Source organism: Pagrus major, chromosome 2 (genome assembly GCF_040436345.1).
Source record: "Pagrus major chromosome 2, Pma_NU_1.0".
NCBI classification, from domain to species: Eukaryota; Metazoa; Chordata; class Actinopteri; order Spariformes; family Sparidae; genus Pagrus; species Pagrus major.
This window is the reverse complement of record NC_133216.1, coordinates 48,702-109,649: the sequence shown is the minus strand read 5'-3', so window position 1 is coordinate 109,649 and position 60,948 is coordinate 48,702. Positions and strand designations below refer to the sequence as shown.

The window sequence follows — 60,948 nt, the reverse complement described above, 5'->3', positions numbered from 1 at the left end:
TCTCTGATGTGTTGACTGAAGAGAGACCAGCAGCTGACTGCAACGATCTAAATACTGATGATGATTGAGAAAATGATCAATAACAAACACTCGTATGCTCCTTTAACATTAGGGCCCTCCTCTCTAAGGGTTGATTATTCATGACATTAATTAATCATATAAAGTATTGATATATTTCATGCAAACGAGGCCACCAGTTCCTCTTAGCTGATTGGTGGCTGTCTCTGACAGTTTCAGGTCCTCTCGGCGGGTCGACTCTTCTTCTGGTGTTTCTTCACGCTCTGCAGCTTCGTCTGCACACACTGACTGTGAACATCAGCTGGTGAACTGTTCCAGATCAACCAAAGTTGGCAGTGTAGTTGTTGTTAATGAAGACCCTCTGATACGACACATCGAAACTAATCTCAACACAACGTTACTCCTGTTCGGTCCCTAGTGGAAACACATAGAACAAAGTGACATTAGAGGCATGCTACCAGCCGTCGTTACGATGCCGCAGTCGCCGGTTCGAGTCTCCGGCCGGCCGACGAAGGAGGGGAGAGCTGCTCCGTCTGAAAACACAACTGACGTCTACGCTGCGGTATTCTAGCTTTTTACACCCGGCAGGACGCAGAGAGGACGAACATTAACGAGAACACAAACACGGCACCGCCGAGTGTTTAAAGGGTGTCCAGACTGTGGTTTGACCTAAAGGTGACCTCCGTTAGCTCCACACTACAAACAGCAGCGAAACAACAACAGCAGCAGTGGCAGCGGTGACGCTCGGCGCCTTTATCTGTCGTTGAGTTTTGGAGAGTCCACCGGCTCCTCGTCTTCATCCTTGTCGTCCTTCGCCCCGATCAGCCGCTGACGGGCAAAGTCCTCGAAGATGATGTCATCATCGCTGAGGGAGAGGAAGGAGAGGGTTAAGAGTGTTGATTCATGACAAAACTATCAAAGACCCGGTTCAGATCCGTCCTGAGTGATCAGGTCACACCTGGACAGCTCTAATTACAGGTGTGAATGAGACACTTGAAGGGCCGCCGACTCAACTGAATCCTCTGTGAAACAAGAAGAAGCCAAAACAACAGGCAGGATGGATATAATAACACAACATCACCAGACTCCCTTAACAAATGTAGTGATTTTAAGAGTTGTTGAGTTAAAACAAACTTTATAACGTAGTGAAACTCTGTCTCTGACAGACTCTGAATCATTGTCTCCTTTTTGTAAATTCAGCATTAAATGAAAACAGTAAGTTGTGTGTTTCCTTGTAAAAAGTGTCAGTTTGTGGCAGCATGGCTGCACCAGCCTGTCTGCTTCTGTGTCTAAAGTGCTAAAGTCTGACCTGCCAACATTTAGCAGCTGTTTGAACACACTGTTTACACTGATTTCACCATTTACACTCTTTATGAAAGAAGAAACATTTTACAGATACACTAAACAGTAACCAGTATAGGCGACTTCTTTGTCCCCAGACTCCCTTAACAAATGTGTCAGTTTAGTGAGTTGTTGAGTTGGAGACACTTTATAAACTGTGTGAAACTCTGTCTCTGACTGATTCTGACTTATTTGTTCCTTCTTGTGAATTCAGCAAATGTTCTACATGAACTTCTTTCTGTCTTTGAGTAGAAACATGGAGTCTGTTTGTCCCAGTGATGGATGGGTTAGTTTCATATAGAGCAGGAAGTGACATCAGATCCCAAGTGGTCACTCAGGACGGATTTAACAGCAGGTCTGAACTGGGTCAAAGAAACATAAAAAAGTCCAGATTTGCGATGACGGCAGGAAACAGTAAAAGGTTTAGAGACAAAGAGGACAAAGACAAGTGAAAGCGATGTGTTGAGCCACGAGAGGAATCACGTTCCTGAATTAGATTTCCTCCACCAGAGTCAGATGAACAGATGGATATCAGTTTCATGTCTGTACAGCGATCAGCTTAGCATCAAGCCTGGCGGCTGAGGGCAACTGTCTCAGCAGAGACAAAGATCCATAAAGGATGAACTGAAACAATGAAGTGTCCGTCTGTTCATATCGAACCAACACTGAACGTACCTCCTCACAAGTATTTCATCTCTGCTGCAGGTCAATAAATTCTTATTTGTTGTTTGTGGTTATGTGAGTGTGAACTAACGAGCAGTAAAATGCAGAGTTGCCTCTCGTCGGCTCACAGGACTCGTTTTCTGAGCCTCTGCTGACAGCAGGATGAGTTTCCAGTTTACAGCCCATTTCCTGCTGCAGCTCACAGCAGCGAGCATTAAGACGCATTAAGGCTGAGACTCCGGAGACGAGTCCATCACAGCTAATGCTTCAGCAGGCGGAGAGGAAACCCTCTCTGCTGTCAGGGTTATTGACGAGGCCGTAAACCAGAGAAGAGCCAATCAGATCACAGAGGAGGACAGACAGACAGACAGGCAGGCAGGCAGACAGACAGACAGACAGACAGACAGACAGACAGACAGACAGACAGACAGGCAGACAGGCAGGCAGGCAGGCAGGCAGGCAGGCAGGCAGACAGACAGACAGACAGACAGACAGACAGACAGACAGACAGACAGACAGGCAGGCAGGCAGGCAGGCAGACAGACAGACAGACAGGCAGGCAGGCAGGCAGGCAGACAGACAGACAGACAGGCAGACAGGCGGACAGACAGACAGACAGACAGGCGGACAGACAGACAGACAGACAGACAGACAGACAGACAGACAGACAGGCAGGCAGGCAGGCAGGCAGGCAGACAGACAGGCAGACAGACAGGGAGAGAGACGGCTGCTTACTTTGTGTCAAACTGGATCAGGTTTGTGTCGATCTGAGCTTCATCTGGAGCTGCAGCAGAGAGCGAGATGTTAGACACTGAAAACACCACAGAGAGAAACGTGTTTCTGGTCCCTGTCAGTCTGTAGATGTCAGTTTAGGGCTCAGACAGGACAGTCTGCAGCACTCTGCCACATTAGCCATGGTGCACGTTGTGTTAACAAAGACAGAATTTAGTTTAGTTTTAAAACAGAAAAACAACCAACGAAACATCAGATCTCCAAACAGCTGGTCTGCTGTGATCACACTCTGATCCGAGGAGATGATGTTTACAGCCTTTATTAAGTGAGTGAACGAGCGAGTTTCACCTGGATCTGCAGGTATTGGTCAAGAAACAAACCTCCGAACATGTTTGACGGATGTGAAAAATTAAAAAAATAAAACCTGAACCTGTTGAAAGTTGTGGAGTCGGTATGTAAAGGCCTTAAATAAGTTTATAAGTCAGGTTGTGATCTCTGTGATCACAGCAGACCAGCTGTGTGGAGACATCTGATGTTTTAAACGTGCAGCAGATGGACAGGTGACTTCAGGTGACTTCAGGTGACTCACCGTCTCTGAAGAAGAATTCTTCCAACGGCTTCGGGTGCATTAATGTGAACGGCAGCTCAACAGAGACGTCGCTGGAAAACAAATGACCAGGTTATAAAAGCACCAATAATCCACCGCAGCTTCATTAAGACATCTATCAGTGTGAACATGAGCTCAGTGAGGCGTTCGGGTGACCTTTGTAAATCTCCGTGTGTGTTTGAATGTGTGTGTCTGTGATGTGACATCACGTGAAAGGTTACCTCGCCGCCAGATCTCCCAGGAGCCTGAAATCAATAAACATTTAACAGCTTCAGTTCACGCAGCAGCGTTTCCACTTGTTTCTATTGATGTGCTCATTAACTGTCACAGTGTTAACAGAGCTGTTAAAGGCCGACTCCTGTGCCACATGAGTCCGTTAGCGCCGTCTGACGAGGAGATTTATAATCAGAGCGTCCAAATGTCACAGCGTGAATCACACAGATTCATCTTCAGACAGGAAGCAAGAAGAGAAACGGTTTTTAAAATGTGCTCGTACTTCATCAGATGGAAACTTTATGATTATGAGACAAAGTGTGCAGTGACGGAGGGACGGACAGAAACCAGAGACACTGAAGCTAAGTCCTCCATGAGACCGTTAGTCACGTTTCAGTCGGCCTTTAAAGCTCCTCACAGCTGATCGTTGACACTGACCCGCCTCGGGACACCACCAGCTTCACTTTGACTTTGTAGGACACGATGATGCCGAGGATCTCCTTATTGGCTCCTTCTCTTAACCTGAAAACAATCAGACCAATCAGCAGACAGACACTTCCTCCAATGTCCAGCAGACGTCTCCTCTCGGACCTGAACCTTCGGTCTGCTGAACTGCGTCTCTTTGTCTCAGTAACTAAAAACAATAAAGTTTAAATCAATCGAACGCTGCTGATCAAACTCGACTGTTAGTTCATCAGATTCACGAGACGAGACAACAGTTTGACGTTATTAAAACCTGATGAGTTTCTTCTTCTACACACACACACACTGATCGTTCTATTTTAAATCATTAACTAACACTCTCCCTACGTTGTTCATAGATGATACTGTGAGGTTAATACATGTGTTGATGAATCGTTGTGTTTGTAATGTTATAAACAATTATAAGAGATTTATATAAATTCTCTTTTCTCTCTCTTTAATATGAAGAGTTACCAAATGAGGCTGTTTTTGTTTTTTTGAGTCTGTAAATAGTTCAAGTAAAGTTTTTCTCCAGACTGAAGCTTCTGGTGCTTTTTGTCTTTATTTGCACCTAAAAGAACCAAATTCACTCCAGAACAGGTACAAATATGCACACAGTTCATGTTTCACCCTGCTGGAGTCACAGAGCTGAGGACAGTCTGCGTCCACCGTCATGGACACGGACGATGAACTTTACATCCTGTCCCTCAAAACCACCAGGAGGAGGCGGAAAGTTCAAGTAGAGCTGAAGAGATTTTCTACTGTTTGGTGAGTTTGCATGTTCAACATTGTTCATCGTACATATTTTATGAGCCTGGATCCTGAGAGTGAGCTGATAATATTAATAATGTGGGTTGCACTCACAGTGTGCTGGAGGCCAGGTTTGTGTCCTCGTGCTTCAGTTTTCCGTCCAGCGCGAGGCCTCGTTTCTCTCGGTTGTTGGCCAGAAACGGAGTGAGAGTGAAAACTTTACAGAAAGTCGAACTGGGAGCAACGACGTCACTGAGGACAGAAAACAAGATGAAACTTGATGAAATAATAAAGAGAAATAAAAAGTCAAAATGTATCTAATAATTACGACTCTTTATCGTAGTGCATCATGTTGTAGGCAACTGGACGTGTTTCACGTCTCATCCAAGAGGCTTCTTCAGTTGTCACTAACTGGAGGAGCTGTAGGCTTTAAACTCTGTGTGGGAGTGTCCTTACAGAGTCCTTAGGACCACTTGTGGGTCGTTGACCCATCTGGCCTTCATGTGGGTTGCTAAGGCCAGGTGAGCCCAGGTGTGAATGGTTGTTAATCTGTCTGGGGAGAGAACTCAGTACTGTATTGTAGGTGGGTGATCAGTGATGTCTTAGGCCACCTCCTCTGTTCAGAGACGGTCGTTCCAGTTTGACATAGAGGGATTCATTTACTCCTCTTTCAAACCATCTGTCTTCTCTGGAGAGCTTAACTTAGCAACTATTCACACCTGGGCTCACCTGGCCTTAGCAACCCACATGAAGGTTGTTTGGGTCAACGACCCACAAGTGACCCTAAGACCTGTCTGTAAGGACACTTCCACACTCTGTAAGGACACTCCCACACTCTGTAAGGACACTCTCACACTCTGTAAGGACAATCCCACACTCTGTAAGGACACTCCCACACTATGTAAGGACACTCTCACACTCTGTAAGGACATCCTACACTATGTAAGGACACTCCTACACTCTGTAAGGACACTCCTACACTCTGTAGGGACACTCCCATACAGAGTTTAAAAGCCTGCAACTCCTGGAGGAGTTAGTTAGAAGTGAAGAAGCCTCTTAGATGAGAGTTGAAACGTCTTCAACAAACTGAAACAAGTCCAGTTGACTATGATACAGAACTTAGAGGTACCAGGACCTGGATGACTGAGAACCTTCATCAACATAAACTTTTCTTCTATAACTGGCAGAAATGGTCTTCATAACATCCTCCTCTGAAGTGAGTGGTGCTCAGGTGTGGTTCTTTCAGCTCATTGGTGTCGTTAACATCACTAAACTCTTTAGATAAAAGAAATCCACTATATGGTCGTTGGTAAAGTATGAATGATGTGTTGTTTTACTGCTTAAAGTCTTTAAGTGCTCAGTGTGGTGAGAAGTGAACTCACTCTGACTCCTCGGTGGCGACGGGACATTTGTACTGAGCCGTGTTGAACAGGCAGATGTCTGCGTACTGTCGCACTGCAGAAACACACACATCGTGAGGGACACGCACATCGTGAGGAACACGCACATCGTGAGGAACACGCACAGCGTGAGGAACACACACAGGTGTGGGACTCACCTGAGATCTTCATCTTCTTCACCGTCTTGTTGGTGTTGTTGGTGACGTGGACGTTGACGCTGATCGGCTCCCCGTGATAATAAATCTGAGGCACACAGGTCAGAGAGTTTTTATCTTCATCTTTGTGTTAAATGATCAGATCAGGAGTTTAATCAAAGTTTAGTCTTGATGTTGACTGGAAGAAACGTCAGATTTGTTCGGGGCTTCTGGAGACGCTGAACGAGCTGTTTGGAGGTGTTTCTGGTTGTTTTTGAAGGTGTGGGATGAGAACATATTGACTGAATTTCCGTTTTTCTGAGCTGAAGCTGTCAGATATCTAAACTGATCCTGCTGAAGTCACAGACTGACAGAAGAGCTGCTGCTGCTGTCTGAATGTCCACAGATCCTGATTCAAGCGGTTACTGTTAACACAAGACAGTTTACTGACGACAGAATCGTCACTCTGCTGCTGTTTTTAAACACCAGATGATGCAATGATCCTAATTAATGTTTTAAAAGTGATATTTCACTCCCTAAAAACCGTCGTTTGCTGAGCCTTTGTAGTTCAGCTTTTAAAAACTAAACAGCACGATGACTCGTCTGAACGGATCCTTCCTGTACAGAACTTTGTATTGTGTGTGTGAACAGTTCAGGTGTGAGCTGGTTGGTCACCTCTTTGTCCAGAGAGGCTTCCAGGTGCAGAGGTTTGTCCGACATCAGGAACTGTCTGGTGGTCTCTGCCGTCGGCTGAGGACCCGGCTTCTCCGGAGCATACTGCACCTTCCTGATCACCAGACGCACCGAGTTCCTGCAACAACAACACAACTCTGTCTCTGCTAATGAACGAGTGGTTTCAGCCACAGATCATGTCCTCATTCTGTCCCCGGACTCACTTTTACCTTTTGTGAATCTTCTCTTCAACATTTTCTGCACAGAAGGCTTTCACCTCGAAGTCGACTCCGCAGGCCTGAAGACGCACAACAGCAGGAAAATCATGTCTTTATTTAAATCCTTTGTCAGCTGAGATGGAGACACCTGGTGCACAGGAGGAAGACATTTGACCCACCTGCAGCTGAGAAAAGTAAAACCTGAGTTCTTTACCTTCCCGGTGTCCTCGGGGCCCGGCTGCAGGGTGACGGAGCACGGCAGGTTCAGAGGAATCTGAGAACACAGCAAGGATCAAAATATCTCAAAAAGATACCAAATGACAGCTGCTGATATTCATTTAGACACGTTTCATGATCACAACGTATCCGTCCTCATCACAGTCCCACTGTGTCGTCTCTTATTTCATCTCTACTTCACCTCTTCAAGAGTTTCAGGAACTAAACCAGGGATTAAAACCACATTTATTCATCTTGTTGATTCGTAATGCTGTCAAACATAACCGCATTACATCAAATCACTCACTGTTTTTTCACACTTGTGGAACAAAGTAACTGAGTACATTTAAGTTCAGTACTCATGTACTTACTCCACTACATGTATCAGATGCCTTCAGCTACTTTGTAGATTTAGCTTATTAAGTCAAAAATATAATCAATATAAATTACAAAGTTAAAATTAGACCAGACAAATGTGATTTGTACTGTAACACCACCTAGAGCTGAATTACAACACTTTTCACAGCAGCGTTGGTGATGGATGTCTGATGGTGCGACCTGAACTTGGTGCAGATTGTATCGTGCATAAAAGAGATATGGTGGCATTTTTTAACAGCCACAAGATGGCGCTGTTATTACCACACTTTATGTTGTTGTGCACCAAGTTTCATCTTCTTAAAGGCAACAGAAGTGCAGGAGTATCATGTTACGTTGTGACTGTTGCGCCCCCTGGGGGTAGAACTGACATGACATTTTACAGCAGCGCTGGTGATTGACGTCTGACGATACCGCCTGAAGTTTGTGCTAATTGAATCATTCGTTAAAGAGAAACAGAAGTGTTTCATTAACGGCCACCTGTTCCTGTTTGTCTTCAGGCTGAGAGGAAAAACAGGAAGTACAGAAGCCCCATCATGACAAATTTAAGTTGTTATCAGCTGTTTTTAGTTAATCTGATAAACCCAGGTGAGAGAGGGGGTTCAGGAGACGTACAGTACATGTAGTGACACGTGACATGCTGCCTGTTCTGAAGGAAGATGTGAATCGATGTATTTACGACCTGCAACTTTTCAGATTTACAAGCACGAATAATACTGACCTCCGGATAACAGAGAGTTAACTAAATCATTATCTCCAAATATGAAGATAATAAATTCATCAACAGCTCACTGCACTGACACTGAACGAACCCACGTGTTTTTGTCTGTAAACAAATTTAGTTATTTAACTTTTAAATTATTTTGAAAATTAATTAATCAATTTTATTTCATTTTAAAAGAAAAACAGTCTTCATTCTCTGCTGTCAGCTTGTTAAATGTGAATATTCTTTCTCCTCTGTGACAGCAAACTGAATATCTTCAAGACATTTGAGGAACAAACACTGATCGACACTTTAAAGACAACTGATCAATGAATCCAGAAAATAATCAACAGATTCATCAACAACGAAAATAATCTTTAGATGCAGCCCGACATCCAACTGTAATTATTTGCAAGAATTTGTGATTTAAAATTTAAAAAATGAAAATAAAAACATCACATAAGAAGTTTGTAAATTTGATCAGTAGCCTTTTCTTCATGAAGCATTAAAGTTCAGATACAATCAATAAAATCAATACAATAATTTGTCTTCCAAACTTCTCCCTAATCAGGCTCTGATCCCAACGAGCTCCACCAATCAAAATCTGTCAAACCATTTCTAACCTTCAATCAGAAATCTGAAACCGACCAGACAGGAAATCCTGCCTGACAGGACGTATTCAGGGCAACAACTGCTTCTTCATCCAGCTGATAAACGATGATTAATCAATGAATGATTGATAAAACACACCCTGGTCACTGATCGTGTCTGTCAGGCTCAGTACCTCGAAGGTGAACGGGTGGGCGTGTTCTCCCAGTTTTTTGATCAGCCGCTCCTGAAGACGAGTCAGACTCTTCTTCTCTTCGGGCAGCGGAGGAAACGCCTGGATGTTCGCCACGAACAAGTCTTTACGAAACGTCAACCCAAGGACGTCCAAATCCTCTCGACCATAACGGAACGCACAGGTCAGAGTCACAAACACTGAGGGGACAGAAAACACACACATCGCATCCTGAGAAAATAACTTCTAGAAACATTTTAATTGGGAGGCTAACGGTGTCAATCATTTCCAGTCTTTGTGCTAAGCTAGGCTAAACACATCCTTTCTCTGTACTGGACACACAAAAGTTAAACTGATCTCCTTTAAATCTATGGCAGGTTGAATAGAAAGAAGTGGCTCCAGGACGCCTCCCTGAGGAACTCCACATCATAGTGAAGGTGGAGAACGAGGGGATGTTTTTTCTATTCTTGACTCTTGTTTGCTGTCGCTGGACTTATAATAATTATATAACCACTCAGTTTCACATATAAAACTTTTTTTTTTCTCCTGAAATTCTTTTGCATGAAATGTTTTCATAGATTGAAAAAAATTAAAGAACATATAAAGTTAATCCCGATCAAAACTTTTTTCCACCACAGGAGAGAAAAACATTTGTAAAGTTGTCCCTCAGGGCTTCCGTATCAAACAGATACAGTCTCATACTGTTACAACTCTTTCTCAGATGTCTACGCTGCTGAAAGCCGTTTGAGACATCTTCACAGTTATTTTACAGTCAATGGGTTTGTTGTAAATACTATGCTGTGGAGGAAGATAGATCTGGGTGTCATCAGCGTAACAATGAAAAATTAAATTGTGTTTTTGGATGCACACACGGTGGGTATTTTAAAGGCTGATTCCAGTATTTTTCATGCTGTTTATGCTTAAATCTGGATATTTTTATACAAACAAAAAGTTAAAATATGTTTGCCAGTTGAAGCATCTGTCTGCTGCGTTGAAAGTTGTATTTAGAGCAAAAATAAGAAAACAGGATAATATCTGCCGGTTTCTGTAAAATTCAATTATATAGGAAATGTTAAAGTTTATGGTTGCGTTGACGTATGACAGTGAGGATACTGAACCATCTGTTGTTCTTTTGCCGATTTCTCACCTTTCCTCTCCTTCAGGTACTCCGGGTCGATCAGGACGACGCCGTCTGCAGGAAGAAAAAACACAAAGTCCATAAAGATCCAGAAGAGATCAGAACTTTCATCTAATTTTCATTAGCTTTTCTTTCAGGTATCATCCAAATCAAAGAGAGAAAGAATTGATGAGGAGCCGATAATTAATAATAATTAATGTTAATAATCAGCAATAGTAAAACTGATCTCACCGACAGGCTCCACCAGGTCCACGTGGTCCACAAAGTCTCTCTTCCCCAGATAGACAGTGAGCTGAGGGAGGAACAGCAGCCAATCAGAATCAGCCAAATCAACCAGTCTGTTCAGATTTTAAAGACATTTTGTCTTTGTTAACAATGTTTTTCAAGTGTTGGTCCTTACAAAATGTGATGTATGATGTAAAATTTGCCTTTTTCACATCTGTTTTCGGGTGTCAAGGAGATAACTGCCCTTCAGGTTCAGAGCAGATGAAACATGAACGTGAGGAAGAAGACGAGGACTCACCTTTCCATTGGGACTGGCTTTCTTAAACACTCTGAAAACAGACGGAGAGAAAAGCAGGTGAGTCACGCTGCTTCACTTTTCCTCCTCGTTTCTGTCCACCAGTTTCCTGTTTCCACTTTCCAGGAGTGTCTTGCTGCTTCTTCGTTATTATGTCATGTTTTATTTTGTGTTTATTTTAATTGTTGTTATAATTATAATATTGTGCGTCCAGACCAAAAAAATCCTCATTTCTGATTGGCTGGGAGGTGTTTGAGGTTAACGGAGCAGCAGCGGCTCAGTTCAGAAGCAAACAACTTTTAAAAAATGTCCTAATTTTCAAAAAAAAATACTTGATACTGATATTAAATGTACTGAAGTATCAAAAGCAGTACTTTTACTCAAGTACTTTAGTTAAGTACAGTTTTGAGTTACTTGTCTTTACTTAAGTATTTCCACTTTCTGCTACTTCATACGTCCACTCCACTACATTTATGAGGGGAGTCCTGCTGTCAGTCATTACTACTATCATCTCCATCACCATCATCTCCATCACCACCCTCCTCATCAGCAGCTTCCTGTCTCTGAGCGTCTGTCTGATGCTGTCTGACATGATCCCCCCTCCTCTTCCTCTCTGTGTTAATGTTGTCATAAATTAGCTGCTGCGGCTCCATTAGCTTTCAGCTTCCTCCTGAATGGATCTTCATCAATCAGCAGCATCAGGACGCTGTTTTACCGGAAACCGCCGGGGCTCCTGGGAGCTCGTTCAGCAGGCGATTACCTGCTGGACATCATCTCTGCAATTAGTGCAATTAGAGCAAACACGAAGCAGCTCTGTGATCTCACATCACGCATCAGCTCCACCAGAGTCCAGAGACGATTCAGTCACTTTAAGACTTGTCTCAGTTCACTGCAGCTCTTTATGAAGCCGTCATGTTTGACTCTGAGGAACTGAGATGGAAGTTTTTATTGTTTCCTCACATTTAATAAATTGATAAAGAAAATAATCAGTTCATTAGTTGACATTTAAAAACTTTTGGTCGCACAAGTTTAAAAAAAAGTCAAATGAAAGAAGAATTGTGCAGTTTAAATGTTTAATGAAGCTGTTGACAGAGCTGTCATCATCTTCCAGCTGTTTGTATTATTGTGTCTTTAAATGGAAACTGAATTGTGGCATTTAAAGCAGAATATTTCCTTTTGTTTGAGAGCTGTCTTTTAAATGATGACCTCATATTTATATATTGTATCATCATATTTAAACACAATAAAAGGCTGTTAATAAATGTAAAAGTCAATTTTGCAACACTGCAGACTGATAAAGGTTCACGCTGCTGAGTCCTGTGAAAACAAACTGAGGTCATTCAGCAGAACCATCAGAACCATCAGAACCGTCAGAACCATCAGAACCATCAGAACCGTCAGAACCATCAGAACCGTCAGAACCATCAGAACCAGCAGAACCATCAGAACCATCAGAACCATCAGAACCGTCAGAACCATCAGAACCATCAGAACCATCAGAACCGTCAGAACCATCAGAACCATCAGAACCGTCAGAACCATCAGAACCGTCAGAACCATCAGAACCAGCAGAACCATCAGAACCATCAGAACCATCAGAACCGTCAGAACCATCAGAACCATCAGAACCATCAGAACCATCAGAACCATCAGAACCATCAGAACCGTCAGAACCATCAGAACCGTCAGAACCATCAGAACCGTCAGAACCATCAGAACCATCAGAACCAGCAGAACCATCAGAACCGTCAGAAATAACAAATTAAAGCGCTGATTGTTGTAAAGACACAAACAGAGCGACGCCCTGTCATCAGCGAGGAGACCTGAGAGCTTCACTGTCGGAGCACTTTAGATTCAACAACATGAAGATAAACTGAGTGTAAACATGATTAAAGATTCATTCAGGATGTGAGCAGCTCAGCGAGTCACAGAGAAATCATGTCAGTTCGTCTCAACACAGCACGACCACAAAAACACACATGGCTCCCGTAAAATGTGCATTTCAAACATTTCAGATGCTTCAGTGCTCAAAAACGTCAGATCTTCTATTACGTGAAGCTGAACTTCGTGAAGCTGAACTTCGTGAAGCTGAACTTCGTGAAGCTGAACTTCGTGAAGCTGAACTGCATGAAGCTGAATGTTAACGTCACTTTCAGTCGCTCATGTTTCGTGTCCGTCAAACTTCTTCTTCTAAATGTTAACTGAAGAAATATCATCAGCTTCTTCCCTCAACATGAACACACACTGCTAATGCTAATGCTAATGCTAATGCTAGATGAGCAGAGAGAGCAGTTCAGAGTTTAAATGTAATAAAAACATGTTATTGTAAAATCATTTCTCTTATTATGAATCTTGTTGCATCTTTTCTTTAAAACATGGAGTTTACTTTAAAGTAGATTATTATTGTTTTGTATTTTGGGCGTTTTCTGCCGTTATAAGATGAACTCGTCATATTTGACAGCAAAGACTAACAGAATTACTCAGCACCATGTTTGTACTTCATGATCACATCCTGTTCTCACGATGAACTCGTCCTGGCGGCAACATGCTGCTGTCAGGTGCAGCTCTGTGTCACTGCATCTTATAACAATCATCATGGGCGTTGGACTGACTTTACCAGTGGGACAAGTCCCACCCAGGGACGCAGGAAGTCAGTCACAGCGCGGGTTGCTGAGGGGTCGGTCTAAATCCTGACGTCATAGAAAATTCATGTGTTTTGTATTAACTTGAATGGTCAACGTGTCATGGTTGTGTAATGTTGCAGGACGGTAGTGGATTATCTGAGTTCTGTGTCGTAGTGGTGGCTGGTGTTGACTACGACACTGAACTTGTTGTTGTTTCAGTTTGTTGAAGACATTTTACCTCATGTGGGAGTGTCCTCACACAGGATGTGGGAGTGTCCTTACAGGATGTGGGAGTGTCCTCACATAGTGTGGGAGTGTCCTTACAGGATGTGGGAGTGTCCTCACATAGTGTGGGAGTGTCCTTACAGGATGTGGGAGTGTCCTCACATAGTGTGGGAGTGTCCTTACAGGATGTGGGAGTGTCCTCACATAGTGTGGGAGTGTCCTTACAGGATGTGGGAGTGTCCTCACAGAGTTGTTAGGGCCACTTGTCTGAATGTTACCGTGAAGCTGAACCTTCTGAACCCTCTGCTGTCAGTAGATGTGATTGTGTTGATTGTGTTGCTGCAGATCGATCAGGACGCTCTGACACAGGGGAAACACTAACTGACTGATCAATACCTGATTGCTGTGTCAGCTCACAGCCTGAAGACTCCCCCGACACTGAAACTACAGCAAAGAGCCTCACACTGACACCTGAACGCCATGACATCATAACGTCACACCTGAGACTGGACAGAGAAGTTAAAGCAGGTTTCTTCTCGTTTCTACCAGAATAGAAGCTGTTCAATGTTTCATATCCGAGAACTGTTGTTGGAAACAGCCGTCACTCCTCACAGGACGGGATTCATTGTTTCTGAGTCAAACTGGGCGTCTTTGGGTTGTTTCCTGTGAGGCTTCGTGTCCTCAGGCTGCGTCCACACAACATGAAGCTATGAACGAAACACGGACCGAGATCATCACTCCGATTCATCTCATTACAACCAGACAGACTGATGGACAGACTGGTGGACAGGCTGAGAGACAGACTGATGGACAGACTGAGAGACAGACTGAGAGACAGACTGATGGACAGACTGATGGACAGGCTGACAGACAGACTGATGGACAGGCTGAGAGACAGACTGATGGACAGACTGGTGGACAGGCTGAGAGACAGACTGATGGACAGGCTGAGAGACAGACAGGTCTCTTGACTGATGTCTCTTCACAGTGGACAGCTGGACGAGGAGGAGAAACACGAACTGAACCTGAATCACTTCAAACTCTTCCCACTGAGCAAACACGTCTCCGAAAGACGTCCAGTGGAGACAGAATCAAAGTTTTTAGACGTCTTATCAACGTCCACTGTTGATGTCCAAGTGACGTCCTGACAGGGTTCAACTGAAAGTCTTTACATCTAATTTAAGACGTCTTTTCAACTTCAACTTTCAAACTTTGATTCCTGCTCCGCTGGACGTCGACTAGATGTTTCTGCTCGGTGGGGTGAAGCTCGTCACTGCTGCCAACTCTTATTTCTTTAGTTAGGTGACTTTGATCAGTGTTTCTTCTGAAGCACGTCTCCTCTCAGACTGGTGGAAAGAAAACGTAGGTTTTTGTTTTAGTTCAGATTTCTGCACATATTTCAATAGAAGGCCTCATTTGCATATTTAAACATGAAATATGAGAAAACTTGTAAAAGGAAAAATAACTGTTACTGTTAGAAATCAACTGGAGAAGTTTCTGTTTTAAACGCGAGGCTGCTGCTTCACCGGCCTCCGGTCCAAGTGACAGGATCAGAACCGCACAGAGAGACCTGACGCCATCATGAATCACACGCAGGGCATGCTAACCGTATGCTAACCGTATGCTAACCCTGTAGCAACAAGGGAAGAAGCTCAGCTAAAGCTCATCTGAGCCGCACAGACCTGCAGTGGCCCAAACACGAGGAATCAAAGTGATGGAGATCCGGCCTGAATAAAACCTGTCAGCACTTTGTTGGATCGTCCGGACCGAGGGAACGTTCACGTGGTTCTGGAACAAAGGACGGAGTTATGATCAGAGGTGTTTATAGGAAGCACGTTAAAACCCTGCTGCTGAACAAATACAGCCCGATCTGCTCTGAGATGTTGGTGGAGTCATCCGGTGCTGGATCGCGGGCAGCTGGACTCGCCTCAGTTCTTGAAACTGAAACTCATCCAGTTGAGGACGATACAGAAGGACTGACGGTCAGTTTGGACCCCTCGGTGTTACAGACAGCCGGTCCCACAGCCGGACTTCAATGGAGAGAAACAACAACGTGCTAAATTCATTTTGAACTAAATTTGGTAAAAATTAAAACTACAGAAGAAGAACGTCTCACTGCTTTTGTTATTAGTCCAGTTGCATCTGGTCCGGTCGTATTCTGGGCGTTAGATGGAAACACAGAAACTAACAGAACCAGAACACTTCCAACGGATCCAGTTCTCACGCTGGTTTATCTCTGATGACATCTGACATTCATAAAACTAAACAACCAGTGAGTGAACCTGCTCGACACGGAGCCGTCACTTCCTCTGGAGCAGGTAGAAGGAACCAGAACCACCCACAGTTCTGCTCACCTGCTCCGACTCAAGGGCCAACCTGTCTGTGTTGTCTGAGTGAGTGAGCGAGTGAGTGAGTGAGCGAGTGAGTGCGTGCGTGCGTGCGTGCGTGCGTGCGTGCGTGCGTGCGTGCGTGTCCGTCTCGTCCTGTCCTGAAGAGACACTCTGCCTCTGCTGGTCGTCTCTTGGTGTTTCAGTCTCTGGAGTTTCTCTCCTCGGTCTCGGACTCGAGGCCTCGAGGACGGACGGACTCACAGACTCTGACATTAACTGTTACATTAATTCATCGTCCTCATCCTGAATAATGATGAAGTTTCTGGAGGAGGTTGGTGTGAATGAGCAGCAGCAGCAGTGTGAGCTGCTCTGTAGTCTGACGACTCACTGAGCTCATTAATATTCTGACAGCACACACTCGGATCATTCAGCCTGCAAACACACACGCACGCACACACACATGCACACACGCACACACATGCACACACACACACACATACGCACGCGCGCACACACACACTGTAAATGTTCTGTGTGGCACAACAACAACAACTTGGACAAACTGTTACAGAACAGTTCTGTTCATGTGAGCAGTTTTTGAGTAGAAGTAACTAATAAATATATTTACGTCTGTACAAGTTAAAACATGTTCTGCTTTGGCTCTGATGCAGAATGTAATCTGTAAAGTAACTAGTAACTAAAGTTATCAAATAAATGTAGTGGAGTGGAAGTATGAAGTAGAAGAAAATGGAAATACTCGAGTACCTCAACATTTTAATGACAAACAGTACTTGAGTAAATGTACTTAGTTACATTCTACTAATAATAAATGGCTCCAGTGAGGCCTGAGATCAGCCGGACAGCAGCTACATGCTACAGCTAGCATCAGTACAGCAGCTGTGCTCGGCTGCTTGTAGCCACGTTAGCCACACAGCTCCAGACGTCAGTCGATGGTCCTCCATTTTGTTTCCATATAACTATTGATTCATTCAGGATGAAGCCTAAAAACACGTTTATGCCACAAAACGACTCGTTATGTTTAGGCTCAGAAACTAATACACATCAGAACTCTGGCCACTAGAGGTCTCCACCTGGCAGGAAGCATAAATAAAGGTGCTACGCTGCTTTCTCCTCAGTGTTTTGCTGTGGACGGCGCCACATGTTCAGTTCTGGTTGTGGACCGCTGGACTCTTCCTCTTCAGAGGAACAACGACTGATTGTTTCAAACTATTTCAGAGAATTCAGATTTCAGAAACGAAAACATGTTTCCTGCTTCGCCTCGGCTCATTCAGACGCTCCAGATGTTTTACACTCACACAAACACAACGTGATGAGTTCCCCCCCCCCCATGTTTCCTGTCTGTCTGTCCTACCAAAATAAAGGCAGGAATCCTAAAAAAAAAAGCCTTAAAGAACTGAACACCAGCAGAGAGCTGCTGACACAGACGTCACACTGCTGGAGGTTCTGACAACGTTATGTAACGTTACAACAACACAGTGTGGTTCTCCTGCTGGAACACACACACACACGCATACACACGCACACACACATGCACACACACACACACACACTCTCTGTGTCTCTGAGGAACCAACAGCAGCTCAACGATGTGAAGGAACCACAAACACAAAAAGCTCTCTGTATGACAACACACACACACACACACACACACACACACACACACACACATACACACACACACACACACATTAAATCTTACCTGGTTCCTTTATCCACCATCCTGACGACGCCGACGAGCCGACAGCAGCCCCGGACTGAGAGATGATGATGGAGGAGGAGGATGGAGGGATGCCGTCACCGTGGAAACTGAAGGGAGGATGTCTCTCTCTCTCCCTCTCTCTCTCTCCCTCTCGCTCCCTTTCCCTCCCTCTCTCCCTCTCTCTCTCTCTCCTCTCTCCCTCCTCCCTCTCTCTCCCTCCCTCTCTCTCTCCCTCTCTCCCTCCCTCTCTCAGCAGGAAGTCGTCGTCATGCCGTCAGATTCTCCTCAACGGGAGGAAAAACCTCCATCTGAGCTCCGACTGAACAAACGACTGAGCCCACCACTCTGCTCCTCCTCCCCCCTCCCTCCCCCTCCCTCCCCCCTGTCAGACTCATTAGCAGTAAGATGTGTTCAACATGAAAACAGCCAGAGGACAGATTTTATTTCTGTGACATGAACGTCACACCGACAGCTGGACTCTGACCTCCGTCGTCCCTCCACTAAATAAATATATTAAGATTAATATATATTATTATATATATTATAAATCAGAGACTATAATATAAATATAACTTATAACTCAGCTCGACGCTCCTCAGAAGGGAAACTGCGTCACAGAGATTTTCTATCATGTTGAGTCAATTTGAATAAATTAAAGGTGCATTATGTAAGAATGAAGATCTTGTCCAATCAAATAGGGGCAGCATATCACCAGATAATGGCTAACTGCTGCTAACTATCGGTGGCATTAGCTAGTTAGCTCGGTTAGCTGTGCAGCTAGTGGTCTGGACTAGGAGCTCACGTTACTGGGGACTGTTGGTGTTTACACCGCTAGCATAGGAGCTTGGGCTAGCTGGTTAGCATGCTAACTTTAGTAACTATCTCTGCAACACAGTAACTTTTAAATGAGAAGTGATTTATTACAGGAGACAGAACGACTTGTATGTAAAGTTAGAATAAAATAATAAACATTCATTTCATCAGATCAGTTATTTAATTTTTTCACTTTGAGTCAACATGAGAGAAAAACTTTGCATTAAATGTGACACTTTACATTGAACTTGTGTCATAAATGAACATGTAATTAAAACAGTGAAAGTCAACATGAGCTCCTGCAGGTCGGAGGCAGCAGCTGCTTCCTGTCTCATTAATGACCTCAGTGTGAAACCGCCTGCAGCTTCATCGTCACTTCGGATTTTAAACCTCGAGGACGACGACACAAAAGCAGAAAATAAACGTGAGAGACGACGAGACGAAGGACGGAGGTGAGACACCAGAGTTCATTAGAAATGAAGAGTTTGTTCATCAGAGTAAAAACATCTGAACAATATTAAAACACTTTTTCATCCCCGCTGACAGAAACATGAAGTCAGAGGATCGTCAGCTGCCGTGAGGATGGTTTGACCCACAGACTCACTGAGATGTCACATTATAAAGACTTAGAGGCTGATTACCAATGAACTGACTGTTACGAGGACCTGAGAGTGAGGCAGACGGATCAACGAGGTATTTTTTGTGTCTGTTCTTTTACTTTAATTCAACATTTTGTTAAACGCGGTTATGAGAACATTTAATCCCCGTGTCTTTGGACAGAGCTCAGCTAGCTCTTTCCCTATTTGTAGTCTTTATGCTAAGCTAAGCTAATCATCTCTTTCAATAATTGACTCTTTTGGCCACTTGGGGGCGACAGAAACAAGTTTCCACTCAGGAACATCCGACCAGCAGACAAATCTTTAGATTCATGAACACAAACGAGAAAACGACATTTTAAAAAGTGAATTTAATTCATTTGGATGCAGACGAGCTGATGTGAGTCCTGCTCGGAGACTTTTCACTGTGAACATGTAGAAAACAGATTATAACACAGACGGGAGGATATTTAAATTGATCATCGAGCTCCTGTCAATCATCTCCGACTGCTGCAGAAATAAAGTGATCGCACATGAATAAATGAATTACAGCGAGTTGAATATCACAGAGGACGCGGCCTCATCGTGAACAGGAACGTCATCAGAAATATCATCAATACTTCAGAACACACTCTGTTAAATTCATTTGTTCTTCATGAACTTTATGAATCTGCATTTGATTTGTTGACACTGAGACGTCTCCGGTCCGACGAGGCCGCGGGAACAAACACTTTGAACTTTCAGTTCTGGATTCTGACTTCAGTTCAGAATCTAAACGTTGAGAGGAAGTCAGAACTCAGTAACGAGTCGGCTGATGATCCGGATGAAGACGGGTCAGCGATGTGTGTGTTCGCCCTCAGTTTGGACCGACAGGCTGATCTGACAGCAGCAGGTAGAAAATAAAACCAGACTGAATCTGAATCATCAAATATTTTGTTACGCTCAGTTTCACCATTTATTAAAAAAACAGAAAACATTCCCTTTTAAAATCCCCTGCAGGTCACAAAGGTTCAAGATTAGCGAGTAAAAACAAACGAAACGATGTCACCGAATAAATAACAGAAGACTGGACGTCCACAGACGCCTGGACACTTCAACACAAACCACAGTTTAATCCTCTTTTTTTACATTATTAGTCGACGTGACGGTGAACGAGCGCTCAGCTGGAGGAGTGAACGACACAAATCCATTTATCTCTGACGGCCCAACACGTCTCCACAGAGGATCTGTAGTGAGCAGGAAGCTACCGGAGCTTATTAACTGATAGTTTGTTTGTGTCCTCGCAGGAAGAATCAGCTGCTGACGACTGTCGATCATTTTCTTCAGGAGGAAATAAACCAGTATTCACGTTTAACAAACTGACAGCACAGTTTTTACTTTCCATCGTTAAATGACTCAAACTGATTCATCGGTTATCAAAGTTATTGCTGCTGAAATCAAATCTGATAAACTTCATGCAGATTTCCTCGTTTGTGGGATCAATAAAGATGATCTCATCTCTGATCAGCTGTTAATCATTAATATCAATTCAGTGTCTGAACTCAGCCGAAGATCATCTGGGAGTGAAGGACGCTCCGCTCTGTTACGTCACTGCACGACCAGACTGTTTCTGTCGTCACATCAGATCAATGAGTTAAAGTCACAGAAGGTTCAGTTCGGATCAAGCAGCTCGTGTCAAATAACGTTAGTTAATTATTTTAATGTGTGAGAAGCAGATTTAAGCAGCTCAATATAACTGATCAGAGCATCATCTGACTCGTAACTCGTCACCAGAACCTCAGGAACGGTTCACTGTAAAGCCCGGCTCGTTCACCGGCCACACAGCTGCTCCACTCCCTTTAATTATTAATTATTAATTATTAATACGACGACGCTCTCCCTTTAGTTTTGTTTCAATGATTTCATTACATTGTAAATCCCTCAGGTGGAAAGCTGTTTATCTTCTATTAATAATTTGGATCTATAAAACGTGTCACTCAGTCGTTGGACAGGAACCAGGACTTAGTTCAGGTTCTGCGGCCTCGTTAGGCCCGTTGACTAAACGATGACACAGATCAGCTCGGATGCTGCAGCGGCTCACAGAATAGGATGTAAATCAGCCTGTTTCGTGTCGACTGTCGAGCCTCCGGCCATCGACTTCTCTTTGAAGCTGCTGACTTCACTCTTCAAAGCCGAGAGGCCGAACGGAGGATTAGTGCCGACGACTTTAAAATGGAAATCCAGCGCCCGGAGCTCAGAGCTGCACCTCCTGGTGATCGCGCCGCCTTTGTCTCCTCATTTTAATTTTAACATTTCTGCCGCTGGAGGTTTGTTACGACAGGATGAGGACAGGTGACCTGAGTGACCCTAACTTTTCACAATAAGACTCCGTGTCTGGATTCCAGGCTTCGTCCAAAAGGAGCATGAAGAAGACAAAAGTCTGAAGAGGTCAAAACTTCAGCGACACGAAGCGTAAAGAACCACTTCACTGTCGCGCTGCAACAATCCATCACTTTCACCATTTATCTAGTTTGTTTTTGGCAGAAAAGCGCTGATGAAGCGCTTCTGGTCTCTACGACAACAACACGTTGACAGCGCCGCTGTCCGGTCCACACGGATCCTTTGTGTTTACGATGTGTCATCAGACATCAGAGCGAGGAGGACGCGGCGATGACACGATCCTCAGCAGCTGCCGGAGACGCTCGCTCCTCGTGGGGAACAACTGAAAAAGACACTGTGGACACATCGTCTTTAACATCACACAGAAACAGTGAAGCAGAATTACTGGCAGAAGTCCGGTTGTTCCCGAGCTGCAGAACAACGACCAGAACACAGTGCGTTTAACCTCTGAGGTCATCTCTGAGTCACAGTGGACACGAAGCAGTTCCCTCCAGGTGTGTTTGAGACATCACGTTCACAAGACAATAACAGACAGACAGACAGGCGGACAGACAGGCAGGTGGACAGACAGACAGACAGACAGGTGGACAGACAGACAGACAGACAGGCGGACAGACAGGCAGGTGGACAGACGGACAGGTGGACAGACGGACAGGTGGACAGGTGGACAGACAGGTGGACAGACGGACAGACAGGCAGACAGACAGGCAGGTGGACAGACGGACAGACAGGCAGACAGGCAGACAGACAGGCAGGTGGACAGACGGACAGACAGGCGGCCCGGAGACATGAAAGTGCTCATCATAATTTCCCAGAGGACGAAGTGACGTCTTCAAACTGTCCCTTTGTCCAACCAACAGTCCGACACACAGGAACTCTTCATTTACTGTCAGAAATGACAAAGAGAGGCAGCGAATGGTCCGACTGAAGAAGCTGAACTGGACCACGTCTGATGGTTCTGCTTATAAAATGATTAAGTGATGAGCTGGTTATTAAAATAGCCGGCGATTAATTGGTTTGATTAGCTGATGGATCGATCGACGGGCCGTCAGAACTTGTGGTTTGTAACGTTTCCTCGTCGCGTTTCGTTAGAAATGAGAAAAGGCATCGAGCAGAAAGTTGTCCAGTCAACAAGTCCAGTCAACAAAGTTTAACAGAAAACAAAACCCAAATGTCCCTTCGACCCGTCTCAGATCAGTTTTCTGAGGTGCGGCCTGTTGTTGCCGTGACAACGTGACCTCTTCGTGGATTGGCTGCTTCAGATGTCGCTCCAGAGGACGGCCAGCCCTCTCTTATCCACGCTGACGACGTGTTCGCCGGACAGAGACCAGGACACGGCGCTGATGGACGAACTAAAGAGAGACAGGAGACGGGTCATTAAAGGAACAGTACAACATTTATTCCCTCGGGGCAGCGTCCTGTGACCTCTGACCTTTCTGCTGTTGTCCAGAGATTTAAAGGGAAATTAAATTAAATCCTCCAAAACTGATTTCACTTGTGACTACCTGACCCATGTATCGATCAGCGGGTCAGTTTCTTTGGTCGGTTACCTGTGTTGGTCAGGTAGGCGGGTCTCCAGGTTGCCAGTGGAGAAATTCCAGATGTAAACGGCGCCATCTGCTGATCCGGCTGCGAGGAAGCAGCCGTCTGGACTGATGAGAGAAAGAACGCCGGGTTAGACTGAGATGAACTGTTCTAACAGGGTCATACGAAGAACCAGAACCATGTGGAGGATCCTGGCTGAGCTCAAGTTCTGTAGACCCAAACCCAAAACCCAAAACCAACAGGTCAAGTCAGAATTTAAGACCAGCAAATCTGCGCAGTTGTAAACGTTGTGTGGTCGTAAATTATCAGTAAACAAGTTTAATAAATAAATATTTATTTGGTTTTCAGAAGATTTTAATTCAAAGAAAAAAAACTGCTGTAAAACTTTCAAATGCCGAAATTACACCAGATCCGTGTTCGGTTCCGTCTCTGATCCACCCGGCAGCGGAGCTGAAAGGTTCTGCTCTCGTCTCCAGTGTACTTCACTGCTGCGCTGTGTATCCGCCGCGCTGTGTATCCGCCGCGCTGTGTATCCGCTGCGTTGTGTATCCGCTGCGTTGTGTATCCGCTGTGTTGTGTATCTGCTGCGTTGTGTATCTGCTGTGTTGTGTATCTCCCGCGTTGTGTATCTGCTGCGTTGTGTATCTGCTGCGTTGTGTATCTCCTGCGTTGTGTATCTCCTGCGTTGTGTATCTGCTGCACTGTGTATCTGCTGTGTTGTGTATCTCCTGTGTTGTGTATCTCCTGCGTTGTGTATCTGCTGCACTGTGTATCTACTGCACTGTGTATCTACTGCGTTGTGTATCTGCTGTGTTGTGTATCTGCTGTGTTGTGTATCTGCTGCACTGTGTATCTGCTGTGTTGTGTATCCGCTGCGTTGTGTATCTGCTGTGTTGTGTATCTGCTGTGTTGTGTATCCGCTGCGTTGTGTATCTGCTGTGTTGTGTATCTGCTGTGTTGTGTATCAGTTCAGCTGCATTCAGCACAGAGCAACAGGAAGTTGAACATCAACACAACACCTGGTGAACACTTGTCGTTGTGTAACTGCGGTCGCACGTGACTCTGTAATTATCGCAGGAACTCTTCTGTCTCAGCTGCAGCTGTCCGGTGCTGCTGCACTCAGAGCCGGTGGGGTTGACGGACGACGGAGCAGAGCCGCTCTGCATCGTACGTGCACCCAGCGGACTTCCCGGGTCGCTGCTCTACAACCACAGGTTCTGTCAGAACGGCTCGGTTTTCTCCTTTAACTGGAACCAAACTACAAACTGTAACTGTTGTTCAGCATGAAACATGGACAGCTGTGTGTGTTTGGATTTATGATGATGAACCAGCAGTTCACGATTGTTTCTGTGAGGAACCACCAGAGAACCACCAGAGAACCACCAGAGAACCACCAGAGAACCCCGACTGTCTGACTGTGTGTGTGTGTGTGTGTGTGTGTGTGTGTGTGTGTGTGTGTGTGTGTGTGTGTGTGTGTGTGTGTGTGTGTTTGGGTGGAAACACATTTATATATTTAGTGTTTCTGTCAGAGACACGCAGCATCCTGGTCCTGCTGTTGTCATGGAAACTGCAGAAAATGATGCACGCAGCATCTCGTCTCTCGGCTGTTTTCATCTCTCAGCTCTCTGGTGGAATCTTGTGATCATCGATCTCCACCAGGTCATAATCGTCTCATCACGACGTCTCCTCCTCTCAGAGTAATCAGATTACGTAGATAATCAGACTTTTTCCCCCCGGATGTCTTAATGTATTATATTTTTAATCAACCAGGAAGAAAAACCAGATAATTACTAACTGATCAAAGTATCAATTTAAACTCTGCGTTGTCGCTCAGAGAGTGAGAGGAGTGTTTCACTGTGACATCCTGATTTGTATTCACTGGATCTTGTTTCTAACCTGAATCTTGAAGCTTCGCAGCATCAGAACTGGAAAATGGGTCAACCTGAATATATCATGTTGTGATTATCCTCCACAGAACAACACGATGTGATCCCACTAATCAGGAAAAAAACTAATGGAATCACTTCAGCTTCCAAACAAGTATTGGAAATGGACGGTTTCTTAACTCGCTCTCGTGAGGATTATCACAAATATCTCGATTCACGACTACGACGATAATAAAAACTCGCCACCATCAACTCATCCTAACTGTTTTCATCTCGATCTGTGATCAAATCTTGTATCGTCCCATCAGAACACTCATTAATCAGAATCTTGGCCTAAAAAAGGATTAAAGCGTCTCGACCGACTGAAAGTGTCATGAGATGACTTGATTCATCTGGAGCTTTTTCACAGCAGATATTTTTCATATATATTGATAATATCGTTATTAGTTACATCTCATCTATTTTAGTCTCACGGCAGTTTTTAATCAGATTCCTCCTCCTCATCTAAACTGTTCTCACGATGACAGAAGACAATGTTCAGAGCGTCAGATCGTTGAGAGGACGTCTGGAGAGATACGACCTTCAAATCATATCTCAATATCTTTCACATAATATACCTGGATAGCTGACGTGCAGGTAACTCACCTGATCACAGCTTTGGTGCTGTCGCTGCCACATTTGAAGCCCTCGGCTCTGACGGACACAAACACACAGGGTCAGTGAACGAACACTCACCAGAGACGCACTCGCCTCGTTAACGCCTCGTGTTTCTACCTGAAGCACACGCGGTCGTTGCTCCACCTCCTCAGGTCGACCAGCTGCAAGCAGTCGTCACGGCAACAGCTGAGCAGCTGGCGATGGTCGGCGCTGATGTCCAATGAGGTGACTTTACCCTGAGCGGGAAGCTCCTGAACACAGCTGACCGTCCTGACAGAAGACACACAGAGCTGCAGGGTGACTGACGGTAGCATCGCTTCCCTCCACAGCAACACAAGGACGAACATGTTTCAGTTCAGTTTGGATTATTGCCGAAAATAAAAGTTTATGATATTCTGGTTTGTTCATCCAGATAATCTCCACATGAACACAAATTACATGTGTAGCAGTAAAAAGCTAATGCTAGGCTACAAACAGACGACATCACGGTCACAGGACTTAAACGTCTCCACCACTGAGCGTCTTACTGCACAATTACTATCCAGGTTTCTATAAACTGATCAATGTACGAGTTGTAAAGTCAGAGTCAGAACAGTGTGTAACTAAAGTGGCCTGTAAAGACGGACTAGTGAGCAGATGAGTCTCCGTGTTCGCTGTGAGGACGTTTAATGTCCCCGACAACCTCTGTAGTCTCATTCAGACGCTTGTTAGCAACCGCTGAAAATCTCTTAAACTTGAGCTAAACACAGAAACACATTAACTCTCAGACGAGGGAACCAGACGTGTACAGACGACAACTCGTTTCCAGGTTTTTTACTGCTTCTGTAATCGCATCATTTGAATTCTTCTTCAAACAGCTCGTCTGCTCGTTGATGAACGTCTTTAAACATCACAATTAAAAACTAGGTTCCGCTGAGAATCAGAACTTCCTGTTGGTGACATCCTCGGTGCTATGACGCCGCCATGTTTGTTATTTAACCCCTCCTGTTTATCTGACAGTCTTTATGCTGGACTGTGGTTTGTGTAGCACACATCTTATTATCCTTCTGTTCTCTGTCGTGGTCCATCAGGGCGGAAGATCATCTTCATGACGTCATAGCTGAAAAAACTGATAAACAAACTGACCTTAAAGAACAACACAGTTTATACTGTTGTACTGTGTTTATATGTGGCGGACCCTGCCACCTTTCTATCTTCAAACACTGCTCTGGGACCTTATTTCCTCTGAGAACAGCTGGTTTATTCACTGATGGAGACAGTTTGTGTTACTACTCATTAATATTGTGAATATTAAAATTCTGACTTTGAATTTCTTCTTTAAAACTACAGACTGCTCCTTTAACATGTGACCAGACCGCTCGCTGCTCGATGCCGGTGTGTGATTGGAGGACAGGGCTGTCAATCATCGCTGCTTCTGATTCTACAGGCAGGAGGAGTCAGAGGAGGAGGGGGCTGTTGCTAGGTAACAGAGGGAGATGAGGAGTCGCTGTGGAAACAGTCAGGAGGATGAATGAGAGGTGTCGGGGGGGGGGGGGGGGCTCAGTGATGAGGAGCTCAGTGATGAAGAGCTCAGTGATGAAGAGCTCAGTGATGAAGAGCTGAGGTGTGACGTCATATTAAACCTGGGCACAGTGTTGGAGGCGGAGCCCCGCTCCTTCCTATGAAAGCTGCTCAGTAGCGTTAGCATGTTCTGTGTTGTGCGGCTCAGAGAGACTGAACCAACTGAGCAGGCTAACTTCCTGTTTAGCGCCCAGCTAACTTCCTGTTTAGCGCCCAGCTAACTTCCTGTTTAGCGCCCAGCTAACTTCCTGTTTAGGGCCCAGCTAACTTCCTGTTTAGGGCCCAGCTAACTTCCTGTTTAGGGCCCAGAAATGAAGTGGGGAAGGCGTAAAGGAATGAAGTGGGGAAGGAGTGAAGTGGTGAAGTGGTGAAGGAGTGAAGTGGTGAAGGAGGGAAGTGGTGAAGTGGTGAAGGAGTGAAGTGGTGAAGGCGTAAAGGAATGAAGTGGGGAAGGAGTGAAGTGGTAAAGGAGGGAAGTGGTGAAGGCGTAAAGGAATGAAGTGGGGAAGGAGTGAAGTGGTGAAGTGGTGAAGAAGTGAAGTGGTGAAGTGGTAAAGGAGTGAAGGAGTGAAGGAATGAAGTGGGGAAGGAGTGAAGTGGTGAAGGCGTAAAGGAATGAAGTGGGGAAGGAGTGAAGTGGTGAAGAAGTGAAGTGGTGAAGTGGTAAAGGAGTGAAGGAGTGAAGGAATGAAGTGGGGAAAGAGTGAAGTGGTGAAGGCGTAAAGGAATGAAGTGGGGAAGGAGTGAAGTGGTGAAGTGGTGAAGGAGTGAAGTGGTGAAGGCGTAAAGGAATGAAGTGGTGAAGGAGTGAAGTGGTGAAGGCGTAAAGGAATGAAGTGGGGAAGGAGTGAAGTGGTGAAGGAGTGAAGTGGTGAAGGCGTAAAGGAATGAAGTCGGGAAGGAGTGAAGTGGTGAAGTGGTGAAGGAGTGAAGTGGTGAAGGCGTAAAGGAATGAAGTGGGGAAGGAGTGAAGTGGTGAAGGAGTGAAGTGGTGAAGGCGTAAAGGAATGAAGTGGGGAAGGAGTGAAGTGGTGAAGGGGTGAAGAAGTGAAGTGGTGAAGGCGTAAAGGAATGAAGTGGGGAAGGAATGAAGTGGGGAAGAAGTGAAGGAGTGAAGTGGTGAAGGAGTGAAGTGGTGAAGTGGTGAAGGAGTGAAGTGGTGAAGGCGTAAAGGAATGAAGTGGGGAAGGAATGAAGTGGGGAAGAAGTGAAGGAGTGAAGTGGTGAAGGAGTGAAGTGGGGAAGGAGTGAAGTGGTGATGTGGTGAAGGAGTGAAGTGGGGAAGGAGTTAAGTGGTGAAGGACTGAAGTGGAGAAGGAGTGAAGTGGTTAAGGAGTGAAGGAATGAAGTGGTGAAGGAGTGAAGTGGTGAAGGAGTGAAGGAATGAAGTGGTGAAGGAGTGAAGGAATGAAGAAGTGAAGGAGTGAAGTGGTGAAGGCGTAAAGGAATGAAGTGGGGAAGGAGTGAAGTGGTGAAGGAGTGAAGTGGTGAAGGCGGCAAAGGAATGAAGTGGGGAAGGAGTGAAGTGGTGAAGGAGTGAAGTGGTGAAGGAGTGAAGTGGTGAAGAAGTGAAGGAGTGAAGTGGTGAAGGAGTGAAGTGGGGAAGGAGTGAAGGAGTGAAGTGGTGATGTGGTGAAGGAGTGAAGTAGGGAAGGAGTGAAGTGGTGAAGGAGTGAAGGAATGAAGTGGTGAAGGAGTGAAGTGGTGAAGGAGTGAAGGAATGAAGAAATGAAGGAGTGAAGTGGTGAAGGAGTGAAGGAATGAAGAAGCGAAGGAGTGAAGTGGTGAAGGAGTGAAGTGGTGAAGAAGTGAAGGAGTGAAGGAGTGAAGTGGTGAAGGAGTGAAGGAGTGAAGGAGTGAAGGGTTACCTGGTGTCCCAGACTCTGATCTTACAGTCGTAGTGTCCACTGATGATGGAGTTCTCAGAACAGACCAGGTCGCTGCAGTACGACGCCACGTCAGCTACCTGCACACCTGCACAGAGAGGTGTGCCTTCATCAGTCCCTGAGACGAGCCATTGATCAGTTATTGATCAGTGATTGATGAGACTCACAGGCGGCTCTGTGGAGGTCCCACAGTCTGATGGTTCTGTCTGCGCTGCCCGTCACCACCTGATGAGGTAAACTGCTGAACCTCGCTGCCGTCACCTTCCTGCTGTGACCTGTTAGAGTCAGCTGAGACAGGTGAGACAGGTGAGACAGACAGGGGAGACAGACAGGTGAGACAGACAGGGGGACAGGTAAGACGGACAGGGGAGACAGACAGGTGAGACAGACAGGGGGACAGGTGAGACAGACAGGTGAGACAGACGGGGAGACAGACAGGGGAGACAGGTGAGACAGACAGGTGAGACAGACAGGTGAGACAGACAGGTGAGACGGACGTCAGATGTTGCCGTTGTTCCTGAGGCTGCTGATGTTCGGGGTTAAATGTGAAAATGTTGATGTAGTTTGGTTGCACGCTGGTTGTCGTGGTTACCTTGGGAACGGACTCGTCTCGCTGCCACAACAAGGCCGACTTATCGTACGAGGCTGCGAGGATCCTCAGACCCTGAACAGAGTCCACAGACATCAGCGCGTAAAACATTAGACTGCTCCTTTAACTCACCAGCAGACCTTTGAACCACGAGCTCGTTCTTACCATCGGGTTGAAGTCGACGCAGGTGACTCCCTCCGTGCTGCCTTCCAGAGTGGCTCTGTGAGTCAGCGAGCCTGATGACATCATCAGTGAGGTCACAACACCATCATTAACGACGTCATAGCTCTGATAATGAAAACAACAGTCTGTACCTGCTCTGACCTCCCACAGCTTGATGACTCTGTCTGTCCCTCCGGTGGCCAACAGGTCTGAACTGGAGCTGAACCTCACAGCGTTGATGCCTTGCTCATGGGCCTCCTGACAGACAGAGAGCAGGGAACAGTCAACAGGTGGTGGACATGTTCTGTTTACATCTCCTTCATCCGTAATGTGACTCCGGTTCTGTGACTCTGGTTCTGTGACTCCGGTTCTGTGACTCCGTTTCTGCTTTAGTTTCTACTGTTCTCTGCTCAGGAGGTGAAACTACACCTCGGCTCAGGGACGGAGGGGGGGGGCAGTGCTGCAGCAGGACAGTGGAGGACGGGAGAGTATCGTCACAACTCGTGTGACGCTCCAGACAAACGCTGGGAGACGCTCGTCGTCCTGTGGAGGAGGCGTGAGCGACGACGAGCTCACTGCTGCGTCTTTAAGATGTGACAGAGAGGCATGATGGGTAATGAGACGCAGACAGAGGAGCTCTTTGTCACACACACAGGAACCCTCACTGTGTGTGTGTGTGTGTGTGTGTGTGTGTGTGTGTGTGTGTGTGTGTGTGTGTGTGTGTGTGTGTGTGTGTGTGTGTGTGTGGTGCAGATACAAACCAGATAAAAATGTTTCAGCGACAAACTGATGGATCAGAACCAAAGTATTGATGAATGCTGATGATTGGTTATTGCTGCAGGTTGTTTTATGTCCACAGGGGGGAGACAGAGGCTCGGTATGAGAACAGAATCTCTTCAGTCACAGAACCGAAGTCCAGACGAGCCTGTTGTTAATGTATGAAGCTGGTTTGGTTTGGTTTGTTTTCTTAATTAAATACTGTCAATATTTTCAACAAAAACATAAAAATGATTAATTATAAATAAACAAATCTGCCGGCTGAAAAACATCTGCTCCAAAACCAGATACTTCCTGTCTACATCTCTCAAAGCATCATGGGAACTTTCAGCATCGTTACCTCCAGAACAGACAAACATATTAGTGACATGTGGGTGAACGTGTTGTGTACTGGTTGTGTACTCTTGTGTACTCTGTGTACTGTTGTGTACTGTGTGTACTCTGTGTACTCTGTGTACTGGTTGTATTACCAGGACTTGTCGAGCTCTCACTGGGACTCTGGCTGACAGACAGATTCCTACAGGACACATCAGATCCTCCTCCAGGCTGCACACTGAGTGGCCACGCCTCTTCCTGCTGACATCACACACAGTCACATGACCTTCAGATTCATTAACAGCTGATGAGCAGCGAGTCCTTCACACAGTCAAACATCTGAATGATCAACATCAGAAATGATCCAACATGAAGGAGCAGGAAGTGACGACTCACTCAAACAGCTCTCTGATGGAGCTGAGGATCCTCGGTGACGTCGCCGACGCCGACCTGACGGAACGAGACAAACTGACCTCAGAGGAAGAAGAAGAAGAAGAAGAAGAAGAAGAAGAAGAAGAAGAAGAAGAAGGAGAAGAAGAAGAAGACGGAGAAGAAGAAGAAGAAGAAGATGGAGAAGAAGAAGAAGACGGAGAAGAAGAAGAAGAAGAAGATGGAGGAGAAGAAGAAGAAGAAGAAGATGGAGGAGAAGAAGAAGAAGAAGAAGATGAAGAAGAAGAAGAAGAAGAAGAAGAAGAAGAAGAAGATGGAGGAGAAGAAGAAGAAGAAGAAGATGGAGGAGAAGAAGAAGAAGAAGAAGATGGAGGAGAAGAAGAAGAAGAAGAAGATGAAGAAGAAGAAGAAGAAGAAGAAGAAGAAGAAGAAGAAGAAGAAGAAGAAGAAGAAGAAGAAGAAGAAGAAGTCGACGGAGGTTTGCAGCAGTGAGTTAGCTTCAGGCGTCTCACCTGAACAGTCTGGTGTGTCGTCTCTCGGTGGACTCTGGGTCGTGGTTTTCCTTCTTTGGAGACGTGGATCTGGAGGTCGGAGCGCTCGAACAACTGAAACACAAAGACCATCATCTCATTATTAACTCATGGCTCAGTTAGCTGTGGAGCCAGAGGCCCTGGAGTCTGGACCGGGACTTTGGATCACAGGGGGCAACAGGGCTCAGCTCAACTGGATCTGCCCCCTGACGTAAGAGGAAACGGGTCTGGACATCAGACCGGGACAGAACTCAGTGTGAAGACGGGGGACACATCGACATTGAAATATTCTGGTAGATTCTGGATATTTATACAAGCACAGCTCAGTCATGGATCCAGAGACACAGACTGACGGGACCCGGCAGGTTACCTGTCCACGGTGACCTTTGACCTGGCAGCAGTCTGCAGCTCCTTCTGCAGGTTCGCTTCTCGAGCTCTGATGGAAACAGACAGACAGTACAGGTGTGTTCAGGTGTGTTCAGGTGTGTTCAGGTACCTGGACAGGTGTGCGGGTGTGTTCAGGTACCTGGACCTGCGTTCGTTGCGGCTGTTCATGCGTGCAGCAGCTTGTTTTTTCAGGTGGATCATGTCCTCCAGCAGGTGTCCTCCTTTCACCTTCTGCTCCCTCAGTCTCGTCTCCGCCTCCCTCTGTCGCTCCAGCAGGGCGTCGTACTCCATCTTTAACGCCCCGTTCTCCTCCTGAACATGCCCCACCCGCTCCTGCAGCTCCTGACGAGCATCAAGCGCTCCCGCCAGCCGCTGCTCCTCCTCCGACAGTCTGATGGCAGAGAGCACCGCAGGGTTAAAGGGTCAGTTCACACAAATAACTTCACAGTGTTTCTCCTGACAGATGCTGCGGCCATTTTGAAGACAACGAAAGAAAAACTTTTTTTTGTTGAATGACTGAATTCTGCTCTCACATCCTCCTCCTCCTCCTCCTCCTCTCTGTCTCTAACTACTCACTCTGAGGAAACAGTTTATCAACACCTTCATCTACTGACACCTGACGAGACTGAACCAATCAGCTGCCGGCATCCTCCTGATCAGAGCAGACAGGTGAGCAGACAGGTTCGGGTGTGCGTGTGACTCACCTGGCATGCTGCTCCTCCAGAACACATTCTTTGATTTTAATCTGCTGCTGCAGCTCCACCACCTGATAGGCCAACTGACAGAAACACAGAAGAAGAGTGAGAGGACGAATGTTCATGTGAGTTCACACAGACGTGTTGAAGGACGAGTGTTAATGTGCACAAGTCTCAAAGTCCACAGAACATTTCTGGAGCTTCACAGTGAAACAGAGTTGCAGCGTTCTGCTGAACAGCTGAAGCAGCTGGAGATGATTTAAACAGACAAACAACCAAAAAAGAAGCCAAAAAGAAAAACTCCCAAACTCCATAAAAACTCAGCAGAATCAGCTGTTAGCACTTCCTGTTAGCAGTGAACCTGTGGATGTACAGACGACTGTCACCGGATCACTGTGATACTGAGAAAACTCTAAAACATGATGTTTCTAAGGCAAGTTCTGCACATGTGAGGAGTGATTTATGGAGACATCATCCCCCCAGAGTATAAAACACCCAGAGTGTTTTACTGTGAAGCTCCAGAAATGTTCTGTGGACTACGAGACTGAGCCTGACTTTATATCATCAGGAGGAGATGATGGCTGAGCCTGACTTTATATCATCAGGAGGAGATGATGGCTGAGCCTGACTTTATATCATCAGGAGGAGACGATGACTGAGCCTGACTTTATATCATCAGGAGGAGATGATGGCTGAGCCTGACTTTATATCATCAGGAGGAGATGATGGCTGAGCCTGACTTTATATCATCAGGAGGAGATGATGACTGAGCCTGACTTTATATCATCAGGAGGAGATGATGGCTGAGCCTGACTTTATATCATCAGGAGGAGATGATGGCTGAGCCTGACTTTATATCATCAGGAGATGATGGCTGAGCCTGACTTTCACTGTATTTTTTACATTTCAGTTTCACACTCGATGTTTGACACGTTTTCTCAGAACAAGCTGAAGAACGGCTCGATGTTGTTATTCGACGTGTCAACACTGATTCATGCTGCTCGCCCAGACTAACATGCGAGTCGTGTGTGATGCAGTGGTGATGTGCAGGTGTTGCTCAGCAGGTGAGTCAGTACCTCTCCTGTAGTCTTCTTCAGCTGGTTGTTCCGCTGAAGCAGAGAGGAGACGGAGCTGCTGTTGTCAGAGGGACGTCTGGATACATAAAACAAACACACCCTCAGTATCATCATCATCATCATCATCATCATACACACACACACACACACACACACACACACACACACACACACACACACACACACACACACACATAGGTCAGGTGTGGTTACCTGACGGAGCAGCTCAGGATTCCTTTGGTCAGACTGGTTTTCTCCAGCAGCTGAGTGTCTGAAACACAGAAGACACTGAGCCGACAGGAGACTGATGGGTCGTTAAGTTTAAAGTAAACATCCAGTAACAACTGCATATTTAATAATGAGATGTGTCGAGGTCAGCTATGCTAACATTAGCTACAGCTAACGTGGAAAATAAATGAGGAAAACATAGAAGTGATTTTTTTGCTGTTTTTTCTGTTCAGTGCCAGAGAGAGAAACTCAAACCAAACTCCATTCAAAATCTGACGAGTTTAAGATTCCTGCCTTATCTCTAATCTTTCAAGTCTTTTTAATTTGAGGTTTAAAACAAAGAACAGTTTCTTCCTTCACCTGCTTTTATAAGTCAAATATTTTAAACTCAACACACAGTTTCCCCTTTATGTTCTGTTGACCCAGTTACCAGCATGAACTGAACCCAGATCAGCATCATAAAATCTACAGTCTAACGACCAACTTTCACTTGTGTCTGAGTCTTTGTCCACATACGTGTCTATAATGTAAGTGAACTTTAATCTGTTGTTGGTATTAAAGGACACGTCTCTGCAGGCTGTAAAGTCGTCTATCATCTGTGGATGATGCAGCAGCAGCAGACTGATGATCTGACACAGATGAGTCACTGTGAAGAGGAAGTGGAACAACATGTGGTTTGATTGTCCGACAGCTTCCTGTCCCTGAACGCCACAAAGTACCTTGTTGTTTTACAGCGGCGCTTCCAAACGTGACAACTGAAGTAAAACTAACAGATTATTTTCATTTGAGTCAGAAACTAAACACAGATGATCTGATTATCTCAGCTCTGGCTGCATAAAACCTTTTGTACTGATGTATTTACCAGGTGTGAAAGCAGGTAGGGTCTCCCTGAACCAAACTCCATTCAAAAAGATCTCAATTCTCTCTTGGCTGCAGTAAATCTTCTGATTCTGGGTTTTTGTTCAGCAGGTATAAACCAGTAAGAAGCTCTGTAAACCAAACTCCATTCAAAAAATCTCTGACTGTATTTGGGTTTGGGACTCTTCGTGTAGCTGTGACGTCATGTCTGACAACTGAAACAACTCATGTTCTGCCTTGTGGGTAGAAGGCTGTTAAATTGGCAGATTTTTAAATGGAGTTTGGTTTCACTTTCCAGAAGTGACACCGAACTCAGTTCTGGACTCTGACTTCAGACCTGAACTGATCGAAACTCAGAGCTGTTAAATTGGCAGATTTTTAAATGGAGTTTGGTTTCACTTTCCACAGGTCGAGTCCCCAGGTACCTGACATGGGCTCAGAACACGCTGGGCGTGGCCTAAGTCCAGCCCATCTAGAATGGATCAGAACAGAACTTGCGCTTGTCCGTACAGAAGCGGATCAGGTCCTGGAACATCGCGTGCTGGCTCCGGTCTCGGTGCTTCAGCTGACGGACGATGTCCTTCTTCCAGGTCTCGGACCTGCCGCCGCCTCCCGGAGCCAGAACCCGGCCGCTGCGCGCCGACGCCCCGGCGGAATCTGTCATGAGTCTGACGGTCCCGTCCGCCATGATGCCCGCAGCCCGGGCCGCTTCATGCCGTGTCCCCGCAGAGTGGCGCTCACAGAGCGGCGTGGTGTTACGGGCAGCTCCGCGGCGACGCTCCGGCTCTTCTGCCCGCCGCCATGTCTCTTCTTCTGTGGTACCGGACCTGTGTTGTTTGTCTCTTCTTCGGTGGTGCCGGAGCTTCTTCGTTTGTTTTCTTCTTGTAAACTTTTTTCCTCCAGCGTCACTGTGACGGGGGGCGGGGCTAGAGGCTCGCGGTGCCAGCTGCGGCCTCTCGGCCAATCACCGCCCACTCAGCACTTCCTGTTGTGACTGGAGGAGGAAACAAACAAACACACCATGTGACACTTGTTGTCCTCCTGATGATATAAAGTCAGGCTCAGCCATCGTCTCCTCCTGATGATATAAAGTCAGGCTCAGCCATCATCTCCTCCTGATGATATAAAGTCAGGCTCAGCCATCATCTCCTCCTGATGATATAAAGTCAGGCTCAGCCATCATCTCCTCCTGATGATATAAAGTCAGGCTCAGCCATCATCTCCTCCTGATGATATAAAGTCAGGCTCAGCCATCGTCTCCTCCTGATGATATAAAGTCAGGCTCAGCCATCGTCTCCTCCTGATGATATAAAGTCAGGCTCAGCCATCGTCTCCTCCTGATGATATAAAGTCAGGCTCAGCCATCATCTCCTCCCGATGATATAAAGTCAGGCTCAGCCATCGTCTCCTCCTGATGATATAAAGTCAGGCTCAGCCATCGTCTCCTCCTGATGATATAAAGTCAGGCTCAGCCATCGTCTCCTCCTGATGATATAAAGTCAGGCTCAGTCATCTCCTCCTGATGATATAAAGTCAGGCTCAGCCATCATCTCCTCCTGATGATATAAAGTCAGGCTCAGCCATCATCTCCTGATGATATAAAGTCAGGCTCAGCCATCATCTCCTCCTGATGATATAAAGTCAGGCTCAGCCATCATCTCCTCCTGATGATATAAAGTCAGGCTCAGCCATCGTCTCCTCCTGATGATATAAAGTCAGGCTCAGCCATCATCTCCTCCTGATGATATAAAGTCAGGCTCAGCCATCGTCTCCTCCTGATGATATAAAGTCAGGCTCAGCCATCATCTCCTCCTGATGATATAAAGTCAGGCTCAGCCATCGTCTCCTCCTGATGATATAAAGTCAGGCTCAGCCATCATCTCCTCTGATGATATAAAGTCTGTATGGAGCCATTTAATGTTTCTTTAGTTTTTTTTACTTATTTAAAACACGTCCCTGTTGACTTCAGTCCCAGAGGAGCTTCAGAGTCTCTGAGTACTTCACTAAAAAGCGATGTCAGCGATCAGCAGGACAAGATGTCAGCAAGTATTTTATCTTTCTGTTCACGTTAAACAGCCACTTTATGACAACACTTAACAGATATGATTACGGTTGAACTCTCACACGCCTCTCTGGTTGTTCATTCATTCACGCTGCACATTGACGCACAGATCCATCTGAACCTCCAGCTGACGGTAATGTGACAACTTTGAAATCTTTTACTCATCGACACAAACTGTTGTGAGCTCAGCTACACTGGAAACAGCAACAATCTGCTGAAGGAAATTATTAATTTCCTTCAAACTCACAACTCTGAGTTTGTCAGAACTGTTTCTTCCTGTTCCTACAGTTTTGCTGTTTTAGCTTCACGGTGTAGAACGATGTATGTAGAAACTCCCAGAGGATTTGTGACATCACAAATAGTTTGGAAACCAATCCTGATTCAATATTCAAACATAACTGTGATGTGGAAACTTGTGATGTGCACAAACACTGAGAATGGACGTTTTCTGTGACGTAGCAGACGTGTTGTGTTCAGCAGGTAAACTTGTGAAAATGAAAAATATTTGCTTGTGATATATTGTGTAATCTTGATGAGGAGAAACGTGGGTGTCACTTGTCACATTCAACATGATGATTATACTTTTTTCTGCAAAACCCATGTCAGACACAGTAAATCATGATGTAAGATGTGTGGGGGCTTTAAAGAAATACAAATGTAGCTGCGTCGCTAAATGAGCTGTCAGAGCTCTTCACACTCCTCCAGCAGGAACTAGTGTCGCCTCTTTATGTCAGTTTGTACTTAAATACGATCAATTATCAAATCAAAGAGATTATTTTTATTGAGAATGTCAGTCTTTTATTTTGGAAGGATCTGTCTGCTTTTGTAACTCAGTGATGAAAGTAACAAAGTAAATTTACTCAAATACTGTAATTATGTACAACTTTGCAGTACTTGTACTTCACTTGAGTATTTACATGTTCTGCTATGTTCTCCTTGTGCAACACGTGAGGAGAGATATTCCTTTTATTTGACTACATTCGGTCACTTGTCAGATGAAGATGAAATAAAAATCTGATCAGTTTATTAAACATGATTCACTATCACACATCAAACTGGCTCCATCTCAGCCAATAAAATACTTTGTACTTTACTTAGTACTGTCAGTGATACAATAATATAATGACAGTGAGAGGAGCCTTTCTGATCAGCTTTGTCCTCGGAGATGAAATATAACGTGTTGTTGTGTCATCAGTTCCTCTGAAGGCAAAGTGGATTTTTATTGAACAGTTAAAAGTTTCTGTGGACTTTGGGTTGATTATAAAGATTCAACACTCAGTTTCACTTTGATTATTACACAGGACAGTAAAACACCTGACGAACACTCAGAGTCAACTCAGGAAACTTGTGTGGATTATCTTTTTATTACTTCACTATCTGTTGATTTTAATGGTCACTGATCTCAGTTTAACTGTACTTCAAACTCTTTTTAACCTTAAATATTGTTAATTCTTCATCTAATTTCATTTTCCCCTCCTGTATTTTCTCTTGTTATTAATTTGTGAGCTGATTATTCAATAATTTAATTGTCATTTTTTTATGCCTCTGTGCTGTGGAGGGCTGTGGCTGAAGGCATTATGTGTTCAGGTTGTTTGTCCATCCATCCGTCCCCTTTTAGTGAACATAATATCTCATTAACACCTGGAGGAAATGTCTTCAGATCTGGGACAAATCTCCACTCAGACTTTAGGGTGAACTCATTAAATATTGGTGGTCAAAGGTCAAGGTCACTGTGACCTGACAAGACATTACTATCATCAGGATTGAGACTAACATCCACTTCACGTGATCTCTCTTTTAAAAACTCACTGAAGTTGCTTTCTGGAAGTTTCCTCAAACAAACATGTCCTCAACCTCCAGCTGTTCAAGGTCACCGTCAGTAAACAGACATGATTCATGTTTAAAGATTCAATTTGTACACATTTCAGTTCAAAACACTTAAAAATGAACAAAAATTAGTTTTGACATGATGTCAAAGATGTATTTGTATTGTGTAGCAATGATGTCATCTGAAGATAGCATGCTAAGTAGCTAGCTCCTAGCCTGTTCTGATAGTGAACAACACCAACATGCCCCCGGTGCTTCAAGCTGCCAGTCCAGGCAGAGTCAGCCAATAGAAGTGCTAGCTGCACAGTTACTAGTTAACGGCAGCTAACATGAACAGCAGTTAGTGGTCACTCTGGTGATTAGCTGCCCCCTTTTTGTTTAGAGTATAAATTTGGCAGGTGGCCAATTCTTACATATTGCACCTTTAACACTCACACACACCCCTCTGTGTGTTTTCTGTAACAAAGTTTAATTTACCGTGAACATTGGGACCACAGATCTTTTTCTCATAGACTCATCATTGATCCCAGAGACCAGCTCTGGAGCGTCATGCAGCTCTGTAGGCCCTCTGCAGTGGCTCCCTCTGGCTTTGACAAAACAAATTACATGGAAATAAATAAGGGTTATTTATTATTATTTTTTATTTTTTTTAGACAAAAACCTGTCTCTTATATTCAGGCTACAATATGTTTGCACCGGCAAACAGTGTCGCGATGTAGAGCCGACACTGTTAACTATTTTATTGCACAAAGTAGCAACTTAACATAAACCCAAGCAACAGAGAAGCTGTTAAGATGCTGCAATACAGAGTACATACAGCTATATGCTTTATTTATATCAAAGTGGGCTACTTTTTATTTTATTCATTTTCCACAAATATGGGGAGGACTCAAATAGGCCTGCGTAGTTCTGTGTTTGATTTGTTCTCATTTGTTTTAATTAAGTTCTGTGTTTAAACGCACTACACATTTCTTTCTGCTCTTCATAAGAGCCGACTTCTCAGTTTATCTGTCACACAAGGTCATTACTTTGACTGTGTTCGGCACACTGCCAGCCCTAAATGTCTTAGTTAGTTATTGTTCCATGTGTCCTGCATTGTCTCACTGCAACAGACAACGAGTAAATCCAAATAAATCTTGCTAAAGCTACGCTACCACCAGCTCTCTGAGAGGCACAAACTGAGGCTTGGGTTGTAATCTTTAACGTTACTCTGACCTGTCCAGCAGAAAGCAGGACACTGCTCGTTGGGCGCCGTGCATGTGGCAGCCCCTTTACTCATCTCCTCTATACACTGTGTGTGTGTAATGTGAGTGATAAAGAGAATTTCCCCATTGTGAGATTAGAAGGGATCTTGAATTTAAATGAAGTATCTTGGAGTTTTCTTTTTTTTGACGATTCACACTCCTGTGATTTTTCTTGTACAAAATAAGTACGATCATCCTTCATCAGGTTGTGGTTTCAAACTTCTCACAATAGAAATAGTTTGATGCTTCATAGGGGGTATGTGGGTATGAGTAGTAACAGGCTCTGGCTGGAGAATCCGCCGGAGGGGAGGAGGAGGTGAAGTAGCGCACGGTGACGCAGGTGGTTAGCGTGGAGAGTGGAGCTCAGGGGAACTCTGAGCAAGGCTGAAGGCTACAGAGGTGCTGAAGGCTGGGTCACTGCAAACAGAGCAGCTGGTAGATGAAACAAGGTGGAATACTAAAGGCAAAAGAGCCAAAACAAAGTTAGATCTCTTGGTTGAATCAAAAGGGAACAACACGAGAACACAATCGAAAAGTTTAGCACAAGCAGGTGCCATTTACGACTCAGTACTGACGAAATCTTCTTCCAGCAGGTAGAGTGGAGACCAGAGCTTATCAGCAGACACTGATTGCCAATCTGCTGCAGGTATGTCAGGTATGTCAAGCACGTAAACAAAAAACACAGCACAAATCCAACACAGATGACAAAAATGACTGTGTAAAAAAAAAAAGACGATGTACCGGTAGGGATGCAGGCATCTTGAGACGGACAGCAGTAGAGTTGATGATCCTGTCCACCTCAAGCAGACCAAGAAAGTGTGGAGCCAGCTTGCCTGACTCCACCTGCAGAGGAACCAGAAATGCTGGCGAAGAAACTGAAGCGTCCGCTGGACTCCAGGGTGACAGGTACGTTTTGACGAATGGCCCCACTGTAGCACCTAAGATCAGACCCCGTCCAGCATGAACAGGCAGTTAGGTGGACCCATGCCAGGGTCATTGTGAACATGTTGAGCCTCCCAAACAATGGTCTCGATCTACCAAGTTGCAGCTCCGACGATCCGGGTATTAGACACGATGGGCTCAGGGTCAACCGGGAGTGAGTCAGGGGAGTAGATACAAGAGAAAGCATCTGGTTTACCATTACAGTAGCCTGGTCGGTAAGAGAGAGTGCAATTAAAGCGACTCAGGAACAAGGACCGGCGAGCCTTGCGTGAGTTGAGCCTTCTGGCAGAGTTCAGGTAAGACAGGTTTTTATGGTCAGTCCAGATGAGGAACAGCTCCTGGGTGTCCTCCAGCCAATGTCACCACTCCTGAAGAGCCAGGACCACTGCCAAGAGTTCCCTGTTTCCGACGTCATAATTCCTCTCCACTGGTGAGAGGCGTCGAGAGAACAAAGCACAGGGATGGAGTTTGTGTGTAGTTAGATGGCGCTGGGAGAGTATGGCCCCCACAACAGAATCCAAGGCGTTCATCCTGGGTTTGGAGAAGATCAGTATGTCATCCGAGTAGACAAAAACAAAATGGTTCAACACGTCACAGGGTACGTCGTTGATCATGGCTTGGAAAACTGATGGGGCTTTTGTAAGGCCGAAAGGCATATCCTGATACTCAAAGTGGCCAAGGGGGTGTTAAACGCTGTCTTTCACTCGTCGCCCTCCGAATGCGTACGAGATGATAGGCGTTGCGAAGATCCAGTTTTGTGAAGATCCGTATATGACACAGTGGCTCGAAGGAGGGATCAATCAGAGGAAGGGGGTACTTATTCTCTACTGTGATGTCATTGAGGCCTCTGTAGTCAATGCAGGGGCGAAGGGTCCCATTCTTCCTGCCCAGGAAGAAGAAGCCAGCGCAGATGGGGGAAGAGGAGGGCCTGATCAAGCCAGTAGCCAGGGAGTTGTTGATGTACTCCTCCATGGATTGTCTCTCAGGGCATGACAGGTTGTTTAGGCAACTGGAGCGGAGTGGAGCCCCAGGGAGAAGATCAATTGCACAGTCATATGGGCTGTGAGGTGGCTGGAAATGGAGGCTGCCAACCAGTCAATGTGAGGGTTGTGAAGAGACCTAGTACCACTGGTGGAGTGGGTGAGGGGATGACGAACAGCTGGAGGCACTCACAATGATTTCCGGAGATGGTTAAGGTGATGAGTAATGTGCGATGAGTTACTTTAGCCAAACACCGTCCATCCAGGGCGTTTTCTATCTTAGGGGCCTCAAGGGCTTCAATAGGGATTAGTGCTTGTTCAACCAGGCCAGAGTCAATGAAACTGTAGTCAGCTGGAGCACCGGAGTCCACAAAAACATGAATGGGAAGAGACTCATGTGGCCACTGGAGGAACGCGGGAAGGTTTATGCGAACATGAGAGCTGGAAGTGGAGGAAGTCTCACCAGTGCACCCTCTCTCACTGGCGACATCTCAACAACTGGTGTGTGGATGCAGTCTGCGCATCACACCTGTCCTTAAGTAGAGACTAGATTTAAACTGCTAATGACTTCAGAGGAGGAGGGTTCTGGTTTTACACTGTGTCAGGGAAGAAATAAATCGCTCTACACAGGGGTTCTCCATTGTTAGACAAGTTGTCTAAACAACAGTTAGTGTGGTTGGCTATGGTGTTGCTTTGGCAGACACTCTGTAGTGTAGCTTGGGGAGTACACTAGCCTAACCAAACAGTGTTCTGGCCTGCACTACAGGAGGTAGCTTCTTGTGGAGGAGAGGTGGCAACAGCACAATCTAGTGGCTCTCGTGGTAGAAACAGCTAAGTACAAAACTTCTGCTGGTAGCACGCTGTGGCTCTATCTCTAGCTCTACTTCTTACTCAGGCTGAAATGCAAGGCAGTAACAGCCAGGTATAAACTTCTATGTATCACAGGACAGGTGGCACACTGTGAGATACATGAGGAGCACTTAGATTGTCATCAAATACTGACAGCTTGACTAGAATGTGTTGAGTACAGGATATTCAAATGCTGAACTGAAATTCTTACACTTTCTACAGAGCACTTTCAACGTGAATTAATAGCGGCAATAGCAAATGGCTCAAAGTGGGAGTTAATAACCTAAAAGATTTTGGTTAATCAATTGGGTTATAATTTTGATTGATAAATCAATTCTCACCACAATGCAACTGTTTGTAAGTACAAATCAACATCTAGCCCTGTAGTAGACTAGTGGGGTTAAATGTAAAGACTTGTGGCTAAAGACTTCAAGATGTAAATCTCAAATTTTAGCACCAGCCAAATTATACTGAAATCAATATGGCACAAATATGAATGATTGCCAACAATACACTGCCTCACACGGGGCACCATATGTAGTGCGGTATGCAACATTAATAGGGAATCAGACCCCCTAACAGATGCTTTAACCATAACTCAATTTCTTTTGTTTGACGTTGTTAGATAATTGTACGTTATGTGTTTTTAAAGATTTTTGTTTTGCATTTGTCCTTTATTGTAACAGTGACAGCTAAGTGAGGTGGTGACATGCAGCAACCTGGGCCACTGCAGTAAGGACTCAACAAGGCTGCTGGTAGGGTTCTGTCATTTTCATCAAGAAGCAAAGCAGCACGAGTGTCTGGGTTGGTTGTTACATCATAAAGTATGACTTTATGACTTTACTTTTTTTATCTTTCAGGGAGACAACGTTTGCACACGGAAAAAATCATCACTTAAGTACTGAAAAACTCATCAAAAATGGGGAATGCACCATCAGAAAGTACAATGGGCGACAGCCTGAGGTGCTGCAAGTGTAACAAAGTCCTGCCTCCATGTAAATCCTTCGATGATTTCTACAGAAGAACTGTTCATGGGCGAGACGTGTATGTTTACAATGGAGGTGAATACTACAGACCTGTTGGCCAAGACAACAGGTATGAGTGTGAATACTGCTTTAATAAACCAATCAGGGAACGGGAGGAGATGCAGAGGAGGGAGGAGGAGAGGAGAAGAGAAGAGGAGAGACGGAGGAGGGAGGAGGAGAGGAGAAGAGAAGAGGAGAAGAGGAGGGAGGAGGAGAGGAGAAGAAGAGAAGAGAAGAAGAGGAGGGAGGAGGAGAGGAGAAGAGAAGAAGAGAAGAAGAGGAGGGAGGAGGAGAGGAGAAGAGAAGAGGAGAAGAAGATGAGGGAGGAAGAGAGGAGAAGAGAAGAGGAGAGATGGTGGAGGGAGGAGGAGAAGAGAAGAGAAGAAGAGAAGAAGAGGAGGGAGGAAGAGAGGAGAAGAGAGAAGAAGAGGAGGGAGGAAGAGAGGAGAAGAGAAGAGGAGAGATGGAGGAGGGAGGAGGAGAGGAGAGAAGAAGAGAGACAGAGGAGGGAGGAGGAGGAGAGGAGAGAAGAAGAGAGACAGAGGAGGGAGGAGGAGGAGAGAAGAGAAGAAGAGAGACAGAGGTGGGAGGAGGAGGAGAGGAGAGAAGAAGAGAGACAGTGGTGGGAGGAGGAGGAGAGGAGAGAAGAAGAGAGACAGAGGAGGGAGGAGGAGGAGAGAAGAGAAGAAGAGAGACAGAGGAGGGAGGAGGAGAAGAGAAGAGAAGAAGAGAGACGGAGGAGGGAGGAAGAGAGGAGAAGAGAAGAAGAGAGACAGAGGAGGGAGGAGGACAAGAGAAGAGAAGAAGAGAGACGGAGGAGGGAGGAAGAGAGAAAGAGGAGGGAGGAGGAGAAGAGAAGAGAAGAGGAGAGACGGAGGAGTGGGGAGGAGAAGAGAAGAGAAGAAGAGAGAAAGAGGAGGGAGGAGGAGAAGAGAAGAGAAGAAGAGAGACGGAGGAGGGGGGAGGAGAAGAGAAGAGAAGAAGAGAGAAAGAGGAGGGAGGAGGAGAAGAGAAGAGAAGAAGAGAGACGGAGGAGGGAGGAGGAGAAGAGAAGAGAAGAAGAGAGACGGAGGAGGGGGGAGGAGAAGAGAAGAGAAGAGGAGAGACAGAGGAGGGAGGAGGAGAAGAGAAGAGAAGAAGAGAGAAAGAGGAGGGAGGAGGAGAAGAGAAGAGAAGAAGAGAGACGGAGGAGGGGGGAGGAGAAGAGAAGAGAAGAGGAGAGACAGAGGAGGGAGGAGGAGAAGAGAAGAGAAGAGGAGAGACAGAGGAGTGGGGAGGAGAAGAGAAGAGAAGAAGAGAGACAGAGGAGGGAGGAGGAGAAGAGAAGAGAAGAGGAGAGACGGAGGAGGGGGGAGGAGAAGAGAAGAGAAGAGGAGAGACAGAGGAGGGAGGAGGAGAAGAGAAGAGAAGAAGAGAGAAAGAGGAGGGAGGAGGAGAAGAGAAGAGAAGAAGAGAGACGGAGGAGGGGGGAGGAGAAGAGAAGAGAAGAGGAGAGACAGAGGAGGGAGGAGGAGAAGAGAAGAGAAGAGGAGAGACAGAGGAGTGGGGAGGAGAAGAGAAGAGAAGAAGAGAGACAGAGGAGGGAGGAGGAGAAGAGAAGAGAAGAGGAGAGACAGAGGAGTGGGGAGGAGAAGAGAAGAGAAGAAGAGAGACAGAGGAGGGAGGAGGAGAAGAGAAGAGAAGAAGAGAGACAGAGGAGGGAGGAGGAGGAGAGGAGGAGAGAAGAAGAACTGAATCAAAGACCAAAAGAATCACAGCAACGAGCCAAAGAGCAGCTCGAGAAACTGAGTAGCAACATTTCAGAAGAACGTGAGTCCAGACGAGATGTTCTGATAACTCGTCTGAATGAGTTTGAGGTGAACTATGAACCAGGCAGTGACACTGATGAGCTTCTAGAAATCCTCTCTGTGAGATGCAGCATCTCAGTTCCAGATCTCAGTCTGACTCGGCTGACGGCTGATCAGCTGGGCAACATCCTGTCAGTCCTGGACAAACTTCTGTTTGATGAATGGATGAGTGCTCGTCCATCGCTCAGCACTCTGCAGCACACTCAGGTGTTCATCACAGAGCTGTGTCTTCTCTCTGTGGAGATATCTCAGGGGGTTTCCCTCCAAAACATCTCTGATCATGTGCAGTTCCTGGTGGAGTCCATCAGCCAATCAGCAGGTAATGTTACTGAGACTTTCCTGCTGACTCAGGCCCTGTACCTGAACCTGATGCACTCCTTCACTGAATATGGCAGCAGTGATACTGACGCAGTCCTCATCGCCAAGCATTGGGCTGAATACGAGCTTTCCACTGAACAACTCTTTCTCTTGGACTTCCTGGGCACCCTCACATCATCGCTGCAGAGTACAGTTGGAAGAGCCACTGTGTTCATTTTAAAGATGGAGATCCAGTGCTTGAAGCTTCTCTTATCCACACTGAAACATCTCAATGAAACCCACTCAGGATCCACTAAAATGATCCTCAGTCTGGTGCAAACCAACCAGTGGACCCCAACGGAGGCAGTGACTCTGCTCAAAGCACTGTCACAGAAACATGCAGAGGATGTTTCAATAACTGAAATCCTGACGTTGGTACAAGTGTATGACTTATCACCAGAGTGGACGGACGAGTCCGGACTCTCTCTCGTCCAGGCTGTAGACTCTGCTGGCCCTGAGAGACTCCATCAGGACCTCCAGAAGACTCTCAGGAGGAAAGATGAGAGCAGTCTGGCTGCAGATCTGGCAGAATTAAAAGTGTCATGTAACTTCAATGATTCTGTGATTGATGTGATCAGAAACATCACCAACGGAGTCCTGCAAAATTTAGAAAATGCACCAAAAGATGCACCATCAATGATCGAGTCTTTTAAATGTAAAACCTGGAACGTAGATGACTTACAGAGCTCTCTGTCTCAGCTTTGCAAAGCAGTTTATGACACAAAAGGCTGGAGGCCCACAGTGAAGCAGATGCTGAGGTGGCGTGCGTTGGTGCTGACTCAGAAGAGTGAAGCGCCTCAGCTGGTCGGTGTGGAAGAAGACCCATGTGTCACAGCCATGTTTGCTGCTTCACAAGTCTGCATGGGAAACAAACTGGACATCGTGCTGAGCTCTGACGTTCACTCGGAGGAGTGGACTCAGGAGTGGTCCGACTTCTACAAGCACCTTGGAATTTCTGTCAACACAAACATGAAGACACCCGGTGCATCGTACAGGGACGTCTATGAAGCGGACATTGTGTACGGTACCATGGATGACTTCGTGTCTGATTACTTTCAACACGGCGTGGAGGTGATGGAAACAGGAAACCCTCAGATTAGTCGTGGATTCATCATTACAAGACAAAGTCTCAGTGCTTACAATGATCTGAAACTTTCACGGCTCAAGGACAAAGACTCTCTGGTGTTTGCTGCAGAGGTCCTGCAAAGCCTCATGGGTAAATTTCACAGTGAAGATATGAAACTGAGATGCAGGTTTATTATTGCACTTTTTCAGGTGCTCCACACCAACCTAAACAAAGAAACAAACACTGACAATAAAATGATCACCATCTCAAAGAAAATCACTGGAAAGGCTTTGTCTCCTCATGAGGTCTTCATTCTGACTTTTGTTGAGACTCTCCTCAGAGTGGTAACTGAAGAAACAGACAGTGAGGAAAACAGGACATCTCCTGCAGGAAAATGGTGTTTGGAGATTTTATTTGCGTGTATGGAGAAATTCCAAGTGTCAACAACTACAGACGAACTCTTCCAGATGATCTTAAATCTTGAAGAGCAAAGACTTTGGTCACCAGTCGAGGCCTTAAACCTCCTCGGAGCATTAACTGACCACCACCAAGATAAAGGCTGTATTTCCATCAGGAATATTTTACATTTGATGGTAACATATCAGGTTTCTTCCACGTGGACAGATGAGAACAACCAATCTCTACTTAAGCTCTTACATTCATTGAGAACTAAGAATCTGATCAAGCATTTAGAGAAGCGCCTCAGAGATGAGAGGACAAAAAGCATTCAGACTCTGTTTGATGAAATCCGTCAGATGAATGACATCAATGAACAAACACTGAATAAATCATACAGTGTAGTGACTCATGTAACAAACCTCATTGAAACTGGTAAAATTAAAAAGCACAAAGATGTACAGCGAGCGAAGAGACTGAGTCACAGCACCGACACAGAAGACCTTCAGGAGTTGCTGGCAGTCTTATGTAATGCTGTACACCTGCAGAGGGCTGAAGGGAAGTGGTGGCCCAGAGCTACTCAGATGATCAGCTGGTGCCTCTTGGCCTTGTCCGACACTGGGAAGCTCCTGGAGATGGGCACTGGAGAAGGGAAGTCTTGTGTCATAGCGATGTTCGCAGCACTGCGAGTGCTTAGAGGTGAGAAAGTAGATGTGGTGTCCAGCTCTTCTGTCTTATGTCAAAGAGATGCAGAAGAATGGAACAACTTCTACAAGTTCTTTGGAATAACAGCTGACACAAACACAAATAAAACCGAAGATGAAGATAGAAAAGACTGCTACCAGAAGGATGTGGTCTATGGAACCATCGAAGCCTTCGCTGCAGATCACCTTCGGCAGACATTTGAGATGAAGGACGTGAGGCCTGATCGCAACTATCAGTGCATCATAGTCGATGAGGTGGACTCACTGCTGCTGGATCAGGGGGTGCAGCTGACCTACCTGTCCAGCCCCATGGTCTCCATGCAGCACCTGAACATTATTCTGTCCACGATGTGGGGCCACGTCAGCCAGTACGGCTTCCTGTCTACAGGACAGCAGACATTTGTACACGGTCCTCCTGCTTCATTCTTCAAGGCCATCTTTGACTCAATGAACACAGAAGGAACTCAAATTAATGATCCAATGGACATTTTATGTGTCGCTGAAGAATTCAACATTGTGCCAAAAGGATTCACAGAAGATTTCTGCAACAGTGAAAAGGATGAACTTCTTAGGAAACTGAGAACTGTGAGTCAGGATGCTGTGATAAAGTTTTTCAAAGCACTTGAGGACTATGTCCCTTATGGTTTTACTGTTTACACCTTAGACGACAAGGGATTGCTCTGTCTTCAAAAGCACAGCCGGTACAACGAGCAGGACATCCCAGAACTAACATTTCTTGTCTTGGAGGAGGGTTTGTGTTGTCCTCTTTATGATTCAGAAGAAACTCTCATCAAGCCCATTGCAGAAATAATCTCAGAGAAGATTCAGTACACCCCATGTGCTACAAACAGTGAAGGCAAAATCAGCATTCCTGGATTCTTGAAGGATCTGGTGGAGAAGAAAGTGTCAGCGTGGGTTCAGAATGCCTTTCTGGCTTTACAACTGAAGGAAGGACAGGAATATGTTGTAGACAACGACAATGTCTGTCCAGTGGATTTCAGATCCACTGGTATCATAGAAGTGAATAAGAAATGGGGAGATGGTCTGCAGCAGTTTGTTGAGATTAAACACCAAATCAAACTGAGCACAATTTCAACAGTAACGAACTACGTTTCTAACATCTCCCTGTTTGAAAAGTACCACGGGGAAATATATGGAACAACGGGGACACTTGGGAGCCGAACAGACATTTTGTTCTTGAAGGACCTATATCCAGATCTTTCTTCCTGCAAAATGCCAACATTCAACAGGAAGAAGTTATTTGAGGTCAAAGGTACTGTGAAGACTTCAACTGAGGAGTGGAAATCTGAAATAAAACGAGCAGTTTTGACTCAGATTGCTCCAAATTCATACCGAGGTGGGAGAGCAGCCCTGGTGATCTGTGAAACTATCAACAAAGCCAAAGAGATCTACGAAGAGCTGAAGAGCAACATCCCAGGTGAAATCACTCTCTACTGCCGCAGTGACAGAGACAGTTTGTGTCAAATAGATAATGAACTGTTTCCTGGTGATGTCATTGTTTCCACAAACCTTGCTGGGCGAGGCACCGACATAAAAGTGTCCAAAGAAGTGAACAATAATGGAGGATTGTTTGTGGTCCTCTCTTTCCTGTCTGAGAACACAAGAGTGGAGCTCCAGGCTTTTGGTCGAACCGGGCGCAAAGGTCAACCTGGATCTGCTCAGATAATCATGTCCACTGAACACCTGCAGCCGTCCTTCAGGACAGTGTCCTCTCTGGAGGAAGCCAAGAGCATCAGGGACAGACTTGCAGCAGAAAAGATAAATCACATGATGAACGATGTCACTGAGTTAAAACTGCGGGAGGACCTGTTTTCAGAGTACCTCAAAACTCTCCAAGACATCCACAAGAACACAGATGAAGATGAAAAAAGAGCTGTTGTTGCCATCATGAATGAGTTCTGGGGGATTTGGTTGCAAACTAAATCAGAAGAAATTGAACAGTTGAAGAGAAATGAGTTGCAAACAAATTTAAAAGCTGATTTGTCATTGGCCAAAAGTCAGTCTCAGAGTCAGACCTCACCATGTTCAAGCATTTATCACTACATCAAGTTTGGAAATATTGCGCTGAGTGACAAACAATGGGACGTCAGCATCAAGCTATTTGAAAAAGCCATGAAACAAGATGAAAGCTGGGCAGCCATAGCTTTTTACAATCATGCATACTGCACTTTACAGCAGAAGAAGGACGATTACCTCACTAAGGCCAAAGATAATCTAATGAAGGCACAGGAGTCTCTGAAGTATCTCAGTGAGGAGTGCATTGTCTGTCTGCAGTTGGTAAAAATGTCTTCTGCAAACTCAGCCAACAGAGACCCGAGCAGCCTCGAGAAGCAGTTCACAAACAAGTGCAACATGTTGAGTTACTTTGACAAAAACATAAGTGAGGCCATAAAAAAGCTGGATGAAATCAAAGAAAGAGGGAAGGATGCAGTGACCAATAAATCACCTATTTTCTCCCTGGTGTCGAGTGCGGATGAAGATCTCCAAGTGGAAGCCCACAACCTCTACAGCCAAGGTCTGAAATATGTGTTTTCAGTGGAAGAGGAGCCTCGATTCCCATGGGGAGCTCTGGTAGAGTTCTTTCTTGGAGTTTTACAGATTGTTGGAGGAGCAGCGCTCATTACAGTTACGTATGGTACATTTGCTCAAGTCGGCATGGAACTCATCACTGAAGGAATAAAAGACTGCATCTCTGGCATAGAGTCCATGGTGAAAGGAGAATTCAGCTGGAAATCATGGGCTATTAAAAAAGCAATTTCGATTGGTGTGGCTCTTGTTGCGTTTGGAGTTGGAAAGCTTATTGCAAAGGGCTTCAAAGCTTGTAAGATGTCAATTAAGGGATTTGGCAAACAGCTAAAGTCAATGCCAGAGTTTCTTTCCAGACAGGCAAAAGATGGTTTGAGTGTTGTAGCAAAGACAAATATGAAGAATGCAGTAATACATGTTGCTAAAAAAATGGTAGAGGAAACCGTTATGTATGGAATCGGGAAGGCAGAAGAAAAAATACTGACTGAAATACTCAACAGCATCAAAGATAAGGTGAAAGAGGGAATTGTTAAAAAGGTGAAATCCAACATGGAAACAGGGCCCTTGGCTACATCAGTAGACTTAATTATCTTCTCACATCTCGAGGATAAAAAGCAACTAAGTGATCTCCTGAAGGACGAGAGCAGGAGGAATGATCTGTTGGCCATCTTCAAAATGTTGAGCAACGCTGCAGTTCAACCATTCTATGCAGACCTCAGCTGGCAGAACAAGCTTAACTCATCCATCTTCACAGTGATTGACGGAGCTAAAGCAGAGGCCTCAGGAACTGCAGAAGAAATTCTGACAGCCATCAAAATTGTCCACATAACGGTACTGGCAGGAGACGCCATCAGTGCAGTGACCAGCCTCTCCAGCAAGTTTTTCTCAAAGCTTAAAGACCAGCTGAACACATTTAGAAGAGAATCAGGTTTTTCAGAAGACGTGAAGGTGAATGAGCTCTCTGATTCAGATACAGAGATGCTGAAAGAATTCAAGCAGGATTTAGTCGACACCATCAGTGCTTCATTTGCTGATGCTTTGGTAGAAGTGTTCCACCAGAAGATCTCCAGTCACCTGGTGTCTTATGTTCAAGGCGAAGTAAATGGTATCTTTCGCAGTTGTGTTAGAAAAGGTTTAAACAGTGGAAGAACAGAGGAACTACTCAGAGCTGGACAGAACAACAGATACATCGCATACAAGCCAGTAGACCAGAATCCTAGACAGGACCTCGCGGTCGAGACCGGTGACCACTCACAGTCACATGCTGAAGACATCTTGAACCCCGAGACTCCAGGCACCATCCTTGATATCAGAGTCCTGTCAGAAGCCACTGGCACTAATGTTGTCATCCTAACAGAGGATATCAATGGTAGACTTATCAAAATGCACGAGCTGAGCCCAAGCACTCAACCCTCCAGTCAAACTGTGACACTGATCTACAGACCAAAGAGTGACCGATACCCAGATGGACATTATGATGTGCAGATCAATAACCAGACAGTGAGCATTGTCAACGAGTATGGGGGCTGCCTGTTTCATGCTTTGGCACGAGGCATGAAACCAGAGGCCAGTGAAAGAGAGATCGCTTTGGAAGCACAACATCTCCGATTTGTGGAGACCAACACTCTCCTCGCACACCCCGGCCAATGGGAGCCTTTCGTGAAGCGCAAAGTGTGGACTGAATCAATCAGAGGAGGGGACAAGTTCATGTTAAAGGGAGCTGCAAATAAACCGACCAAAAGAGAAACTACCAACGAAACCGAAGAGAAAGAGATACTGGAGAAATATGTTGGACAAATACAACTCTACAAAGAATGGCTTGACGACAAAAGAAATCTAGGAATTGGACATATGATCCATGGAGACCACCAGCCACCAGTGAGTGTTATATTGGAAGCTAGTAAAATGAATAACGATTTAGCAAAAGCCATGTTTAAAGTGGCAACAAACTCATCTACTCCGAAAAACAACCAGATTGATAGAGTGAAACAATCTCATGGCCTTGAACTCCCAGTTGTTCTCTTGCCTGCTGAAATACATAGGGAGTGTCCCAGTACCAGATCACCAGACTTCAGAAAACTCCTAAGTGAAGCCATAAAAAATAATGATGTTGAGGCCACCTTCAAAATGACGATCATTGGTTCGATGCCCAGATTCAAGTTAAAAAGCAACTTCAAGAACTTTCAGAACGACTCGATGAGTCAAACCAGGCTCAAAATGTTTGAAGACAGTTTTCAGAAACACAGTAAAAAGATGGTGGAGTGGTGGTCCAACCAGCCAGGAGTCATGACAGAAACCCAGCAAGACAACATTATTAACTGGATCGAGAAGAAGGGCTACGATGATCAAAACGATCGTTACAGGAACCAAGTCTCTGATCTACTGTCAAGGAAAGGTAACATCACATTTAATACTCAATGACAGAACTTCTATACATTAATATATGAGTCCATCCAGTTGTCTGTCCTGTGTACAAGTTCTAGTCACGCCTGCCGACTTTGGCAGGAAGCACAAACAGATGAGGAACAATTGTCTTGGACACCAGAGTCATGAGAAAACGATGGCTCTCCCGCCCTTGTAAAACAGATAACTGAAGCATTTCTGTTTGTTGATCCAGCCAGGCCACCCCCACTCCCATCATACCATGGGGGCGGCAGTAGCTCAGTCGGTAGAGACTTGGCTTGGGGACTGGAGGGTGGCCGGTTCAAGTCCAGCTACAGACCATAATATGGAAGTGGACTGGCAGCTGAAGAGGTGCCAGTTCACTTCCTGGGTTACTGCCGAGGTGCCCTTGAGCAAGGCACCAAAACCCCCATGTGCTCCCCGGGCCTGTTATGGCAGCCCACTGCTCCTAGTTTGCAGTGTGTGTGTACTTACAATGTGTAGCTAGTGATGGTTAAATGCAGAGGACTAATTTCGGGTGTGTTTGCATGTCGCATGTAAAAGACTAAATAAAGATTCTATTCTATACCAAAGGGAAACTAGGGGACGAGCTGATTAAACTCATTAGTCTCATCACTCTGGTGTCCTCTCCTTGCTGGTTGGCAGCTGGTTGACATCATTGTTCACATCTTGGTTGACAGATGTGAACAGATGTGATTGGTTCCTTCTCTGCACTGTTCAAGATCATAAATGTTTGTTGCTCCTGAGTCTGTTGGAGAGTTTAATTCATTTATATTAACTGAAAAGGTAGAGACCACTTCTACACTGTAAATGTTGCATCACAGTGAACAGCTGACCCGAGTGGATTTGTGTTTTCTTCACAGACCGGAGAACATGATGGTGAACAACTACATGAAAACCATGGAGATCATCGTGGAGAGACCTGACTGGATCATCAGGAGTCCTTCTGCTCCTGGTTTAATTCAACATAACTTTATTTTACTATCCAGGGGGCTCGTTACAGACGAAAGCACAACTGCTTGTCTCGTTTCATTTTCAAAGGGGAAATGAGGAAAAATATAAATTTGCAATTACAGAAGTGGAAGTTATTCCCCTTCCAGCCCTTTGACCTCCATAATAATAATAATAATAATAATTTGTATCAGATTTTCTGTCAATGCGACCTGTAAACTGTGATTTGCAGTTATTTCTGTACATGCGACATCTATTGCATGTCTGTCCGTCCTGGGAGAGGGATCCTCCTCTGTGGCTCCTCCTGAGGTTTCTTCCATCGTCTTTTTTTTCCCTGTTAAAAGGGTCTTTTTCCATCAAGATGGCAGGTTTTTCCTCACTCGAATCGAGGGTCTAAGGACAGAGGATGTCGTTTCACTGTACAGCCTGTAAAGCCCATTGAGGCAATGTGATTGTGATTTTGGGCTGTAGAAATAAAATTTGATTTAAAATGTGATTTGATAATGTAAATGAAACATTGGCAGCCTATAAACAACTCAACTGTCAACATCGGCCTCGTGATTGTTTGGCTGTGGGCGATAAACATCGTCAATGAAATGTGCTTGTTACTGTCCATTTACCATGGTGTACCTGGAAATCTAAGATAAGTCACTTTGGTATGTGGATAGAATAAAAACATAATTTTAATTGGAAATCAGACATATTTAAATTTGTTTTAAACTGTTGCTGTAACAAGTAATATTGTGTAATTAGAGGAGGCTTAATAGAAACAGTTGGTCAGCCATAGCAGAAGTTGGTGCCGTTTTGAAGGCGAGACTTCACATCCATCAATGAAACCTCGTGTTTGTGACGCCTCGGGGCATCAATCAATGGAGCAACGACCTAACATTTATCACCTTTCAACTGATGTGTGTTTGTCTATTATACCATCAGCTGACCTGTCAGACAAAATACTGACATTTACAGTTGAACTGCCGTCATTGTAACAGGAAGTCTTTTCACTGACCACGTGTTGTTAATGTTAAAGTGTTTTGGTGAGTATTGAATGTTTTTAATCTACATGATGGAGGAAGATATGAAATGATTTACTCCCAACATACTCACCAGGTGGAGTCACAGGAATGACTCGTGTCTTTTACCTGTTTAAAAAAAGTTTGATTCATGATTGTTTTCATTGTATTTAGTTTTACTCAGTTTCCTGATTCACCAGTATTTTTATTTCCATTTTGAGTCGTTGTAAAGGACATCAACATAGTGCATGTTGGTTTTTATTTACTATGTATTATTTTAGATATTTTATTTTGACACTTCCTGTTAAACGGATAAACGGCAAATTGATTGAAGGTAAACAAGCGTCACATGGATATAAAGGAAAATAACTTTGGTGTTGAACTAAACTACAAGAGTGATTTATCAGCCGCAACAAGGTGAAGGCTGATGGTTCATTTATGTTTGTGTTGAAATGCAAGTTAATTTTGTGTAAAGTAAAGCTAAACGCCACAAGCTAATTATAGATGTGTGGACTAATGGCTTTTTATTTGTTTTTATTTTAACTCTTACGTTGTTGTTGTTGTTGTTGTTGTTGGTGGTGGTGGTGGTGGTGGTGGTGGTCATAAGGAGTGAAACACTTCAGACCAGCACCAGTAAAAGCTTCATTGAACAACGTGGTCACTCATCTCTTCATGTTCTCCACATGTCAGTGTGACAGTGAGAAGATCACCTGAGTCAGAGTCCTCCAGATGTCTCATTGTGTGTGTAGTCCTGGTACCGAGCTTAGCCCTGTTCTGAGTCTTTCTCTGCTGTGGTTTCACATGTACGGTGTTCAGAAAGACAAAATGTGGTTCAGAGTGATGGAAGCAGGATGTTTGTTTTCTTGGCAGCAGTGTAGCTGCATCATCTGGTTTCAGCAGACACAAACATAAATAATAATCAGACAGAACTAAACATTGTATCTAATTATTTTTTCTCACTTCATTGAGTTCATTATATGTGTTATTAACTCATGAACCTTAAAACGTTGATGAAGGCTCTCAGTCATCCAGGTCCTGGTACCTCTAAGTGCTGTATTGTAGGCAACTGGACTTGTTTCAGGAATCCACCGAATTCCCACAAACCTGTTAAGGATTCATTTTTATTACATTTTAAATATGAGAAAATGATCAATACTGTGATGCAAATAGAGCTGACTGTCCCTTTAATTCTTCCTAAGCTGTGAGGTAACATCAGTCCAGATGTATCATGTTTACAGTCAGAGTCGTTCTGAACAGGACAGCAGTGACATGTTCAGCAAACCTTTCAAAGAAAAATTAATGGTATCATCTTAGCTGCCTTCATTTTTCTGCTGTTGAAGCATTTTTGTCAAACTCAGACTGAGTCCGCTCTGTTACATGAAGCAAGACTCCAGAGTCCTGATCTGTAACTTAACTTGAGAGCCCTTTGCTGCAGTGCTGCTCCAGGCACTTGTACCGTAACAGAAAATTAAACAAATATAAAACATATGAAATCCCAAATATGAAAACAGGGCACATCAGTCAGTCAGTCGGGGGCTGATTCAGTCAGTCAGTGTACATTACAAACAGAAACGCACAGGGAACATCTCCATGAGGAATCTTTATTTAAGGGAACCATAAATATACTTTTATATTTAAAAACAACAACATGTGTTGGTGTCACAGGTTTTGCTTTTCCAGTCACCTGCTTATTTGTGCCTGTCTTGTCACCAGCCTCTCTCACGTGATCAGCCCACCACTCACCTGCTCACACAGCTGATCCTCGTCACTCATCAGCCCGGTATATCTGCCCCAGCCTCACAGACACACCTGCCTCACCTGTTCCCGGCTCACCTGCCTTCTGTCCCTGACTGTGAGTGTCTGCTGCCTCTGTGGAAACTGCTCCACCACGTTCCTGATTGAGTTGGTCGTTCTGCTCCTCTGTGGCTTCCCGTGGCTCAGAGATGCTCTCAGTGTTGCCACGCTTGTCTTCGCAGGTGCTCCAAGGGATTTTCCACCAGCCGACTTCTGCCCTCACGGCTTCACCATCTGCTCTCCCCGATCTGGTATTGTGACCCTCATTACATCCACCTGTGTGGGCTGCGATATCGACGGGCTCAACGACTTCACAGCCAGATTCAGCCTGCTTCACCAGCGGCTCTGCCAGAGACTCTGTTATTGACATTAATGTGACGCCATTAGTGTTTGTTTGTCATCTGCTGGGGTTTACAAGTAAAAGCTGTTACCGACCAGCCCTGGTTTCCTGTTTGCTGCAGGTGGGTCCTGACACCACACGTTACAGATGGTGGAGCAGCAATTTAGGGGCACCAACATGTGCAGTGCCAGCCCTGCTCCGACAGGAGGGACGCCATGTGGTGCGCTGGGATTTTAAAACTGAACTGTGAGCAGGACGCACACTTTGACTTCCTCTGACTGCGTGTTCACATCACAGATGATGAAGGAAAGCGTTGTGAGTGAGGCTGCAGGTAAAACATGCTGGTGTTGGCTGATAAAGAAGGTTAGTGTGGGAAAAAAAGATGAATATTATTGAACAGCAAAATTTGATTTGACTGACAAAATCCTGAGTCGGGTGCAGCCGTATGACATCATCCAGATACACAACAGTGGATTATTTCTATGGTTTCAACACGGCGCGTCTCCTGAACGGCAAAGTAACATCCATCATCATCATCGTCATGTGAGAACACAGAATCAATCAGAGCTGATTATTCTTGACAGTGACCCAGTTAGTTTATCCACCAGTACCAAGTTTCTCAGAGCGGCAGTGTAAAGGCCATGTCTCTTCAGCCACATTCAGGCTCTGCTGATCAGGGTCCTTAATCCAAGGGGCGCTGCCAGGGATTTTGGGCCCCATGAAAAGATATCACTTTGGACCTCACTAGTCCAACACTACAGGCTGTGCTGACCCTTCACAGCTGCGATAACCACACCTCCAGAACCAATCAACCCCTGCAGAGCTTAGATTAATTTTGCAGGTGTATAACTCTCTTGTAGTCCAGTACTGACTGTACAGTACTTATTGACAGTGAGCTGTGAAAGCTCTGTGCAGACATGCATGCAACTTTACGCATCCAGTGAATTATTATTATTATTATTATTATTATTATTATTATTATTATTATTATTAATATTATTATTATTATCTTACAAAATTACATTTTAATCGTAAAATGACCGCATGGCAGAGACCTGAGGATTGAGAAGTCTCTCAGCCTGAGGACAGAAGCTGCTCTGTAGTCTGGTGGTACGGCACTAAAACAAAGTCGACTTTGTTCCACCATCATCATCTTTTGTTAAAAGGGGCCGATCACTTCCCACGGCATCTTCTGCCCAGTCAGCCGGACCAGCAGGACCAGACGCCACTGCAGTCAGTGCGATCACCGCAGGACGAGGAGGAGGAAAGAGTCAGGATAAGGCAGCTTGGACCAAAGGCGGTTTCACCACCCAGCCTCCTTCTGGCTGATGCCTGGCCGCTGAAAAATAAAAGTCTCAGGCTTAGCAATGGGAAACGGACATCTTTACTTAAACCTGGCTCCATTACAGCATCCTGGATCAAACTACTGCACTGGGTGGGTGGACTGTTCCATGACACCAGGTACGAGACTGTGCTGACATCAATGATGCTTCGTGCTTCAACACAGTCGAAGGTGATGGAAATCTTTACCAGATGTTGAGTTTTTTTTTTTAATGTTTTAGCAGAGCTAACATGATTGACAGAGCAAAACTGAAAAGCCTCTAGGAGGCAAAGAGGAGTCATCAGCAGTGACTGGAGAGGGACTTCAACTCCAGCAGCACTAAAGATATGTGACAACTGATCCAGAACATCAGTCTGCAGAAGCTGGAGCACTGTCATCATGTGTGAGGCCTTGTTCCCACATGAGCTTCAGAGAGTGAGCCTGAACGTCTACTCTCCTCCAGAGGACGGGCCACTGTCGGCATCCAGAGCAGATCTGAGAAAGATCCTGCTGAGAGTGAACACGAGTAAAGCTGCCGGGCCTGATGACATCTCGGGCCATCTACTACAAACACGTCAGCCAGATGATGTTATTACAGACAGCAACATATCACTGTTACAGGAGTCTGTTCACTGCTTCAACACACCCACCGTCCCTGTGAACTATTAAAAATAGTTTCAATTTTTGGAGCGTGGATGTGACTTATTGTTTCATCATGTTTGTTTTGTGAGCAGTGTAAAGGGACTGCGATCGCTCGCCTCTTCAGTGGGTCGGTCTCAGTCTCAGAGTCTCTCACCTTTTAGTATTAATATTCACATTGTCCTGCCGACGAGAAACAATCTGTTTGTTCTGATTAACATGGCACTTCTCTAATTTTAGTCTTTTGTTTTTGCTCCTATGTGGACCGAAGAGCTCCAGTGTGGAGGCCACGAGTCTGCTCACCTGGACTGTAGAAGCTCAGGCTCAGCTAAAAACACCCACTCACCTGGCAAAGCTGCTGGACTCACCTGCTCAGGTAGGAGAGGAGCTTGTCCAGTAGCTGTCCCGGGACGCTGGAGTTGATCCATGACAGAGAGTGTTTGACGTGAACTGTGACTGCACCCTGAAGGAAGCAGAGAGCTGGACCGTGGCTCTGCTTCTCTACAGGATGGAGAGCTCAGTCAACATGTAGAGGCAGGTGGGGATCAGCTCCTCCTGCATCCAGTCTGGATCTGATCTGAGGGACTGTTTCAGTTCAAGGAGCTACTTCTTCACCCTGGAGGTCTCCTGCTCAGGTCCATCAGTGATGACGTCTCTGACGGTAATGTTACAGTGTAAAAGTCAGTCTGAACTGCAAAGTCATCCAAGACAAGGACACCTGAAAGGTAAAGAAGCCAACCGCTTCGATCCTCCCACTAACTGACCTTCACCTGGTGGGACACAGCTGGAGCTGTTGCATATGAACCTGGTTGGTTGGTTTTGTTGGTTTGTCAGCAGGATCATAAAAGTTCTGTGAATATCACGTATAATGGCGCCGGTCACCTCATGTGTCATCACCATCTCACATGAACTCCAACATGTGGTGAACCATTTATTAACTGACTGAACAAACTTTATACATTTTAAAAACTGTTAAATGAGATTATTAGTGAGAAAAGTCATTAATCCAAACCAGCGTTTACTCTGAATGTGTAGTGGTATAAGTTCACTTTAATTGCTTGAAGTGTGTAAAGTTTTATTATTATTCTTCAGTCGGCTGAAACTAATTCCTTTCTATTCTAAAAATAAAACACGACTCCAGTTTTATTATTCAGTTGTCTTTTATTGTGAAAAACACTTCCTCAGATGGGTTTAACAAAGACCTAAAACACCGCGGCACAAAATAAACTGTTGTAATGTTGTTTAATGTTATAAACACTTCGTATCCATCACAGCTGCATGTGGGACTAAATACTGACTGTGTCTTATTCTGAAAAGTAACCAGTAACTACATTTGTCAGACAAGTGTAATGGAGTAAAAAGTAACTTTTGAATTTCAGCTGATTACAGTTGGATAATTTCTGATCTTTTGTTTCCATGTTCAACTCATCATTCAGAAAACAGTCAGTTAGACTTCCTGTCCTGTGTTTTCTA

General features: G+C 45.2%; 3 protein-coding genes and 1 long non-coding RNA gene across 8 annotated transcripts in view; 1 reads left to right on the top strand and 3 right to left on the bottom strand.

Moving 5' to 3' along the window:
* Positions 1 to 212: 212 nt before the first annotated feature.
* Positions 213 to 17,862, bottom strand: arrb1 (arrestin, beta 1). Of its 2 annotated transcripts, XM_073486668.1 has the most exons (16): positions 17,843 to 17,862; positions 10,947 to 10,977; positions 10,655 to 10,715; positions 10,433 to 10,477; positions 9,289 to 9,485; positions 7,425 to 7,484; positions 7,223 to 7,290; positions 6,996 to 7,131; positions 6,345 to 6,429; positions 6,169 to 6,241; positions 4,901 to 5,038; positions 4,013 to 4,096; positions 3,583 to 3,606; positions 3,344 to 3,414; positions 2,758 to 2,806; positions 213 to 883 (listed from the first exon to the last, which is right to left on the bottom strand). In XM_073486668.1, exons 1-16 carry the CDS (start codon positions 17,860 to 17,862, stop codon positions 772 to 774), a joined length of 1,254 nt encoding a protein of 417 aa, XP_073342769.1. In that variant the 3' UTR covers positions 213 to 771. The 2 variants fall into 2 exon arrangements, with proteins under 2 accessions (XP_073342769.1, XP_073342776.1); XM_073486675.1 differs by lacking the exon at positions 3,583 to 3,606.
* Positions 17,863 to 20,180: 2,318 nt separating this feature from the next.
* On the bottom strand, positions 20,181 to 36,046 carry LOC141016390 (protein Atg16l2-like). 4 transcript variants are annotated; one of them, XM_073490710.1, is made up of 18 exons: positions 35,682 to 36,046; positions 34,299 to 34,356; positions 34,086 to 34,161; positions 33,019 to 33,092; positions 32,454 to 32,705; positions 32,298 to 32,363; positions 31,910 to 32,002; positions 31,404 to 31,457; positions 31,163 to 31,268; positions 30,068 to 30,173; positions 29,919 to 29,989; positions 29,757 to 29,828; positions 29,332 to 29,452; positions 29,147 to 29,252; positions 25,836 to 25,988; positions 25,707 to 25,754; positions 23,181 to 23,282; positions 20,181 to 22,982 (listed from the first exon to the last, which is right to left on the bottom strand). In XM_073490710.1, the coding sequence occupies exons 1-18, from the start codon at positions 35,857 to 35,859 to the stop codon at positions 22,889 to 22,891; spliced, it is 1,830 nt and encodes a 609-aa protein (XP_073346811.1). In that variant the 5' UTR covers positions 35,860 to 36,046; the 3' UTR covers positions 20,181 to 22,888. The 4 variants fall into 4 exon arrangements, with proteins under 4 accessions (XP_073346811.1, XP_073346820.1, XP_073346837.1 ...); XM_073490719.1 differs by having other exon boundaries at positions 31,163 to 31,265; XM_073490736.1 differs by lacking the exon at positions 35,682 to 36,046 and adding an exon at positions 35,597 to 35,644.
* Positions 36,047 to 57,220: 21,174 nt separating this feature from the next.
* LOC140992051 (uncharacterized) lies at positions 57,221 to 60,624 on the top strand. Its single transcript, XR_012177998.1, has 2 exons — positions 57,221 to 57,878; positions 59,747 to 60,624. It is a non-coding gene; the product is annotated as an uncharacterized lncRNA (long non-coding RNA).
* Positions 60,625 to 60,700: 76 nt separating this feature from the next.
* Positions 60,701 to 60,948, bottom strand: part of wdr74 (WD repeat domain 74) — a 3,198-nt gene continuing 2,950 nt past the window's right edge. Inside the window, exon 2 of the mRNA XM_073462268.1 lies at positions 60,701 to 60,948. This exon is cut by the window's right edge and continues 1,165 nt beyond it. The gene's annotated coding sequence lies outside the window, so the exon portion shown is untranslated.

Bases quoted from the DNA above. Each gene is read 5' to 3' on its own strand.
- arrb1 (XM_073486668.1), bottom strand. From the start codon at position 17,862: ATGGTGGATAAAGGAACCAG. The intron at 6,430-6,995 runs GTGACCAACCAG...TGTGTGCCTCAG, and splicing joins AAGCCTCTCTGGACAAAGAG to ATTTATTATCACGGGGAGCC. The intron at 5,039-6,168 runs GTGAGTTCACTT...TTCTGTCCTCAG, and splicing joins GTCGCCACCGAGGAGTCAGA to TGACGTCGTTGCTCCCAGTT.
- LOC141016390 (XM_073490710.1), bottom strand. From the start codon at position 35,859: ATGGCGGACGGGACCGTCAGACTCATGACAGATTCCGCCGGGGCGTCG. The intron at 33,093-34,085 runs GTACTGACTCAC...TGTTTCTGTCAG, and splicing joins TGAAGAAGACTACAGGAGAG to TTGGCCTATCAGGTGGTGGA. The intron at 31,269-31,403 runs GTGAGTCGTCAC...GTGTGATGTCAG, and splicing joins TCCATCAGAGAGCTGTTTGA to CAGGAAGAGGCGTGGCCACT.